General features: G+C 42.0%; 2 protein-coding genes across 9 annotated transcripts in view; both read right to left on the reverse strand.

Annotated features, from left to right (window-relative positions):
• Positions 1 to 3,531: 3,531 nt before the first annotated feature.
• On the reverse strand, positions 3,532 to 44,365 carry LUC7L2 (LUC7 like 2, pre-mRNA splicing factor). 5 transcript variants are annotated; one of them, XM_072128659.1, is made up of 11 exons: positions 44,103 to 44,365; positions 42,148 to 42,186; positions 27,285 to 27,355; positions 20,401 to 20,495; positions 17,490 to 17,588; positions 16,064 to 16,174; positions 11,084 to 11,227; positions 10,212 to 10,388; positions 9,337 to 9,431; positions 5,058 to 5,189; positions 3,532 to 4,325 (listed from the first exon to the last, which is right to left on the reverse strand). In XM_072128659.1, the coding sequence occupies exons 2-11, from the start codon at positions 42,171 to 42,173 to the stop codon at positions 4,187 to 4,189; spliced, it is 1,089 nt and encodes a 362-aa protein (XP_071984760.1). In that variant the 5' UTR covers positions 42,174 to 42,186; positions 44,103 to 44,365; the 3' UTR covers positions 3,532 to 4,186. The 5 variants fall into 5 exon arrangements, with proteins under 5 accessions (XP_071984760.1, XP_071984762.1, XP_071984763.1 ...); XM_072128661.1 differs by lacking the exon at positions 42,148 to 42,186; XM_072128662.1 differs by lacking the exons at positions 42,148 to 42,186; positions 44,103 to 44,365 and adding an exon at positions 43,821 to 43,980.
• A 22,987-nt stretch (positions 44,366 to 67,352) lies between these two features.
• PICK1 (protein interacting with PRKCA 1) overlaps positions 67,353 to 72,089 on the reverse strand; it is a 24,200-nt gene continuing 19,463 nt past the window's right edge. For all 4 annotated transcript variants that reach the window (XM_072127190.1, XM_072127192.1, XM_072127191.1 and 1 more), the window contains exons 10-13: positions 70,705 to 70,797; positions 68,471 to 68,521; positions 68,106 to 68,250; positions 67,353 to 67,805 (exon numbers count right to left, since the gene is read on the reverse strand). In XM_072127190.1, the coding sequence (XP_071983291.1) occupies positions 67,582 to 67,805; positions 68,106 to 68,250; positions 68,471 to 68,521; positions 70,705 to 70,797 (513 nt within the window). In that variant the 3' untranslated portion in view covers positions 67,353 to 67,581. The remainder of the gene's footprint in view (positions 67,806 to 68,105; positions 68,251 to 68,470; positions 68,522 to 70,704; positions 70,798 to 72,089) is intronic.

A 72,089-nucleotide genomic window follows, 5' to 3' on the forward strand; every position in this document is an offset into this window, starting at 1 on the left:
AGGCCTAGAACCTTCATCTCTCTATTGTAGGAGACTCTTTCTTGTATAAATCCTCCACTGAGGCTCTTAGATTCAAATTGCCAGAAGAAAGTTCTGAAGATAACTGGATTCCCAGAAATATCTTTGATATGTGAGGTCAAAGGGAAGATTTCTTTACATTCACCATCCACCCTAGACGGTGCAAGATTTCCAGAACCATCTTCTTCTGTATCTCTAGTTCCGCCAAAGACTTCCCTACTAGAAGAAGGTCGTGTAGATATGGCACAAAAGATCCCTTGAGGTCTTATGTAGGCTGCCACCGCCGAAATCAACTTCGTGAATACCCTTGGACCTATGGCTACTCCAAAGGGTAGGGCCTTGAACTGGAGGTGTGGGAGAGTGCCATCCAGCACTGGCACCACTCTCAGGTATTTCTGGCAGTTCTGATGAATGGGGACATGGTAGTACGCATCCGCCAGATCTATAGATGCCATGTAACAGTCTTGAAAGAGCAAGTTTATCATCGATCTTATGGACTCCATGTTGAACCTGTCTATTCGCAAGTATTGATTCAGAGGCTTCATGTTTATAATGGTACGAAGGGAACCATCTGGCTTCTTGAAGAAGAACAGGGTTGAATAGAACCCTGTACCCTGGTGCTGAAGTGGAACCCTGCTGAGTACATTCTTTCCCAGTAGGGACCTCACCTCTGCCTCCAGGGCCTGTTGAGCCTCCAGACCTGACACCGATGTTATCTTGAAGCACAGTGGGCGGGGGGGGGGGGGGGGGGGGGACAAAAGGTAACTTTAGACAGTTCTGGATAATTCCCAGGATCCAGCCACTCCCTGTGATCTTTCTACATTTTTCCCCTCACTGGTCTTCTGGCGTCATTGCTGAATGGGGCATTTGCTGGAGTCTGAAGGGCGTGAGAACATGAAGCCCTTTGATCTTTTAGAGGATCTCCATCCTTCTTTTCTGTCCCCAGATCTCTGTGGTGATCTAAATTTCCTTGAGGGACAAAAAAAAATTTCCTTGTGGTTCCGTGTTTGGGAACCCTTTTTCCTCTCCGCTGCCTTCTCCAAGATCTTGTCTAGCTTGGACCTAAAAAGGAACTCCCTTCACAAGGTATATTACATAAATGACTCTTTGATGCAAAGTCCCCTAACCAATTTTTCACCTATAAAGTTCTTCTAGCCGATTTTAACAATGCGACTCACGTTGCTGCCAAATGGAGGGCATCCACTGATGCGCCTGCCAAGAAGGCTGAGGCCGTCTGTGCTGTAGTGACCTCCGTAATTAGATGCGATTTTGGAGCACCTGACAATCTTTTCCTCCAGCTGAGTGAGCCACATGAAAAGTGATCTGGAGACACACGTTGCAGCAATATTATGCTTGACAGTTCCTGCGGAAGCCTCCCAGGAATGTCTTAAAAAACTATCCGCTTTCTTGTCCATGGGGTCTTTCAGAGCGCCCGAATCTTCTACTAGAAGAGCCGCCTTCCTGGAGACTGGATATACAACGTCCACTTTTGGCGCTTTGCTTTATGCTTGGCATATCTTTTTACGCAAATGGATATTTTAATTTCATAGCCCTAGGAAAAAATACTTTCCTCTGATTTTTTTTCTATTCCGCCTTAATAAGGGAGGAGATGTTCTTGTGAATGGGAAATAATCTCTTCTTCTGTTCTCCTAATCCCTGGAACATGATCTCTGTCACAGACCGTTCCTCTTTCTCATCCTCTAGTTCCATTGTTGCCCTGACCAACTTTATTAGATGCTCAGTATCCTGCCTGACTTATCCTCTTCTTCCAAGTCTGACGACAGTTCCTCTGGACTTAGGACTCCAAGTTGTCCACCACTCTAGAGGTGCCTGGGGAGCTATGGGATCTGAGGGACTTTTTTTTTTTTTTTAATTCCCTGCATAGAGCTGAGCACTTCTTGCTGAATAAAAGGTGTGCATGGACTCAAATAAAGTCGACTGCTAATGGCCGATCATACGCTGAATAGACTGCTCTCAGTTTGGCTTCAGATACGAGTTGGGCAGGTCATCTCCACAAAATTCTACACACACGATTTTTAGATTTAGCAGTAGATTTCCCCCTACAAGTCTATTTCCTCAAAACAAAACAAAAAAAATCACATAAGAGACCATAAGAACCAGTTTAAAGGCTTGGTAAGGCTGCACTCACCATCCAGTGGACCATCCACTAACTGCATTTACCGTAGCGGTGTCCACCGAATGTCTACCACCTTCTTTCGAACTCGTCTCACCTGGTGGGGAGCAAGCAGACTTTCCTGGGTCTTCTGACCGAAATACAGCAGCAGACTGGAGCTGAAACAGATCCAGTGGCTAGCTGCAGGTGTAAAGTATACACAGGACTCCTGTGTGGGAACTCCAATTTGAACTTACCGCCTTCTGATGTCATCAGTCACGTGGGATGCCGTCTAGCTCCCCACTTCCGGTCCCCGTCGGAAGTGGAGCTGACGCCATCTTTTCCCGTGTGCATCAAGGAAAAGAAGCAACCGTGCCACGATCAGCTAGTGCCGCCCCGCATCCCATCCTGGCCATGGGACGCGCCAGATCCATTTCACACCCACAGACTCGTGCTGAGACCCGCAGCCTACTCTCCACCACCACGCCAAGGCTTGTTCACCCACTGTTAAGCCTTTGGCGGGGGCCTTGCACAGCCACTACGGGGTACCTGGGACTCCCATTCCCCCTCTCACCGCGCTACGGAGCCTCACCGAGGCTCCCTGGATCCCAGTCAGGGAGAGGAAACCACTGAAGGAGGAAGGCCAGGCTGCGCCTTTAAATTCCTGAGTTTCCTGTCCCTGGAGGCGGATCCCCCTCTCCGGTTGGGTGCTGTCATGGTGATAAGGGGAAAACTTATTGACTCTAGTATAAAAATAATACCCCCAAATAATGAAATTCTCTGCAGCACTGCGGTGTATTAAAAAAAAAAACCAAAACCTCTTTCGTAGCAGAGCGGGCAGAGATGCGTCCATGTGCTCTGCCCACTGGCTCACAGTATGATGCAGAGGAGTCACTGCTGATGACATCATAGCGAGCGCCGGCGGGAAGAGCGCATGGACGCTGGAAGGAGAGTATGGAAGTTTTTTTTTTTAAGACACTTTTTTGTGCTGAAAAACTCAGCTTATACAAGAGTATATATGGTATTAACTTTTCTTTCAATGTGACAAATTACAATTTTGGCTAAAGAAAAGTGGAATGGGATCAAGTTCTGCTGATGTCTACAGACTTAGAACTCCAAATGGGACAGGAATAACAGTTCTGTTCACTTGGCAATCTTTTCACCCACTTTCCACCATATAAATACTGCGAAGGAATGTTTTAACCAGTTTTACATGTTCAAGAACTAGTTAGCATGGTGGATGGGCTACATGACAGATCCACTTCTGCATTATAGTTGTAACACTATATCATCAGTATGGGCATTGCCTAGCATTTTAATATCCGAATGTTCTGCCACGTGAAGATGAATAATGTATTTTCTGTCCATTACCAGTTTGTGCACCAAAATGTTTTACAGACCACATAGTGCCATAGTTAATTTATTGGATACAACTGCAATACAATACACTGGAAACCGGTTCAGAAGGTAAAGCAACAGTAAAACATCCACTGTTAAAGTTGAAGTCTTAAAAAACAAACAAAAAAAAAACCCATTAAATTCTAACATGTTGGCCAAGTATTAAATAAGTACTCTAAAACAAAGAAAAGTATTCTATAAATCAAACACTAATGGCAATAACAGCAGAATGAATACTTTGCAGTCACTTAATTTTTGTGTTATACAAACAACATTCTGAAAAGCTTATGTGCCTGAACTGAGCAATGAACAATTTCCCAGCAATGAAATAAAAGATAAAATACAGATAACTCCCCAAAAATGAAAAACTTGCCAAAAAAAAAAAAATTATACAAAATCACTGAAAGAAAAGCATAAGCAATTAGGAACAAATAAAACCTAAGATTTATGGGCTAGGACAGACTAAAAATGAAACACTTAAAACTCTTTTGTGAGTGGTCTAAAATTGAATGGCTAAATTGAACATTTGTGTAAACTATATGCCATATCGCTATGGCAAATAAAAGATTTGAACTCATATATATTCCTAACGGAAGGGGCCAACTGGCCTTGTTACTGTCCCTTTCAAAAATCTAAACCATGGGGACAGACTTGGTCTCATATCTCTCCAGCTTCAGGTTCTTCAGAACTTGGTTCCCCCGATTTTCCATTTGCGAATTCATAGCTGCGCTTTTTATGTGTTCGCTCTCTTGACCGATCTCGGTCTCTTGATGTTCTCTCCTTCTCTCTGGAGGACCTGGGAGGAAGTGCATTATTAGCTTAAAATTGCTATTAATTAGAAATAACAAATTTCATGTTTTTTTTTTTAATGTAAAATGAAATTAGGGGAATGAGATATCGTATATATCGTTGCCAAGGCAAACTAATTTTACTACAAAAAACTGGGAAAACTTATTGGTCCACATTTATTAAAGTGTTTGTGCCAGTTTTCTGTCCAACTTTGTACTGAGAAGAAAGTGCAAACTGCTTGAAAAGGTCATTATAAAGGGTCTGCACCAGTATTGTGGCTGCAACTAAATGGGCATGTTAGTGCCTAGTTGGAATATGCGCCACATTTATTACACACATGCACAATTGCAATTGAAGAAATTTGCTTTTGGGCAAGAGTATCAACACTTGCCATAAAATACACCATTTTATAGTACTGCCAAGGAAGACTTCTCCCAAACCATTTCCTTACATTCCAAAATACAAAAATGGCTGCTACTATATGCAATTGATGTATCCATCAGTAATAGTGGTAAAACTGATTCATATCTTGAATAATGGAGTCAGGAAGAAATAGTTCTCCTTTTGGTGAGTTTGCCAATTAAGACCGCCTTGTAGAGTCAAGTAAGCGAATTTGCACATCATAAAAATTTTTTTAAAAAAGGTACAGTGCCTCACTAGCAGCTAATTGGGGAGATATGGGGAGAACTTGTAACCCTTTACCAGCAGCGACAGATCTTCGTTAAATCACAAAACATACTTGGATTTTGTACTGCGATCTCTACTCCTATCCCGGCTTCGATGATGGCGATTATCACGGGATCTGGAACGAGTTTTTCTCTTGTGTTCCCGGGAGGAAGAACAATGTCTCCGTCCATCTCTGGATCTAGATCTATAAAGGAACGACAGGGCTTGGTTCAACAATATAAACCCAATAATCACCACAGTTAGAAAGGTTCCATACCAAATCAAAATAAACAATGCCTGAAAGCGCAATGATTTAGATTTGCAAAAATGGCAAATTTTTCGAAAAGTTCATCACTTTTTATTTTTTTTATAAATAAACACAAAACTTATCAAAATTTACCACTAAAATGAAGTACATCATGTGAGGGGAAAAAAACAAAACAATCTCATGATCGCATAGATAAGCAACAGTGTTCAAAAGTTATAACCATATAAAGCAAGGCAAGTTAGAATACAAAAAATGGGGCTGAGCCTTAAAGGGGTATTCTCATTTCAACAAATTAATGCTGAAAGCCTCACCTCAGCTTATATACGAGTCAATTAAAAAATAAAAAACTTATAATAAAACTTAATACTCACCCTCCGGTGTCCAGATCGTTGGCGCGGGTCCCAATCTTCAGCATGGTTCCCGGCAATCCGCCGGTGGGCGCACACTATGATGCGGTGAGGATGTCATAGTGTGCACCCGCCGGCAGATCGCATGGACACGAGCCAAGGATCCGGACACCGGAGAGCGAGTATTAAGTTTTTTATTTTTAGATCGACTCGTGTATAAGCCGAGGTTTGTGCTGAAAAACTCGGCTTATACACAAGTATATACGGTAAGTACTTTAGAGAAATTAAAAAACTTTCCCGCTTAATAAAAGTAGAAAAATTATAGTAGGAGTACTCTCCCATTCCCATTCCCCCCCAGAAAAAAAACTCCATTTTGTAAAGTTTTTATCAAGGGGTATGGGAGCATTTTAACCCATGCTGCCAAGGGACTTTTTACATTACTATATACATGAAATCACAGCAGCCTCCATGGACTTCTACTCCTCCTCATCCTCCATGGAGGCTGCTGTGATTTCATGTAATCACATACATGTTGTTCAGTTTGCTATTATTAGAAGGCTGAGAGACCTGCGATGAGGTCACTGGTTACATGTCATGAATGTAACACAAGGCACAGTGTAAAAAAAATTGACACAATATTTCCCATCTGTACATAGAGCTTTATATGTGTGTAGATGAATATTAGCAGACAGTCCCCAAGTACAAGTGCTGTGACTTCATGTGGTCCGATACATGTAGGGGGTACAGTTTGCTATTGTTAAGAAGCTAAAGTACTTGAGATGTGGTCACTCTGGTCACATGACATGAACTGTGACCAGTAAGGAGGCATAAGGCATGGGGAGCATTAGATGGGAGGGGCCAGCCGAGCAGGGCACGCCACCCTTTGATACCAGGTAATATAAGCTAAAAAGGTGATTTATGTGGATGTAAGCAAAATTTTTTGGCAAGCACTTTCTGTTCTGTCAGAAGAGTCTCTTGGATACATACAATATGGGGTGTCTGGTTCTTAATAGAGTTGAATATTAAGTGGGTATTCTCACGAAGACAAGATTATTGGAAAAACACCCAGGATAACAAAATAACACATTCTCCAATTCACTGTTATATGTGTAAAATGCTGTACAGGCAGTCCCCGGGTTACGTACAAGATAGGGTCTGGAGGTTTGTTCTTAAGTTGAATTTGTATGTAAGTCGAAACTGTATACTTTATAATTGTAGAGCCAGACAAAAAAAAAAAACTTGGCCCTAGTGAAAATTGGAGTTTAAACATTTTTTTGCTGTAATGGAACAAGGATTATCAATAAATCTTTATTACAGAAACTCTACAGCTGATTATTGCAGTCTGGGACTATAGTAAAGCATTCAGAAAGCTTCACCAGAGGTCAGAGGGGTCTGTCTGTAACTATGGGTTGTCTGTAAGTCGAGTGTCCTTAAGTAGGGGACCGCCTGTATTTTAGTTAATCACTCCAACCTTTCTATCAATTCTGGTGTATACAATTTTGGTTGCTTTGGGATCCGACTGTAAACCATCTCATTATGGTCGGGCATGGCAGATTCTTCTCATGAATAGTTCCTTTGTCTGCAGGATGCAGTGTAATCTCTGCCCCTCCCCCCTCCATTACAAGAAAAGCTCACGCACCAACATTTCCTAGGAGTTATCCTCATCATTTACCCAAGGCCAAAAAGTTTCCCATCAGTATTAATATATAATACTGATAATATATAATATTCTATATACAGTATTTTTCGGACTATAAGGCGCACTGGAGTATAAGGCGCACCATCGATAAATGCCTGCTAAAATGTCTAGGTTCATATATAAGATGCACCGGATTATAAGGCGCACCTGATTATAAGGATGAATGACCAGCAGGTGGCAGACCTGTGCACAGTTCATTGCAGCTGTTGTCTTTAAGTATGGTTCATATATAAGGCGCACTGGACTATAAAGCGCTCCTTTGATTTCTGAGAAAATCAAAGGATTTTTTGTGCGCCTTATAGTCCGAAAAATACGGCAATACAATGTTTGTGAGTATTACATTTGTTACAACTGAGCCAAGAAAAGGAAACCAGCAAAAAAACTAAAAACTTGTCCCATAAAAACCAAACCCAAACATTAGGAGTCTTAAAGGAAAGCTACCAATTGATTTGATGCATTATGAAGTAAACATACAATGAGGCTGCTATAGCCGATGCAGGGTCATATCTTGGTTAATCCCTGAGCTGAGTGGTTTTGCTGAAAAAAACTATTATAATATCAGGACCTTGGGAAAGCTGGATGAGGCTGGCTCACAAACACATTACACACGGAGCTTGTAATTACAAATGACGGTTAGTCAAGCATGACTAATCAACCTGAGCTGGATCACTCTTACACAGCACCTGGGGAATGGTGCAGCAATTGATTATTGCCAGATTACATCATCCTCTCCTGCAGAGAAAAACTCACGTGCTAGGAGAAGCGCTGAACCAAGCGCTGAAGAAGCCATAGAAGCGTCAGAGATTCATTATCATAATTTTATATCTGTTTTATTAGCAAAACCACTCAGCAGAGGAATTAACCAATATATGATCCTGCATCAGTGTAGCTACAGCATTCAGGTAGGTCTGCTTCATAATGCATCAAATCGAATGGTAGGTTTCCTTTTTTGCCCAAGTTTTTGACTTGGCTTAAAATAGGTTGACAATTAAAAGGGTTAATAACAGACTAGAGGAGAAATAAAAGACCAAAATGAATAAACCGAATTAAACAATTACAAAATGAGAGGATAAATACTCATACAGACCCGAAAATATATACCATATATACTCGAGTACAAGTAGAGGTACCCAATTTTAACACAAAATAAACTGGGAAAACATATTGGGGCTCATTTACTAAGGGTCTGAATTGCGCAATTTCCAATTTGCGCCGAATTGCCCCGGGATTTTGTCGCATGCAATCAGATTGTGGCGCATCGGCGCTGGTTTTCACGAGACAGAAATTTTGGTGGTGGTGGTGGGGCATCGGACAACCCGACGGATTCGGAAAAATTTAAAAAAGCATTTGTGTCGCAAGATCAGCACTTACATGCCCCGGGACGAAGGAGGTGAGCAATGGGTGGACCTCGGCGACACCTGGTGGATATCAGGCGCACGGACCTTAGAGAAAGGCGGCAGACCCGAATCAGCATCGGACAACGCGCTGCAGGATCGCCACGGGAGCAGGTATGTGCCCCATTGACTTGAGTATAAGCTTATCGAGGAAAACTCATCTGTCACAGCCTCCACCCAGTATACAGCTCATTCCCTCTAGCATATAGCTAGCCAACCCCATCCCCCCCGTATATAGTGTGTGTAAAAAAAATTAAAACACACATTACAAGTCTGTTAAACTTAGATAAATAAAGGTCTTGTACCTTGCGCATTTGGCGGTTTAACCAGACCATTCATACAGACATGGGCATTGAGGCCTGGGATCGGAAAGCTGCCACTAGAATCATGGGGCCATGCGAGAAAGGCGTTGACCAATTTAAACTTAAGTTAATGTTGAGTTTCATTTAGGTAAAATTTTATGTAATACTTGTGTAATACAGCTAGAGCATAAAACTACCATCTTCTGCCCGGTCATCTCTTGCTCTCAGTGCCGCTAGATGTTGGGTTCTGACTTTTTTTTTCCGGTTGAACCGTTCCCTTAAAAAAGGAACACTGAGATATGCATAATAATAAGCAATAATCACCACAAATTTGGAAATCACCTTCTTTTCATTTTGTCACGTTCTTCTCTGTCCCTCTCTTCTCTGCGCTTCATTCGATCTTGATTTCGCTTCTCCTGCTTTTCAGCTACAATTCTCTATTTAAAATAGTTTAAATTACTTTGGTTTCTGTAAAGACATTAATTTCATGAACAAAATGTAACCTATTGAGTCAGAAGCAGGTGTTACCAGAGCCACTCCATACTGTAGCTTCACAGACTGTTGCACTGTGCAAGACAGCTTCCCGCCTCCCACTCTGTGCAAAAAACTTACTGCTGTCATGAGGCTACAATAGGCAGAGAGGAAAGGAGGGGGAGCGGGGTGGAGAGTACTGGCCACAGATTTACAATACCCAAATGGTTAGCTAAATGTTGCTCCAGGTTTGGCAGTTGACCTGAGAAGCCATAGTCTAATAAATTTAAGTTGAAAGAAATAGCTTTTAAACATTTTGGCTTCCCACATTCTAAAGGCTAGAATTTTTTATTTTTTAATTTATAGAGCCATATGAGGGCTTCTTATCTATGGGACAAATTGTTGGCCAGAAGCACCATTTAATATGCCATACAGTTTACTGTGAAGCTGGAAAAAATCCAAATGTGTGGAAATGACAAAATACAGCTGTGCTAATTTTCATGAGCTGTTGGTATTCCAGCTTTTACTGTGCAGGTCACATAACACATCCTGTTTAATTATTGTTAGGATAATTAAGGAAATGCTGAATTCATAAAATTATCTTTGAACCCCAAGGCTGCGCCACTTCATACTTATGTAATGTATAGCAGAAATTCAAGCTTCAAATGTCGATTCTAGACTATGCAAACCCTAGGTGACTATACACAGCATTTCTGTACAATAAAAGAAAGAAAAAAAATATATACCTTTAACTCATCTAATTTCTCACGTATTTCAATAAAGCCCAGGTGCAACTTGCCACCAAAGTGGTCAGCTAGTCTTCTGTCATTATCATGGAGTCCCAGATAAGCAGAACATACTTCACAGACTCTCAGCTTTTGCTGCTGGAAGCTTGAGGCTGGCATAGAACTACGGTAAATTTCCTGTTTGTAAATGTAAAAAAAACAAAAACATTGTGGATGGAGCTGTGAGAAAGTTTGTTGCATATTTTATTAGTACCATTTAGGAGTGCTGTGGAGTACTTACTTTTGCATGGAACTCATTTAGAATGCGGTCACTATGAGGAAGGTAACATCTAAAGAGTTGTAATTTTTCACTGTTCTGAGGCAAATGCTGGTGCTAGACTGGATGCAGCCAGGCGGAATAATTTTCAAAATAGTGTTCCTGGAGTTAATATCAGTGCAGCTTCTTATGTACTAACAGAAACACTGCACTCCAATTAGAGCCGGAAGAGGCTATGCAGTAGAGACAAGTAGACTATCTATTTTACCTTGAAAATATGCAAATATGTTTTCCAGGATGGGATAAGGAAAACCACACCTCTTATCTACCTTGTAAGGCAACTCCCTTGACATCAAGCATGACTTTCAGGAAGCCTTATGTCATGATGCAGGATTAAAAACTAAACCAGTTATTTTATCTTGACACATTGAAAACATACAGGTTCAATAAATCTTCTGTAAAGCTTTGACAGCAAATTGAACCCATGCAAAAATTCAATGTTACAATTATTAATAAAAAAAACCCCACTGAAAACAAGTAATGCTTTCCCAAATCAAGAGTACTTCTATCATCAAGCTTTTAGAACTGATTTTTGTAAAATAGAAGCGCAGCAAACCTCAGCTTCTCTTTTGCAAATTCTTGTCTTTTCAACTTCATCCATAACCTTTTGAGACTCTTCGACATTTCCTTCTGCTCCTAACTGTTCAGCTTTTGCTAGCAGTTTTCCAATCTCTTCATTCAGCTCATGAACTCTCTCTGCCTAAGAAGAAAAAAAAATGTGATCATTTTCATGTTACAATACCAACAGTTCTAAAACCATTCTTCAGTCACAAGTTAAATAAATGAAAATGTATACAAAACAAAAAATAATGCTTATTGTTAGTAGGAGATTTTTGGAGGTAAAAAGTTGCCTTGGGAATTTCCACAACTTGTTAAAAAATACTAATAATAATTTTTATATAGCGCCATCAAATCTCGTAGCACTTTACAGTTGGAAGATATTACTCTGTAATGTCTTAATTCATTTGTATAACAGTCATGAAACAATAGGAGTGAGGGCCCTGCTAACAACAACTTAAAGTCTATGAGGGTGAAGGGGTGACAAGAGCTTGGTTTTTGGTCCATCCATTGTTTATAAGGGAATTGCATAATAAATTTAATAACTAAAAATGCTGCTGCTTCAACCAGCCATCAGCTGGCATCATATATACAGAGTCCGAGGTTAAAGGAAGTGTGTGTGTCTCATGTAGCAAGAGCTGGAGAGTGTCATTGTGTGTAATGGGCATCTCATGGATCTCATCATCTCTCATCTCTCCGTGCCAGTTACTAGTACAATGTTCAGAAGGTAAATTAATGTGAATATAAACCTTTTAACCTGATAATCTAACTACATTGTCATCTCACAGAACAAGATGGATCATAATGTGTCTGCTTAGGGAGTCCCCGCCCACAATCTGGTATATTACACTGACCATCACTGAGTGTTAGGAACTAAAACAGCAATAAAACCAATAAAAAATGTAAAGGTAAAGGGTTACAAATGATATTTATTGTATTAACATCACTAGGATTGAGATTTGAGAATTTTCTTTCATGGGCAAACCCATGAAGGACCTGGAGGAAGCTGGGTGCAGACTTGCTAACGTACACAAAAGAGCTGCCTGAACTGTCCACGCAGGACTAATCGACCTGAGCTGGACTCCTACACAGCAGCGATTGTGTTGTCCCTGAAAGGAAGAAGTAATCAGTTACATTATTCTTGGCTTATGCTGGGCAAGGCAAGGCTGGAGCAGTGCATAATAAGGGGGTTGAGAGTGCCTGGGCAGCCACAGAGCCTCATTATCATAATTTTATAATTGTTATTTCAGCAAAAACACTCAGTTCATGGATTAAACAAGATTTGTTTCTGCTTCAGTGTAGCCACAAAATTCTCAAGGTATGTTTGGTTCATAATGCATAAAAGCAAATTATAGATTTCTTTTAATGGGACTAGAGAAGCCTGTAGCCTGGTATCTGGTACATGATGGATAACAGATCGGAGGAGTACACAGGATGGGTTAATAAAAAGAGAGCTAAAGTTGCATGCACAAAGGGGGCAATTAATAGAGCTGTGGCTACATTCGGAGGTTGACTGAACGGGTGCAGGCTATTGGTACTGTTGCCAAGCTTTACACTTGTCAATGTCCAGTTGGCTGGAGGTGGGGTAAGGAGGGAAACAATGGCAATTCCTAGCAGTTCCAGACACCTTCCACGTCATTTACATTAACTAAGTTTAGAAGGAGCCGGCTCCTGTAGTCTGGTTAAAAATTAAAGAGGTTGTGTCACCATTGCACATGGCTGTAATTCAGCTCAATGCATTGAAAAAAGTACTTTCAGCTTTTACATTTATAAAAAAATATGCAGCCTTACTGAGATAAAGCATTATGGAATGGTTGCTGGCGCCCCCTGCTGGTAGCTGTGTCCCATCCTGAGCTACATCTGATCTGGCCTAGTCTGCGGACAAGGATTCAGCCAGCTGCTGCATATTCCTCCTCTCCACAGAGATCAGCTGACACAGTGCAGCCAATAGGAAGCAAGAGAGGAGGAGGGGCAGAGAGCTTAGCTGTATACATGAGTGATGCCTGTGATCTCCACTGCTTACTGCAAGCCTCAGCTTCACAGGTGCTTACAGTGCACATCCAAGGTAACAGTAGCCTGTTATACAGAGGGCAGTCCTCCCCGAACAACATGGCAGTAACATGGCCCAGTATGGATCATTACATGCAGAGACTACATGAACACCACAGGTGGAAGTAGACTCTAAAGTCAGTGATGTAGAGCTGCCTCTGTCAGTGCTGTGCATGTCCCTGGATAGGCCCCTCCCACATCTGCTTCTGTGTGGAACAGAATAGAGGCTGAACACGCATCACAATAACACATAGAAAGGTATCTTTAATTCCAGGTTACCAGTAAAAATAGCTTTTTTTAAACATTTTAACCTCTTTGGGAGTTTTTTTTTTTTTTTTTAAGTCATTTGTTTCGTGGCATAACGCCCTTAATGCTGCTATGTAGCTCCCAGCAGGATGAATACAGCTATAAGGGTAAATACTGCTATTAACCAGTGGTAGATTTCCTTTAAAGGGAACCTGTCACCAGGAGACCCATTTTTAGCACTCCCCCAGTCCCCACAGAGCATAGTACATACACTGCCAAAGTGTTTTTGTATTAAAAATAGGTTTTACAGAAAAAAAGATATGTTATATTGTACCTTTCATTAGCATGTGCTGTGTGACTAGGCAGTTGCCAATTAGGAGGGTCTGGTAAGGAGCAGTCCCCCCCCACCCTTGAGGAACAGCTTCTCCATGTGACGTTTTCAAATATATGAAAACGCCCATCACTGGGCTTAGCGACGCCCCCTGCTCCTCTACAGCCAATCCCGAGTGAGGGGAGTTATTCATATATTTCAAAAGGTCACATGTTTCCCAAGGGTGGGGGGGACTGCTCCTTTCCAGCCCCTCCCATTAGGCAACTGCCTAGTCACACAGCAGATGCTAATGAAAGGTACAATATAACATATTTTTTATACAAAAACACTTTGGCAGTGTATGTACTATGCTGGGGACTGGGGGAGTGCTAAAAATGGGTCTCCCGGTGACAGGTTCCCTTTAAATCCTTCTGATTGGCTCAAACACCTGGAGTACACAGTCTGTTTGTGCTATAAGGACAAAGATTATCTTTTTTTTCTTTGACACCAGTACTCTTAGTACCCATAAGATCTGCAGGAGGAGCATGTTCATACTGTTCTACTAAGTTCCCACTAATCAGTGGAACGCTTTTGGTTGGCAGCACTAACCACAATCCACATTATGGGGACCACCATCCCAGACTCTCCAGAACCGACCCAATTGATGTCACAATATGATTCTATGAAATCCGCGATACACCAACTCCTCCAGGTCGCCAAACTGGAGACCCATGCCCCATCCCTTGAAAAGTGGTTTGCAAAATTAGCCTCCACAAAATAGGAACTCCTAGCCCTTGTCCTTGAGAATAAAGGCCGCTATCTGTCCGCTTAAGCAACTTGGCAAATATTCCTAGCCTCCCCATCATTCCATATGGAGCAATTTGCTGCCCCTGGCTAGTCAGCCTGTGGCAGAGCCTAATCAGCAATGTCCCTTCTGTGGAGATCTCCTCCTTCCTGTTGTGTGTATTTAGCTGTTCACAAATATGCAATACAAACCATATCTAGTATATTATTGGTCATGTTTTTACCTCTGTCTAGACTGCATTTTGTTTCACCATTTCCTCAATAAATCTTAGGAATCCCTATAAAATTTAACTAAATTCTTCTGGTGTGTCTGTGTGTCACCAGCTGAATAATAAGTTTGCATCTTTATACAATCGACTGTGCAATAGACTAAAGATCCCCCATCTGTAGGGAGTTGAAATAAGTGTTTTATTGGTGGAGTTAGTTTTTCTGGTCAAAGGAACGAGTTTCCCATGTGCCCCTGAATGAATGGAGTGGCAGGGCACCAACGAATGTTGTTGCTAAGAAAATGGTATTGGGTGGAGGGGGGGGGGAAACAAGTAACACCAATGAGCCATTATCAAAGAATAGAACAGAACAAAACTGCAATAGCTGTTGCATTTATATTGGGCATGCTGTTCCGGTGATAACTTGGTCATCCAATATGTCGGGGTGGCTTTCGGAAAGTTGAGTACAGAGGGCTTTATTTCTTTATAGACTCGAGTATAAGCCGAGTTAGTGTTTTTTCAGCACATTTTTTGTGCTGAAAAACACAGCTTATACTGGAGCACAAAGCAAGTGTATAGTTATGAAAGCAAACAGACCAATGCCTATTTTGTGCCTCTCACCCTTTTCTTTTCCAAAGTTATGGCATTTTCTGTTCTGAAAGTGTTTGACAAAAATCTTTCTCACCAGAGGTCTATGCCTGTCTATGTCCTCAAGCTGAAGTCAGTTGGCTTTTTCGAAAGATCCCATGATGACTTGTGTTCTCAAAGTAATTTTGCATTAAATTCCTTTAGTTTCCCACAAAACACTACACATACAGGATTCCATCACATTGAGAATCAGGGAAGATGTAATAAGTGGAAGAAATCATAAGTAAACCAGCTACATGAAGTCTATAGCATGTGCTGTTTGAGCACTAAGGTTTAATAGCTTATCTGCACAGTGCACAAAGTACAGATGACAAGGTGGGGGAGAGGAGCAGCATGAGGTGCAGAGAGAAAGAAAGTTCTGCAGAATGACAGACTGTGATGGAGGGACTGATAGGAAACAGGGGAGATCTTGTACCTCACTATTCTGTGCAGGAGGCATCTATATCCAGTGTCTTGGAACCCATCCAGCTCTGCTTCATACACAGAGAGAGCTCTCTCACATGACCGCCTCCCCTGTGAGCAGAAAGCAGCAGCCTCTCCCCTCCCAGGAGTCTGTTGTATAAACAAACTATACAGACTCCAGGGCTTGTCATGTCAGCACAGGCAGAGGAAGCAGCTACTGCAGCACTTTCTATAGCAAATAAACTGCTGGATAGGGGTAACTACTTTACAGTTCCTCTTTAAGCCTATGTTTATGCAAATGTAAAGACCTTACTTTGGCTGCTACTTCTGCACTTATTTCCTCCTGAGTATCAGCTAGTCTCTTTTTTGCAATGTCAGTTCTTCTGTCACAGTCAGCGATGAATGACTTCAAGTGATCCATAGCCTGTAGAAGAACATACACAAATTATATTTGTATTGATCCTACACAATCATAAAAAAAAAAAAAAAATAAAAAAAAAAATAATCCACTAAACCATTATGGCACTAGGTTAGGCATGGTTTTGGATTATGCTAATAGACAGAACCGCTCTGTTCTGTATTGCAGTGTATAAGAGAAGCAATAACTGTGCAATAGACTGCAAGGTAAACAAGTTCAAAACAAAAAAGGGAATACCTCACTAAAATACAACACTACAACAGTGCAAGAATTTGTGCAGTTTCCATTACTAATCCCACAAATAGCGAACGCTCATAGAGCTATAACAAACAAAAAGTATTCCTCTTGGTAGGGAAGACTTTCATTATCTCTCAAGGGGCACACAGCCTGAAGAAACAGAGAATTTTGGAAAACTTTGCAAGAATGGCTACCATTTAAACAGTATACACCACCTAAGTGAAGTTGCCCCCCCCCCTCCTTGTTCAAATATTGGTGTCAAACGTTTGTGCCGCTCTAGTTTTTAAGATATTAATAAAAGTTTACAGAGGTCATCAGAGGTCAACCAGCCCCCTACATTACCTAAATCAAACAAAACATTGCCAATCAATTGTGTTATGTTTGTGCTGCTTTTGTTTTGAAGATATTTACAAAATTGTAAAGATCAAAAGGTAAGCCAAAACTGGTCTCAAACCTTTGGGCTGCTATCATTTTTAATGTATTGATAATTTTTTCCACAGGTCAGATGAGTTTTTTTCCTTCCAAAGTACAATGTACTTGGAAGGCTGCACAATCTAATCAACCCTACAGTATGTTTTGTAGCGTGGGTGGAAACCGGAGGAAACCCACGCAAACACAGAGAGAACAAACAAACTCTTTGTAGATGTTGATCTGGGGGGGGGGGGGGGGGGACTTGAACCCAGGGTACCAGCGCTGCAAGGTAGAAGTGCCACTCCCAGGTGAAGAGTGCCTAGTTAGAGAGCACATGGCATTGAAAAGGTACTATATAAAATATCTTTTTTCTGTAAAGCCTATTTTTCATACAAAAACTCTTTGGCAGTGTACTATGCTCTGTGGAGACTGGGGTGCTAAAAATGGGTCTCCTAGTGACAAGTTCCCTTTAACATCTAAAACAATAGCGGCACCAAAAAAAATTTCTGCTGCACAAATGTACCACAAACGCTGTTGAAACTTAAAGAAAGGGGTGTGTGGGGGCAACTTCACTCAGGTGTATACACTAGATGTGTAATATAAAAATATTTAATTGCTGTGAAATGCCATCAGGAACATGTAATGTAAAAGGTTTTTGTTAAATAAAACTTACATCAAGCTCAAAGAAAAAATCCTGCTGTTTGGATGCAATCTCATAATCTGCTCTTAATGCCAAGTCATGAACCTTCAAACATTCTCCAAGATCCATTCTCTGGGAGGTAAAAGAAAAAAAATACATTCAAGTATTTCAGTTTACATATTCACAAATCCATGCAGATTTAGCAAGCAGAAAGTTACAACAGTTTTTTTTTTCATACCTTATGTTCAGTTAAAAAAAATAAAAACACAGATGATTTTAACAGTCACAGAGGTAAACATGTTCTTTTTGTCAACACATGTATTAACATGGGGTTAACACCACATTTACTTAGCATTTACACAAATGTTACAGTAATGTAATTAGGCAAATTACCTCTTCTCAGCTGTTGTAACAAGTTTCAAAAAGCAATGAAAACACAACCAAAACTCTACATATGACCCCACACGTAAACCAACTTAAAATTATGATTATGATCCTGAGGGGGTGCTTCTAGAGCCCCTCAGTGATGTCTTTTCACTTTTCATGTTAACCCTGCCAGTGCCTTTAGTCCTCAAGTTCTGGGAAAAAAAAAAAAAAATTCACTGTTTCTTACAATGAGAAGAACATGTCTCCCAATCTCTGTATTTCCTGCTAAATTACACAAACAGAGGGAGGAGGGAGGGCGAGACATGTCCCGCTCAATGTAACAACCAGTGACGCTGCAGCACTAAGGGGCTCTACGAACACCTACCAGAACCCCATAAACGTGGCATAAAATTATGCTAATTAGCCAATTTTAGAAGGAAGGAGGTCATTGTTAACAAATTTTAGAAGAAGATTACCACAGTCACAGTGCCCGAATCTATAAGCAAGTTTCTCTGGTTTATCCATGCTTGATTTTGTTGGTAGATTTCCTTTAACAATCCATCTTGTATGTAGACTGCCTGTATATATAATCAACCGAATTGTCCAACTAATATAAAGTGCATTGTATCACAAAAAACTACCTGAAAATAATCTGGGTGTGTTGAAGCAGTTTATCACAAATTTACATGTTACACTGGAAAAATACGCCTTGGTCAGGGAGGTGAAAACTGGCTTTGGCGGAAAGAGAATAACATAGGACAACATAGGTTTTTATTTTATTATGTCAAATCATAGAATTTAAAGTTTGCATCTTTTTCTTCAGTTCATGGCTATACACAAGTAGGCAACAATCACACAGCATTGAAGATCTTTCAGGCGAAAATGAAATACAGGTCTTTGTTGCACAGCTATTTAGGCTACATTCACACGAACGTATGAAAACAGCCGAATATACGGTAGTATATACGGGAAGCATAATGCCACATTTAATTTAATGGGCAATACAGCCATCCAATTACATACCGTGTTGCCCACCATACAGTCAGCGAGCTGTATAAAAATATAGAGCATGTCCTATTTTCTTTCCGTATGCCCCATAGAAGTCTGTGGGAACGTATAAAATACTGGTTGCATACGCTTGTGCACCGTAAGCTGCACTGTATATACGTGCATTACACAGAACCAGTGGGTGGTGCATTCTGTCAACAACCCAATAGTTAGCCATCCATCATTTGCCAGCCCACCATATTTTAGCCAGATACGGTGACACATACATATGAAAAAAATCACGTATACACTCACCGGCCACTTTATTAGGTGCACCTGTCCAACTGCTTGTTAACACTTAATTTCTAATCAGCCAATCACATGGCGGCAACTCAGTGCATTTAGGCATGTAGACCTGGTCAAGACAATCTCCTGCAGTTCAAACCAAGCATCAGTATGGGGAAGAAAGGTGATTTGAGTGCCTTTGAACGTGGCATGGTTGTTGGTGCCAGAAGGGCTGGTCTGAGTATTTCAGAAACTGCTGATCTACTGGGATTTTCACGCACAACCATCTCTAGGGTTTATAGAGAATGGTCCGAAAAAGAAAAACATCCAGTGAGCGGAAGTTCTGTGGGCAGAAATGCCTTGTTGATGCCAGAGGTCAGAGGAGAATGGGCAGACTGGTTCGAGCTGATAGAAAGGCAACAGTGACTCAAATCGCCACCCGTTACAACAAAGGTAGGCAGAAGAGCATCTCTGAACGCACAGTACGTCGAACTTTGAGGCAGATAGGCTACAGCAGCAGAAGACCACACCGGGTGCCACTCCTTTCAGCTAAGAACAGGAAACTGAGGCTACAATTTGCACAAGATCATCGAAATTGGACAGTAGAAGAACGTTGCCTGGTCTGATGAGTCTCGATTTCTGCTGCGACATTCGGATGGTAGGGTCAGAATTTGGTGTCAACAACATGAAAGCATGGATCCATCCTGCCTTGTATCAACGGTTCAGGCTGGTGGTGGTGGTGTCATGGTGTGGGGAATATTTTCTTGGCACTCTTTGGGCCCCTTGGTACCAATTGAGCATCGTTGCAACGCCAACGCCTACCTGAGTATTGTTGCTGACCATGTCCATCCCTTTATGACCACAATGTACCCAACATCTGATGGCTACTTTCAGCAGGATAATGCGCCATGTCATAAAGCTGGAATCATCTCAGACTGTTCACTGTACTCAAATGGCCTCCACAGTCACCAGATCTCAATCCAATAGAGCATCTTTGGGATATGGTGGAACGGGAGATTCGCATCATGGATGTGCAGCCGACAAATCTGCGACAACTGTGTGATGCCATCATGTCAATATGGACCAAAATCTCTGAGGAATCTCTTGTTGAATCTATGCCATGAAGAATTGAGGCAGTTCTGAAGGCAAAAGGGGGTCCAACCCGTTACTAGCATGGTGTACCTAATAAAGTGGCCGGTGAGTGTATATGGGTTCATATGGATTTATACAGCATGGAAATACAAGACTGGGGAAATCACATGTTCATGTGAATGCAGCCTTACACAAATAAGAGAAATAAACCTACCGTTCCAGAGAGTATATCATGCGGACAGCAATTGAGCAGATGACTTTTGCAAACTCTCTCATCACTAAACTTGATACGTTGTCTTGTTCTATCACCTGAAAAAGATGACCGATAAGATCTCATATTAGAGATTAAAAAGTTTGTTTTGCGGACTATAAGATCAGCCTAACCTTTCAATACTGACTAAGCATTAAAAAAAAAAAAGGCATCAGTTTGTTGAAGGGAATAAAATCTAAGTGTCATGGTTTAGTAATTTTATAAGCATTATGTCAGAATACTTTCAATTCTTTCAATCCGTTTGTAGATTCTGAAACATAATGGATGTGGTCATATTAAATACTGGTTAATTGCAGAAAAAAACTGTATAGAGGGGTAAAGATTTGTCATTCATTGTACAGAATGGATGAAAACTCATTCCATTATAAAATTATGGGACAGTTTTATCAATTGCAAAGCATTGAAAATGTGCCTACTCCTACAGCAGATCATCAGGTACAAAAAGCTAAGCTATTCTAGTTTTGTAAGCAAAATAATATTTAAAACAAATGTTTTGAAACAAAGGGGTTGTCGGAGACAAAAATACATATGTTGCCTGTGGGGGAGGGGTGCTTAGAAAAATAAAAGTTGTACTTGCCTCTGTGGTCCACCAGAAGCTGTCCAAACAGGGGCATGGATCGCAGAGATGGCAGCGCATGACACCAGGAAGGACTGTGGTGGCAAGTGCAAACTGTATTCCTTTAAGCAGCCCCCTACCATAGACATATGTATTTTTCATTTGTCTCTGACAACTCCTTTAATAATAGCAGGTAACAGTAACATTAGAAGCCAGGAGTAATACAAACCTGAAGAGTACTTACACTAGCCAAGACCCCGGAATACTGTTAGTGTGCAACATTTTACCAACATTACCCTTCTTGTGCTCTGTGGACTGCCAAAACTTTTCATGATGTGACCAACTGGAGCCCCACACAGATTTTCCCATGTTTTTGCTTTTCCTTTGATGCAGATAATTAAAAAAGCAAAAGGGCAACATCCAAACGGAATAAACTATGTATCGGTTAGGATACTGGCAATTTTTCCCCACAACACTAATCTGAAGGTAAGCTTGTTACATTGAACTATGCAGCTCAGGGTGATGAGAATATATTACTAGATCTTATAAACTAAAGTGGATTAATATGGAAAATACTAATGCCAATTGTATAAGGGAAATAAACCTAATTCACAAGAGGCTCTTTATATTGTTACTGCTGCTTCACCTGCAGAGGATATGGAGATGCTTATCCAATTTAGTAAACGCTAGGCTGAAGTACCCCATGTAACAACTATGTAAAAAAAGGTCAAATATAGAGTAGGTGCAAAGATGGGCAAGGGTATGTACAACTGTTGTACTTATAATGCATCAATTATTTAAAAAAAAAAAAAAAAAAAAAAAAAAAATATAATGGGTCTGCCCACCTGATGCTCTCCTCATGACACTAACAATCATTTTTGCTTCCCAAGTCCCTGCTGGGTTTACTTCCTTGTCCCTATCATTGAACAAGTAACAACATTTGACTGGCTGAGCAGTTACTACCTGTGTTGATAAGAAGACCAGATTTAAAACTGGGAAGTGTCAAAACAGCGGCATGAGTGGTAGGGCTATAATTGCTTTTTTTATATACCATTCTGAATTGTCAGGAGAACTTTTAAATTCTATTACATATATGGTTTTCACCATTAAAGGGGTAGTCCACCACTCCTGTACAGTACTGCTGTATGGCAGCCAGAATTCATATTACAGCCCACTAAAATCCGTTGAGCCTGTCAGTAGACAGGTCTCACAGATGTTGCTGTATAAAAAGATTTCGGCAATACGGGACGACAATATAAAAGAGTATTATAAAACGTGGCTGCCTTAGATAGAGTACGTGCAGCTGCCATCACCCTCCACCTTAGTAGCTCCTTAGCTCAGCGAATCTCAAGCTGACGTGGGCTCCTCCTAATTACAGCTCTGATTATTATACATTTATAGGTTGTCTTGGATTCCCATTAACCCATCCCCTCCCTTCACTTTCCCTTTGTGGTTTTGTGTTGTCTTCTCTATGGTTGTATTGTGTACACCCCCTCCCTCATTTTTTTTGTCCTGTCCTTGTTTTGATGATTTTGTTGGATCAGGTGAGAACTGAAGCTAGACAACCCCCTGTGTGGGAAACTTCTGTAGTAAATTGTGATGATGTCTCATATCTACCCTGCGTGGGTGAAGAGAGGGCAAATTGTGCCCGTTTTCTTTTGGTTTTCCTTTTCTAACATTTGCAATAGATCTTGCCATGCGTGGCACCTTTATGTGCTTCAACAGGTGGACTACCATTGGACTGCCTTGTATCATAAAACATGTATAATTTTCCCCTGTGAGGGATTCTTTTGGGCGGTCCTATGCCCTCCATTCTCGGTTTTCTGTTCAATAAAATTCTTGGACATTAAAGGGGTTGTCCAGTTCACGTTAAAATTTTAAAAAGCTTTTCTATATACTTTACGTATCAATTCCTCATGGTTTTCTAGATCTCTGCTTGCTGTCCAGCTATAGAAAGCTTTAATGTTTACTTACAGAAATCGGTCCGTGGTCATATGATGGATACAAAGGTGCATTAGCCATTATCACAGAGTAATCAGAGCTGTGCGATACTAACGGCTCGTGCACATGCGTGTCCATTTATTCTGGACAGAGATCCAGAAAAATGGAATTGATAGAGAAAGTATATTGGAAAATTGTGTAACTTTTTGTTACACCAAAAAATATCAGTTATTTTTGGAAAACGGGCAACCCTTTTAATCCTAATGGTAGGTTTCCACAGAAGTCTTCTTGCTGTTTCCCATTCAAACTCCAACAGGGTTGTGTTTTCTGTTTGGCAAAATGTCCCTCATTTCCCCCTGCTTCAGGAATGAGAGAGCCGAGGAAGACTGACTCCGTGAAGAGATATTCCTGAGGGAGGAGGGAATGAGGGAGTTAAGAGAGACATTGCCTAAGGCACACAGCAACACCCTGAAAAAAAAAAAAAAATTCTTGAAGGAGGAGGGAATAAGGTGGCTGAGGAAGATTGGAAAGGAGAAAACACACCCATTGTGACTCAGTTTGCTGCCAAGGTGCTTGTTTAAAATAGAATTACTAAAAATATGAGCTATGGATTTTCAGAATAAAAACTGAATGGGAAACAATGAGAAGACTTCTGCAGGGAATGGACACTTTAAAAAACAGCCTCCACTCCCCACCAAGTGACATTATATTCTCTTCTTACTATATCTGCAGAAGGTGTCTGCTCAGATGCACTGCTTTGCATTGCAGAAGCTCTGTATTCTATTCAAGTGCATAAAGCTGTATCCTATTGTCTGCTTGACAGAAGATCAGGACACACAAATCTTAAAGAATGAGCAAGCATGTCCAAGTCTCGGCTCTATGTACACTCTAAACGATGGTGGTCTCAGTGTAAGAAAGCAAGTTACGAGCCCAGTGGGCTGAAGCCCTGAACAATGTAATGAGGATGGAAGAAATGAGAGCTATAGAGGGATTGAAGGACTCGCAGTTTGATAGATATACTAAGATTTGGTCCCCTTGGATAGATCTCCGCAGTTCAACGGAATTTGCTTCTTGGATAGAGGGGGTATAGACTGAACAGGAGATAATCTAGGATCAAGTGGACGAACCCTCGTAGCCCTTACCCCCCCCCCCTCGGACTTTCTCCCTTCCTATCAATCCCAATGCGTTTTCCCAGGTGTGTGTGTGTGTATATATATATATATATATATATATATATATATATATATATATATATATATATATATACACACACACACACACTTTATGTGTTTAGTGTGGTTAAAGTTTTAGTTCTGCTAATCAAGAAATAGTCCTTCAAAATATCTTTTGTATGCATCCCGCCGCTGCAAATTCGTAGCCCGATACATCAAGAGGCTTCTGCCTCTTGATGTATCGGGCTGCCACCAGCGCAGGGTTTATCCTACACCAGGCAGGGCCTGGCTTAGAAAGAAACGCAGCCGGAGACTTTTCACGTATGAAAAGTCGCCGGCAGGAGCGAGTGCGCAGGAGGGGGGACAGTAACGCCCCGCGCCGGCCCACTCCCTTCTGGCCGCACCCTCCCCCTTAACGCCCCACTGGTGTGAAGGTGGCGGGCTGGGGAAAATAATCGCAAAAGCTAGCAATAAGCTAGCATTTGCGATTATTTCAGGGCTTCTGCGCCACTGGCGGTGCGCAGAGGTCCTGATAAATATCCCCCATAGCCTCTATTATGGCACTAATACTATTTTTTCTTTTTTCATGAAGTGGCTATTCATATTCTTCTTAGTTGTACCATTAGATGTATGACATTTGTCTTATATACACTTATACATATGCATGCTGATGTAGTTTGCACCCGATTCACCGATGTTATTTTGAACCTTGTTATTTGCCAATTTCAATAAAAGTTTATTGAACAGAAGAAAGCAAGTTACATTTCTGTGTTTTTTCCAAACGGTAAATAGCAAACAGTAACTTTAAAGGACATCTACCACCACATTTAGGGGTGTCAGACGGTCACCAAATGTATGTCCGTTACCTGGGAGTCCTCCTGGAACATCTGCTACCCTGAAATATCCACTTCATAACTTTATAGAAATGAGCTGGAAGCACTCACCACTCTGCTAGCCGTTCGCCTCTTGGCTCCATAGGAAGATCATTTGTGCACGCCCCCGCACTTATATTCCCCCCAGGAAGGCCGGCTGCAAGCGCTGCAGACAGCCAGTGATGTCACCCGGTTGTTTGCTAACCTGCACATGCGCCTGAGCTACGTGCAAAGTCGTGGGCAGCTGGCCAGAGACAGCCGGGTGATGTCACTGACTGTCTTCAGCGTGTGGCCAGCCTTCCTGGAGGGAATATCAACGAGGGTGCATGCAAAAATTATCTTCCGACGGAGCCACGAAGGTGCTCGGCTAGCAGAGCTCGGGCTCATTTCCATAAAGTTATAAGTGGATATTTAAGGATAGCAGACGTACCGGAAAGTGCCAGGAGGACTTCCAATTAACCCCTAAGGTAACAAGCATACATTTGGTGACAGTCTACCACCCCTAAATGTGGTGGCAGATGTCCTTTAATAGTAAAATGTGTGACAAATCATTTAGCCATGGAAAGTGGGTTACAACTACATGTTAATTGCTCCATTGTATAGTCACATTTTTAAGATGAAGCACCACTTATTCGAGCCCAGTGGCAGACTCATCTATTACCTATTTAAATTCAATCAAGATGAACTGTACCTCTACAAGACAGAATTCCCACATTCCCAGCTCCCCCATTGATGAGAGATACTAAAAGGGTATGGAAAGGACAAGTGTTCACGCTACATCCATTACGGTGGCCGAACTGCATTAAAACGCTTCGCTCAGAAATTTCCATCAGCTCCCTTGAGATTATGGAGCTGAAGGGTCACGCGCGGCCATCTGCTCCGTTACTCTCCTGGTCCGACTGAGGAAACTGAGTCCCCATCAGACCCCTCTTTTCCGTGATCTGTGGAGGTCTCATCACTGAGACCCCCACCTAGTTAGGGACTGTGAGAGCTGCCATCTTGTCTTAGCCCGGGGTCATGTTTCCCACTCTCCAGCCATGTCATGATTCAAACATTTTGCGTGAACTGTTTAGAAATTACTTTGTCCTCGCTATTGTTTACCTTGCTTTTTCTGTAGCGTCTCTGCTTGAAGGCCATATTGTAACTTATGCATAGCTAATATAAGGACAATTAGTATAAACATTCTGTTTCCCTCTAGTCTAGTATTTTTCCAATAATGTGGTTCAATTTGGGAAATTCTGGTATATTCAAGCTACCCTATAGCATTTCAGTATTTTATCACCTTTTCACACCCTCTGCAGGTTTTTTTTTCTTTTCTGATATACACATCTGCCCGCTTTGAAATAAACGCAGTGATTTGAGTGCAGCTTATGACCAGGTGTCTGTGTCTAGGATCAAAGATCCAGAAATTTGGCAACCACCTTACAATTGTGCAAGGGCTGTTTGAGCCCTAGATAAAGATCTTTAACAGGCCTAACTTTGATTTGTGGGAAAACCCCTTTAATGATATGAACTTATGTCCAACCAACTATCCTATTCTTACCTTACAATATGTATATGAAACATGTTGCAGCTCTAAAGATTGAATTGGGTCAATCTTCCAATGACCTTTCTTTGGTCAGCAGATTTTTACCGGCCTTTAAACTGCAAAATGTGAGTCGTTTCAATGTCCAAAGAACAGTGCAGATGTGATTCTCTATGAACACTTTGTGCCAAGAAGTGGATTTGATGAAAACTACATTTTAGATCCAAAGTCAATCATGTATTTTATCAGAAACAGATCAGGAAGTATGCCTGAAAAACCCAGCGACTTGCACACAGCTTGTGTATGTTCATGACACAATTTACTCTAAGGAATAGAACACCTAAAAAAAAAATGTAACTTTGTGCCTTGACTTATGCCATTATTATCCTATGGTCTCCAAGAAATTAAGAAAGATTTAATGGCATAAAAATACATTGTAAGCAGATCAAGACGCACTGGTTTACTCAACTTAACTTTCCTAAAGCTAAACACATACATCGAAATAATACAAATATTAGAGCTTTACACATTGGTACGTTTTTTTCAGTATTCCAAAACATATACCAATTGGTATACAAAATAGTTTGTTAGCAACCATGGTAACACAAGTTACTCTGTCTACAATAGGGAGACTTGATGCTTGATGGCTTTATTATTCATTTTATATAGATGGGGCAAGCAGCTGCAAGATTTCACTTTGTTATACAACTGCGTTTTTCTCCACAATCATTAACACATCTGAAAAGTTTGTTATAACTCACGGCTCGGCGAATGCGGGGCCTTTCTGATACTCCCTTGCGGTTTGAAGTAGGCAGGCATAGATACATTGAACCTTTATAAATAAAACAAGGGGGCCAGATTGTTCAGTTTGTATAAAATACATTGCGTCTGCCAGCATTTTAACACAGTTTCAAAGTACATGTTGATCCAGACGTTATGAAAAACAAATCGATAGTTATTCCCTCCCAAACCAGTTTCAATACAATTTCCAGGCATGTAGTTTCATATAATAAATTACTGATAACTAATAAATTTTTGTTAAGTTGATAATATTGAGTTAATGTCGAGTTATATCCAAATTGCTGCTAATTACAGAATAGCTCACAGTTTCTCTGCATAATTGAGAGACTAAATCCAGCTGCACATGAATAGGCTTGATCCATGGAAATGAGACCGTGTGCTGGTCTGACACCTTGGCCCGAGCACAGTGCCATACACAGGAGTCCTGCATCATATGCAACAGTTCAGCACTAATGTTATGCTGGCAAGCAGGGACTCCTTGCAGAATATTTCACTAGATCTTGATCCATGGAATCCCACCAGCACAATTAAAACATAAAATCCCAGTCATGGTCCATGTAAAACTACATACCTGGTTATATTCACAAATCATGCATTGATTGACAGTGTGTATAGTCTCCAAGGTGGTCAAGACTTTTAGGAAGATTTATTAAACGGTCTAAAAGAAAAACCTGTCTTTGTTGACCATGGAAACCAAGCCATGTTTTCCTTTCAAACTGTTTTTAAATTCTGTTTAACAAAAACACTATATAAATTAGAGGATGGCAGGAATCACAGCACAACTTACCAAGCAGAACAAAACCATGAATTCTAATTAAGAAGCTATAATCCAGAAAATTCAGGACAGACATGGCACTCATATGTTTGGTAAAAACAGTTTCTAAGGCCTCAAACACAGGATACATGAACAGTGATTATTGAGCATTTATATTTCTTAGATCAGCGGTGGCAAACCTATGGCACGGGTGCCAGAAGTGGCACTCAGAGCCCTTTTTGTGGGCACCCAGGCCTTCACCCCAGCACAGAATTTGCTAGATGGGACTAATGGTGGTCCAAGACAGCCATGGACATGCCATGCTAAAGCGACACCTCCTTGGCTGCCAGGATTACACAAGAAGCAAGAAGGTGTGGACAGAGATGGATTATCACTGGAGCTCCTGCTCTGGGTCCCCTAATTGTTTCTCTTCAAGGGAACCTGGAAGGGAGCTATAATTTCTCCATCTTCTTTCTGTTTCATTGGTGTCCTCAGGATGCCAATACAATTGAAACTTGTGATACAGCTGGGATCAATAGGTTACTGCTTAAATTGTCATGTTGGCACTTTGCGACATAAAAGTAGGTTTTGGTTGTAGGTGGGTCACTCTGCCTCTAAAAGGTTCGCCATCACTGTCTTAGATGAACCTACATACTTTAATTTGAGGCATATCTCCACAAAAGAAAAATATATAGAGCTCATTTGATGGCTGCTATTATATAAAACTTGCCAAAGATTCTTTTTTGTCCAAAACTTTTAGATATTAATATGGGTACCATGCCCTGTGTGCCATGCTGTGGCACAGAACGGTACTGCATCCCTCTACAATTTACTTTCATTAGAGTGGTTATCAGGAGGGATGGAGGAAGAGCGTGAGGACGTGCTCGCGTGGCATGAAGACATCCCTCCCCAACGCCGTTTAGCAAGTCCATGGGAGGGTACGAGCCCCGAGCCGTTTAAAGATCCCCGTCCCCATGAATCTACAGAACCTGGCTGTGATCACTGCAAGGGTAGTAGATTGGACTGAGGTAGAGTAAGAGCTCGCTGCTGTGAGAAGCCGACGGATGAAAGGAACTGGCGGCCACCTGAGGGGGACACTGGATAGAGCCTGGAGATTTTAACAATACATTTGAATCTAGATGGGATGATGTTGAGGGGATAACCACTCACAATAAGGGGAGGGGGGGGGGGGGTAATACAAATTTCAGAAATTTACTAGAGGAGTTTGAATGGATTGACCTTTGGAGGGAAAAATTCCAAATGGAAAGGCCTATTCTTGGTTTTCTAGAACATACTTAAGATTTTCACAAATAGATTGTTTTAGGAATAAATACACACTTGAATCTTTGATAGATGTATCTTACAACACAAGGGGGATTTCCGATCATACTCCGGTGCATGCTAAATTGGTAGTGAAAGGGGAGGAAAAGTATAGAATGTCTAGATTTAATGCGGGATGGCAACAAAGAGGTGTTGGAGAGGGAAATACCGTAAGTGAATTTTTGGTGAAAAATCGAGACGCGGTTTCACATTTGGTAGTGTGGGAAGTATGTAAAGGGTTTAAAAGGGGTATATTATCAAAGCAAGTATCTGTGTTCAAATACAAAAGAAAAGCTAAAGAGGTGGAATTAAGAAAGGAAATAAGTGACGCCGAGCAGATGATATGCATAGCACCTACAAAGGGTAATTGTGATAGTTGTCAGAACAGTTTAGATAAGTATGAGGAATTTATGTTTACCAAATTGAAAAAGGAATTAAGTCTCTTGCCAGAGGTCGCATTAACGCCTCACCATGCGTCATAGACGCGTGATGAGGCGCCATTACCCCCCAAAATAATTGCCATGCGTAAAGTTACGCTTGGCAGTTATTCCTTGTAGAGCGCAGGCTGAGCGGTTCGGCGCGCTCTGCAAAAGAGGTAAACGTCTGTAGGGCGATCACAGCGTGCCGGGCCGCTCAGCGGGACACGTGACACAGTGATCTGTGTCAGCAGCGCTCCGGAGCAAGAGCGCAGGCCCCGGGAGACCTGTGGACAGCGGGGCTGCTGCTCCCTGTCCTGCTCCATCTCTACCTGCCCGCAGATCCCGACGGGACTTAAGACCAAGGCCGGGTGAGTGTGCGCAGTGTATAGTGTGCGCAGTGCGTGAGTGTAGTGTAGTGTGCACAGTGCAGTGTGCACAGTGCGTGAGTGTAGTGTGTGCGGTGTATTACCGAAATTTTCATACTCCTCCTCGGGTAAAAATACTCCTCAAAAATGGTGAGAGGAGTATTTTTACCCTTCAGGAAAAATGTTAGTGCGACCTCTGTCTCTTGCAATACTATTTGGATAGAATCAAAAAGGGGAAAAAAATATATTGTCTCCATTAAAAAAAGAAGATGGAACATGGGCATTCGGAACAGAGGAAGTGAAAAGCTTTTTTTGGAGTACTTTAGGAATCTATATACGGCGTCTCAATATCAGTATAGAGGTGAGGCTAGGGAGTTTTAAATGAGGGCAAATATGCGCAAGTTGGACCTAGGCCCATAGAATTGGGGGAAGGCATCAGGTTTGGAGTTGGTATACCAACTGTTTAATGAGGTGTTATTAAAGGAAATCTTTGATACCTTTCAAGAAGCATATGAAAGAGGGGGTGTGGGACCATGAAAGAAGCTCTTGTAATTCTAATCCCGAAAGAGGGAAAGGATAATTCCCTGGTAGATGCTTATAGACCTATTTCCCTAATGACGTCAAATGCGAAGCTACTGGCCATTATACTGGCCCAAAGACTGAGGAAAATATTGGTAGATCTAGTCCATGGGGACCAGGCTGGATTTATGAGTGGAAGAAATACCACTGAAAATCTTAAAAGACTATTTTCAAATATACAAAGGATGCCAGATAATGGAGGATAAAGACTTATTCTTTCCCTAGACGCAGCCAGAGATTTCAACTCAATAGAATGGGGATATATGTGAGAAGTATTGGAGGTAATGGGAATAGGTTCCAATTTTATCAGGTGGATTAAAGTATTGTATAATGAACCGATGGCGAGACTTAATTAATGGATCGGTGTCAGAAGCCTTTCCTGTTAGAAAGGGTACTAGGCAGGGGTGCCCCTTGTCACCCTTGTTATTGATATGATGATGGAGCCCCTTGCCTGTAAAATTAGAAATGCTCAAGAGATAGTTGGACATCAGTACGGTGAGAGAATCGAGAACATATCACTTTTGCAGATTATATTTTGTTGTATTTAGGGAGTATAGATTCTGTGGATAGAGTATTGATGGTATTTCAAGAATTTAGGATAATATCAGGTATTTCTATAAATTGTGAAAAGTCAGTGATCATGAAGGTTGAGCAAGGTAGGGAATTACCTTCGCTCCCATTAAAAAATAATAGAACATGGTGAACATTTTAAATATTTGGGTGTGAAAGTCTCGAGGGACATAAATGAATATGCGGAATTAAATGTTATTCCAGTAATAAGATATGCTAGAAATAAGGTGCAAGAATGGAAAGGGTAAATGTTGGGCATCTCTGCTAGGATAGCATTAATCAAAATGATACTTCTGCCAAAATTACTTTATGTCTTAGTAAATTCCCTGATATGGATCGATCGAGGGTTATTTAAGACAATAGATGGTATATTATCCGATTTAGTATGGAGGGGAAAGAAACCTAGAATCAAGCTGGAGACAATGAATAGAAGTATTCAGGATGGTCGCCTGGGTCTCCCAGATTTAAAGAATTATTATCTGGCCACACAGATTGAAATGGCGGTAAGCAGGAGGTATAAAAAAAAAAAAGTTACCAACCCTAGGAATGTTCATACAAGTATATAATACTATTAGGGAGGATTTTAAAACAAATACATTTTTGAGGATACTCCTATATGGGGGAACACAAGATGGAAGGATGACTACTTTAGCCACAAATATCCCCTTTGGATTAACATCGGTATTAACCCCTTAACGCTGAAGCCACTTTTCACCTTCCTGACACGGCCCATTTTTTAAAATCTGACATGTGTCTATTTAAGTGGTTATAACTTTGGAACGCTTTAACCCCTTAAGGACGCAGCCTGTTAAGGTTAAGGCTCGCAACTTTTTTTTGAAATTTGACCTGCGTCTCTTTATATGGTTATAACTTTTGAACACTGTTACTTATCAAAGCGATTCTGAGATTGTTTTTTCCCCACATGTTGTACTTCATTTTAGTGGTAAATTTTGGCTGATACGTTTTGCGTTTATTTACAAAAAAAAGAAAAAAAATGATGAATTTTTAGAAAAATTTGCCATTTTCGAAATTCAAAATCACCGCGTTTTCAGGCAGATAAATTTACCACCTAAATAACTTGCAGAATAACATTTCCCATTTGTCTACTTTACATTTTCATAATTTTTGAAATGTTTGGATAATTTATTTTGACGTCACGCGGCCTACAAATCGAATAGCGATTTTCCGTATTTTCGGAATTGACTATTTTGGGGATAAATACTGTTTGAAATCAAATTTTAGATATTTAGCAACAAAACCCCCTAAATAACCAACCCATTTTCAAATCTGCACCCCTCAAACTATCAGAAACAGCATTTACAAAGATTGTTAACCCCTTGAGATCTTCATAGTAATTGAATCAAAATGGCGGTGAAATTTAGAATGGTCAAATTTTGTCGGTTATACGTTCATCTAGCCCTAAAATTTACACATTTCCAAAAGATAAAAAGAGAAAACTCACCATAAAATTTGTTCTACAATTTCTCCTGAGTGCAGTGACCCCCCACATGTGGACATTACTTGTGTTATGGGGGCACAGCAAGGCGCAGAAGGGAAGGAGCACCCTGCAGCTGCCAGGATTTTAGTTTTCTGGTTGCCCCCTTTTGAAGGCTATAACATTTTCGCTTTTCCGTTATTTGGGCCATGTGATGCCATTTTTTTTGCGCGATGAGATGCTTTTCCCATTGTTACCATTTTGGGGTTGGTATCACCTATTGTTGAAAATTTTGGAACTTTTTTTGAGGTCATGAGTAGAAAAGCATCAATTCTGTACTGGATTTTTTACTTTTTTTTTTTTTGTGTTCACCGTATAGCCTAATAATCATGTTATCTTTATTCTATGGGTCGATACGATTACGGGGATACCAGACATGAATATTTTTTCTTATGTTTTACTAAATTTGCCAAATAAAACCCTAATGTGGGGAAAAATCTATCATTTTTGCATCGCTGTCTTCCAAGTGGCATAACATTGTTACGTTTTTGGCTACAGAGCTGGTTGATGGCTTGTTTTTTGCGGGACATGTTGTTCTTTGCAACAATATCATTCTGGAGTACATATGTTTTGTTGATCACTTTTTATTGCATTTTTAGTGGGATATAAGAGGAAAAAATCATAATTTTTGGCGGGTTTTTAACGTTTTTTTTTACGGCGTTCATCATATGGGTTCAATAGTTATTTAGTTTTATTCTATGGATTGTTACGGACGCGGTGATACTATATATGTGGGGTTTGTGTTATGATTTAGACTTTTTTGAGTGTTATATGTCTCTTTATATGTTTTGGGGCTTATGGGCATTTTTAGTGATTTATAAAGTAATTTTTTATTGAAAAACATTTTTTTTTACATTTTTTTACATGATCCACCATGGGATATGAACAAGCAATCATCTGATTGCTTGTTCTTGATAATACTCTGCAATACTAATGTATTGCAGGGTATTATCAGTGCCAGCCTATGCAGATGCATAGGCTGACACTTTGCCTTTAAGATGACGTCACAGACGCCATCTTAAAGGTAAACCCTCCAGGCTTCTCTGGGGTCTCGATCGGACCCCAGAGGTGCCAAAACAGCGATCCCCCCCCGAAAACGGTGCGGGGGGGCCGATCGTGGGGTAAAGACCCCCAGAATGCATGTTAAATGCCGCGGTCGCGTTGACCGCGGCATTTAACGGGTTAAACACCCGCGATCGGAGCCCAATCCGACCGCGGGTGTTAGCCGGGGATGTCAACGGTAGATTACCGTTGAAATCCCGCGGCTAACGATGCCGGTTCGGCTGCTATACAGCGCTGAACCGGCATCGTCTCTGCGCAGTAGCTGTACTGCGCTGAGCGCTATTCGCGGGACTCCGCGCAGTACAGCTACGGCGCATAGCGCTAAGGGGTTAACATATCCAGTTGATTTTGAGATTGTTTTTTCGTGACACATTGTACTTCATGCTGGTTGAGAAATTTAATCAATATATTTAGTATTTATTTATGAAATAAATGGAAATTTGGCAAAAATTTTGAAAAAAACAATGTTTTCCAAATTCAAAATTTTCTACTTTTTGGAAAGTTGGTCATATCACTAAAGTAACTTGATAACTAACATTTTCCATATGTCTGCTTTAACTTGGCATCATTTTTCAAACATCTTTTCCTTTATTTAGGATGTTAGGAGGCTTATAACGTTAGGTGCAATTTTTCCGATTTTCACAAAAATCATCAAAACCTACTTTTGGAGGGTCAATTTAGTTAGAAGTGACTTTATAAGGCCCACATGACAGAAAACCCCCACCATTTTAGAAACTACACCTCTCAAAATATTCAAAACAACCTTTGGGAATTTTGTTAACCCTATGAGCGTTTCATGAGGGTGAAAGATAAATGAAAGTGAAATTAGAGAAATGTAATTTTATCTTACTATAGATTCATTGAACACTAAAATTTGCACCTTCACAATGGGTTAAAAAGGAAAATGCATTTTACAATGTTGAGGGCAATTCCTCCTGAGTATGCCAATACCCATTTTGTCACTGTACCCTGCTGTACGGGCACAGGGGGGCACTTGGAAGGGAAAGAGCGTTGTTTCGTTTTTGCAGGGCAAATATGGCTGAAAAAGTTTTCATGTGTCAGGATGCATTTGGAGAGCCATAGTGGTACCAAAACAGATGAAAGCCACAACAAGAGACACCATTTTGGAAAGTACACCCCTTGGAGAGTTTAGCAACGTGTAATTTGTGTATTTTCCCAAACAGGTGTTTGATTCAATTAGGCCCCAAAAGGGAAAAAAGGTGAACATTTTCTCAAAAAAGTCACTTTTACCCAAAATTTTTGTAAGCCACAAGGAATAAAAGATGAAACAACCCCATAAATGTGTAAAACTATTTCTCCTAAGCACAGAACTGCACCACTTTTGCATATAAAGTGTTGTATGGGTACACAGTGGGCCTCAGAAGGGTAAGAGGGGCTTTGACCTTTTAGAAGCCAGATTTGACAATCATCCTTTACATGTGTCAGGATGCATTTGGAGAGCCCTAGTGGTACCAAAACAGAGGGGAACCCCAACAAGTGTCACCATTTTGGAAAGTGCACCCTTTGGAGAATTCAGCAAGGTGTAATATGTGTATTTTCCCCTACAGGTGTTTGCTTCAATTAGGTCCCTAAAAGCAAAAAGATGAACATTTTCCCAAAAAAGTCACTTTTACGGCAAATTTTTGTATCCCATAAGGCATTAAAGATGAAACAACCCCAAAAAATGTGTACTAGCATTTCTCCCGAGTATAAAATTGCCCCACACATGCAAATAAAATGTTGTATGGGTACGCAGTGAAGCTCAGAAGGGAAAGAGGGGCGTTGGCCTTTTAGAAGCCAAATTTGACAGACATCCTTTACATGTGTCAGGATGCATTAGAGAGCCCTAGTGGTACCAAAACAGAGCGGAACCCCAACAAGTATCACCATTTTGGAAAGCACACCCCTTAGAGAATTTAGCAAGGTGTAATATGTGTATTTGTCCGTAAAGGTGTTTGATTTAATTAGGACTTAAATAGATAAAAGGTGAACATTTTCTTATAAAGGTCATTTTACTCCTAATTTTATATAGCCACAAGGGATAAAAAAAATGTAATAACCCCCCAAAATGTGTAAACCTATTTCTCTCAAGTGTATAAGTACCCCACATGTGTATATAAAATGTTGTATGGGCGCACAGTAAAAGGAAAGGGGGATGTTTGCCTTTTAGAAGCCAAATTTGACAGAAATGTTTGACATGCATTTGGAGAACCCTAGTGGTATAAAACAGAGAAGAATCCGAAAAGTGACCCTAATTTTTGAACGCATACCCCTTAGAGAATTTTGCAATGTGTAATATATGTATTTGCCCCTACAGGTGAATGATCCAATTAGGCCCGAATCATTAAAAAGGTGAAAATTTTCCTATAAATGTCACTTTACCCCTAATTTATGTAAGCCACAAGGGATAATATATTAAATAACCCCGAAAAAGGTGTAAAACTATTTCTCCCGAGTGTAGAAGTACCCCACATGTGCATATAAAATGCTTTATGGAGGCACAGTAGAGGAAAAGAGGGATGTTTGTCTTTTAGAGGCCAAATTTGCAAGAAATCCTTCACATGTGTCAGGATGCATTTGGGGAGCCGTAGTGGTACCAAAACAGAGGAAAACCCGACAAGTGACCCTAATTGTTGAATGTACACCCCTTGGGGAATTTAGCAAGGTGTAATATGTGGTGTAGGGTAATACACGTGGTGAAATGAGCATTTTGAACATACAGGTGGTTTCCAAATATGATGTGCAATGGAGTCCAAGATGGAAATTGCAATTATTTCTGGAAAGTTCAGTGCCCGTTATGTGGCACCCCTTATGAAATAATGGAGGGGTATAGGGAGCAACGGGACATAACAGTTGTTACAATTATTCATTTTACCGAAATTAATTCACAATAGGTTGGGCGTGAATTGTGAATGTCTAGTGTATAAGGAGGTAGAATATACCAGGGGACCAACTAAACTTTTGTCACTCTGGAGGTGTTGCAGGTCTCTTAGTATATACCGTATTTTCCGGACTATAAGGCGCACATAAAAGCCTTGGATTTCCTTGGAAATCCAAAGTGCGCCTTATAGTCCGGTGCGCCCTATAGGAGGGCAGCGGACCCTACTTGCATAGGTCCCCGCTACCGGAGACAGCAGATCTTCAGCGGGAACTGCAGACCACGCGGCACGAACAACTTCTGCCGCGTCGGTCTGCAGTTCCCGCTGGAGATCTGCTGTCTCCGGTAGCGGGGACCTATGCAAGTATGGTCCGCTGCCATCCTCCACCTCCTGCTCACCTTCCCCGCGTCTCGTCGGGTCTCGTCTCCGGGTCGCGTCGCGTCTCTTCTCGTCGGGTATCCGGTCCGCCCCCGGACCTCCGCCACGCCCCCGGACCCTGCGCCGTATATATGGAATTATTCCATATATAAGGCGCATCGGACTGATGCGCCTAATGGCCCGGAAAATACAGTAGTGTCCATCCTAACTCCTCTTTTGGAACAGACTCTTTATTGAGTCCTACCTTTAGAAGCAGCAGAATTCACCGGGAAAATGCTGTCCTGGCAAAACACAGGAACATCTAAACCAGAGGTACTGGGGCCCCGTCCTTCTTGTCCCAATATTAGTTTCCTAATATCTTCCTCTTGAAAACTGAGAAATGATACGGCAGGACCTGCACATTGGAACAGCTCGTAAGAGTTGTACAGCATAATCTGTACAATGTGCACGGCCAGCACTTTTGTACCATATCTTCGTTTTAGTAGGGAAATTATCGCCAAGTGTTGCTCTTATTCACCCTAGCGATGCCCATTGTGACAAATATTGCTGCTTTTGGCTGGACCAAATCGACCAGCCAATAGCGGCAAACATGGACAGAGGGGGGCAACAAAATCCCTCTGAACCACAAGGCACAATTGGTGGCTGTCAGGAACAGCCGCCACTCTGCCCCGATCACCGTGTCTACAGACATAATGACCGGTATTACTGACGTCATAAGTAAATTCGCTGCTATTGGCTCGTCTGAATTGATGAGCCAATAGCATTCTGGTCCATGGGGCAGGATGGATGGCTGTCAGGAACAGCCGCCGTCTTACCCCGATCACTGTGTCTGACCGGTGTTGGCAAGTCACTACCCGCCGCACCTTTCTATTACAACGCGCGTTGGGAATAGGCTATACAATCTTTATTTTTTAAGCAATTTAGACAAATAAGGGCTTATTTTTTGCGAGATGAGATGCACTGTAAAAAAACCTTTATTTTAGAGGGTGTTTAGCATATCGAAGCAATTTTATTAACTTTTTACGTGTGGAGGAAAATAAAAACATCAATTCTTGTTTTGTATTTTTAGCATTATTTTGGGGGGGTGTTCACTGTAGCATAACAATAATATATTATCTTCATTCTACGGATCACTACGATTACGGTGATACCTCATTTATATAGTTTTATTTGTCCAATTTTATTGAAGGAAAACTAGAATAGAAAAAATTGCATTTGTTTTAGTATTGCCATTTTTATAGCGGCATAATTATAGTATTTTTTGGTTTACGGAGCTGGTTGTAAGCTTATTTTTTGCATGACAAGTTGATCTTTTTATTTGTATCATTTTGGTGCTTGTAACTTTTTCGGATCACTTTTTAGAACATTTTTTGTAAAGCAATTTGATAAAAAGTTTTAATTTTTGCAAGTTTTTGGCGTCTTTTTTCTACCACGTTCACCGAGCGGTTCAAATTATGATTAGGATTTATTGTACAGATTGTTACGGACGCAGCGATACCAAATAAGTGGGGTTTTTTCGTGATTTAGTGTTTTTTTATACTTTATTACTTGTGTAAAAGGGAAATGTGGTGTTTGAGGGGACTTTCACTTTCTTTTATTATTTATTTTTATTGTAAAAAACCTTTATTTATTTTTACATTTACTGACATCTTAGCTTGAACAAGTGATCTTCTGATCACTTGTTCAAGCTTTTTTACAGGTTACACAGTGCAATACAGGTGTATTGCACTGTGTAATGTAAGACACTGAGCATGCTGCGCATGCCCAGTGTCTTACAGCCGGGTCCTGCCAGAAGGCACGGACCCGGCTTCCGGAGGAAGATCTCGCAGCCCCGTGCACCGGCAGTCCCGGGGCTGCGATCGGAGCAGCGGACCCCCCTTTAATTAACTTCAAATGCCTCTAACACGCCGCGGTCAGCGCGACCGCGGCATATTAGGGGTTAACACCCGCGATCGGAGAAATCTCCAATCGCGGGTGTCAGCTATAATATATAGCTTGACGTAATAGTACTGCATTTTGCGGGAACGCACCTCCCGCGATGCAGTACTATTACGTCAAATGTCGGGAAGGGGTTAAACTTTTGGGGCAAATTTATGAAAAGGGAGTTCTTAAGTCATGGATCAGTATGAGAGAGGATTTTCTTTCCGATGAGACATGCATTAGAATCTGTGAAGGTGGAGATAACTCAAGGGAAGAATCCTGTTAATAGGTTTATGGAGATCTGTGTAAGTAGTCCTAGAAACGGTAGACTGGCAATTACGTATGTAAAATTGATAGAAAAAAAATAAAAATTGTAGATCTTTATCTAGGTACGTGGGAGAAGGAATTTGGGCCAATAGGGATTGAGGTGGGAACAAATCGTGAGAAGTATACCTGAGGTACCATTTACGGAAAACAGATATTTCATTTGTAAGCCGCGTGACATCAAAATAAATTATCCAGACATTTCAAAAATGATGAAAATGTAAAGTAAACATATGGGAAATGTTACTCAGCAACTTATTTAGGTGGTAAATCTATCTGCCTGAAAACGCTGTATTTTCGAAATTATCGCATTTTTCCTTTTTTGTAAATAAACGCAAAACTTTAAAGGGCCGGCTTGAATGGTTTGAAGTTTTATCACCATCTTCAATTACAACACACCTGGAATGATTCAACTGAGGAGTCTGAGGAACGATTAATGACGATATCGCCTACAAACAAAGTCCTTGCTAGCCAGGGGCTAACTGCTGGTATAATTTCATAACTTCATACCAATACTTGGGGGACTATTTAAAGAGAACCTGCCATGCAATTTAACCAACCTAAAATAAAGACAGCTGAAACTATGTTTAAAAAGCATTGCCCTTATCCCGAAAAGGTTCCTTTCCATGGCTTCCATGCCTTCAATGTTAAAAAAATAAGTTAGTTATCGGAATCATTCACCCTAATTGAGTTATGCATAATAAAATTTTACCTTCACTACCCTGCCACCTCGTTCCCGATTGACTGGTCTGAGTGCCATGATATTCTTCTCTATAGAGAGCTCTGTTACATCATTGGGCACGTAAAGTCATGGATGACATCATCTATGGTCCTATTACATCTGCAACATCTACCTCATACAAGTATCTGATCACATGAAATCACAGCAGCCTACATGGAGGGTGGGGAGTAGTAGAAGTCCATGGAGGCTGATGTGATTTCATGTGATCATATATATGCATGGTGTAGTTTGCTAAAGTTAGGAGACTAAAGGACCTATGAGAATGTCACTCTGGTCACATGGCATGGTATGGAATAGAGAAGATGGGAAGGGCCGGCCGGCAAAGCAGGACATGCCCCCTCTGATGCCATGGAATATAACAAAGTTGAATTATGGGGATATATTGGAAACCATTTTTAGCTAAAAGAATGCTGTCAGTTAATAGGGCTCTACAGGTTTTCTTTAATGGAAACCTACCACTTTAAAATGGTAGTTATAACCCTCAAATACCTTGAACCAGCTCAAGGTGAGCTGATGCCGGAGCATATCTTCATTATTTGCAGAAACCGCTGTGTTGCTTTTTAAACTTTTATACTTTATATTCCAAGCACGCTACGGTACACCATGATATGTGCTCGGCGCACCATGCGCGCGACCGTGCATGCGCCAGTGACGTCACCAAGCTCTCGGGCATAGTTGCGCCTACGCAACTTCGCGTGCGAAGCTGGCCAGGATAAAAATTTGAAGGTGCGCAGGCGTGAGTGTGCCAGAGAACTCGGTGACGTCACCGGCTCTCCGGCACTTCCGAATCAGGCGCGTGCATGGTGCGCCAAGCACATATCATGGTGCGCCAAAGCGCGCTTGGAATATAAAGAATAAAGCAGTTTAAAAACCAATACAGCGGTTTCTGCAAATACTGAAGATATGCTCCAGCACCAGCTCACCCTAAGCTGGTGCAACGTATTTGAGGGTTATAACTACCATTTTAAAGTGGTAGGTTTCCTTTAAAACAAAAGTATAGGTGGGAAGTGGATATTTGAACCATTACCGATGAACTGTGGAAATCTGTGTAGCCTTCAGGTGTTTGTAAACATTAAAAATGTTTCCATAAAAATCCTGAGACGCCACGTGTATACACAGACTGATCGTTTACTTCCAGGTGATGAAAATCTGTCCATGGTAATGTGATGTCCCACTGACGTATGGCTCGTTACACCCACAGAACAGTAATCAAAGCTGTGCACTTGACCATAGACAGATTTTCATCACTTAGAAGTAAACTTCCAACAGGCTTCCTACAAACTGTATATTAGAAAATTGTATTACTTTTTCATTATACAAAACAATAACATTTAGTTGCTGAAATTGGAAAAGCCTCTCAATAGGCCCTTAATTTAATATATATATATATAAAATGCAAATAATCCAGCTCCACGGACACTCCGGTTGTAGATAAAAACGTGATATATTCTTTATTGAAGTACAAAAAGGAGATATACAGCCAAGCAGAGGGAAACACACACACAGAGCCACGGCTATGGTCTACGCGTTTCAGAAAACTCCTTAATCATGACCTGGTCCGTGTCCGTGGAGCTGGATTATTTGCATTTTATATATTTCTTGGACTTGGAACAAAGAGAATCCGTGCTTGGACTCCTGGTCATATACTGCTGTGCCTCAAGGTGAGCTGACTTCCACCTTTCTATATACATCGTGTTAAGATTCTTTGGGTTTGTATTTAAGTTGAATTTGTATGCAAGTTGGAACAGGTATATTTTAAAACTGACACTCCAGACAATTTTTTTTTGTCCCAGTGACAGTGTCCCAGCCTGGACTGGGACTGAAATAAAGCTTCACCAGAGGTCACAGTGGGCAGAGAGGTGCATCTGCCCTGTGACATATCCTGTGTGTTGTAGCCTTTCTTTGGACTACATTCGTTATTGGACAAATTCAGCACGTATGTCAGGAAAGCTTTCAGCATATTTACAATGAACATGAACACATGTTCATTGTAGGCATAATAGGAATCATTTTTACCTCCATCTCCTCTTTATACATAGCATCCATCGGGAAAATCTGAATGGGGGAAAAAAAAAATAAAACAACAGCCTGTGATTTTTCCTCATGCTTCTAAGGCCGGCAGCACACGTAACATTTTGAACCCGTTTTGGGCCGTTTTTTAAGTAGTTTTGAAAACGCATCCGTTTTTGGCTGCTTTGAATCTTCATTTCTGGAAGTGTAGGCAGCTGTGAAAAAGATTAAAACTAGCCAAACACTGTACCGTGCTGTGAGCAAGACAAAAAATATAATAATAAAATATATATATATATATAGAGCATGTCTTATTTTGTTCAGTGTTACTTCCTATAAAAGTCTATGGGAACTATTAAAATGTGCCTGGAATTTGGTTGTGCGCCGTATGCTGCCTTGTATGCGTGCAGTATCCAGTTAGACCAAAACCAGAGGGAAGTGCATTCTGTCAGCCAGCCATCATTTGCAAGCTATAGATAGAGTGACATACGGATGAAAAACGTCATGCATAAATGGATCCATATGGCACAGATATACAGCACTGGAGAAATATTATGGGGCAGATTTATAAAAAGTGTCCCAAGGTTAGGGCCATTGCACACAAACATATGGGGGACATATATACAGCCGAAAATTTACTGCCGCATATAAGTCCCCCATACTTGTCTATGGGGCCGGCTCCATATGGTGCTTACAGTACCATGTGCACAAAAAAAAAAAAAAGAGATAGAATGTTCTCCATCTTTGGCCGTAAGAACAGCGGAGCGCCATTATTCACTATGGAGAAGGGAGGGGTGAGCAGCCCCAACACGCCTGAAGTGTGGATGTACCCTTAGACAGTGCAGAGTATGACTAGACAGTCTAAGGCTACATTCACACTAACGTATGGGGGACGTATATACGGCCGATATACGTCCCCCATACACTTCTATAGGCGCACGGAACCCTACGGGAGCGGTACGGTGCAGCACACGTGCGGCACCGTACCGTTCCGTACCCGGGAAAAAGATAGGACCTGCCCTATCTTTTCCCGTAATACGGCGCCGTGCACCATAGGTTGCTATGGAGAGGGGCGGGGGTGAGCTGCGCCCACCTCCTCCTCCTCTCCCCGTACACTGCCGTTGCCCGCTACGGTACGGGCGGGCAACGGCAGTGTGAATATAGCCTTATTCTTCACCAGATTCATTCAAGTGCCTGGTGCTGGATGATAAATCTGGTGCAGTACAAGACTGTCTAGTTATACTCTGCACCTCCTATTAGTTGGCTTACTTTACGCCACAAAATAAGGACAGAATTCTGTCGGGTCAGGAGTACTTTTGGGGCATCGACCTTTTTGTCACAAGCCCATGCCCCCTTTAACGGGCCACACCCCTTTTGTAGTGCTAGCCGGAGGAGTGCCAGAAAACTGTTTATAAATGTGGGGCAGACTTTTCTTGTGCAAACCACCACAAAACTCCCCCATGTTCTTGCAAAAGGGGCCTTACTGAAGAGTACACAGAATAAATGCTCAGGGGAGGCAGATGCAACTTTTTTACCTCCATTCCCTGCCTCCACTAAACATACCCTGTGGGGAATTATATCATATTGAATCTATTGGTTCTGCATAAGTCACGTGACCCAGTCCTGAAACAAATGCAAAATTAGCAGAGAAAACGGCAAGAAAGAACAGCTGTACGTACAAATGACGTAATGGTACGTCCTCCCCGTGACGTGTCACTCCGCTGCACGGTTTGTTCGCAGGTTATTTGTTGCTGGATTATTTTCCCGCCTTCCTGACTACAGACGATACATGTCTGAGGGCTCGTCTCGTACACGGAGCGGCACACTGTCAATCACACTCTTCCCCCAGGTAAATAACACATTCCACCTTACGTACATACGAAGAACTCACGCGGCTCACGACGAAGCAACAGACAACGTGAAACTTGCGTTTAACAGAAAACAGCAGCGGAACCACTTACCGTCCCGTGAGGTCCCCATGAGCTGGTCGAGCATGGCGCGCATTTGGGCCTGCGCCGACATTTTGAGGAGAAAAAGGTTCAAGCCGTGAGAAAACACTGGTCGGAGTAACCTTTCTCTGGTTAATGACACGCAGCGCCCGCTGTCCTCCACAGGCAGCTGTCAGGGAGTCTGTCCGCTGCGGGTTACTTACTGAACGGAGAGCACGGACCGAAAAAACTATCGCGATAAGTGGCGGTTAGTGTACTCGCTCGCTCCCTGCTGGCTGCTCTGATTGGCTACACCTTCGCTATGTTCCCAGTATGCGCCTTGTGATTGGCTTATCTAGCTGCAAAGTGCGGACGTTTCATGAGTGTTCCGCTCGTATGGAATGTCACACAGTGACGTGTTACTATATATAAAGCTTCCTTCCAGGGCCTGACCTGTACAGTACTAGCTGTTATTATAGAACACCTGTGGTTTGTGTAGAGTGCACGCTAAGACAACTGGGAATGTTTTCATTTAAACCATTTGTAATTTTTACTTAAAAATCGTGAGAACATATGTCAATAAAAGCAGTGTATTGATCTGTCATGAAATGACAAAAAAAAAATCATCATGAAAGAAGAATTAAAGGTTGATGATGCCTCCTGTTAAAGGGGTTTGCCCATGAAAAAAATAAATCAAAATTTCAATCCCCAGAGATGTCAAAACAATAAAGATCATTTTTAACAATTTCTATTTTAATCAGTTTTTTTGCTGTTTTAGCTCCTATCACTCCCTAGGCTGGTCAGTGTAAGATTTCAGAATGTGGGCAGGGACTCTCTGAGCCAGGGCCGGGACAAGGGGTGGGCAACCGCATAGGGCGCTACCCCTGCCTCCCATCCTGGGGCGCTGTTGCTGCCCCCAGCAGCAATCAGGGATATGTATCTTAAAGAAACACATATCAGTGGTTGCTGGACGCAGCCAGCGCCCTCTAAGACCGAGGAAACCGGCTGCTGACGTCATTGGGTCATAGAGTGGATATACTGGGGAAGGGTGCTGGGCCTTCCTCCCCCCTCCCCATATAAGTTCTTTATCTGTCTGTGACTTGTAGTCTTCCTCTGGCTGTTGCTGCTGGCAGGAAGTCAGTGTCTGTGTATTATTGAGAGCACTGTCCTGAAATTCAAGGGGGAGGGGCTAGAGGCAGAAGGGGGAGAATATCTCAGCTCCACAGCCATCAGAAAGAAAAGCAAGATGGCTGCCGAGCCTAAAGTCAGAAGATACAGGGTCGGGAACCAGAGGCAACAGAATTGTGCACACCAGGACTGATAGAGACAGGTTGGACTTATATCTATGAAATTCTGTATTTTTGTTAATACTAGTGAATTAGAGAATGTGTTATTTTGCTATCATGAGTACATTTAAGAAACTTGTTGAAATACCCCTTTAAATTCTTTACTTTATTTCAAACACCATATAACACAGAAATTAGAAAAAAAAAAAAACATTTGGCATGTACAGTACAGTACTGTCCCCTGCTGACAGGTTCCTTTTAAGCAAAGCTAGATAATTTTATCTTTTGCCAATGTATACATTGCTTATCCTATGCTACCTCCTAGTGACAGTGGTGTAACAACAGCCGGATGGCCCATGCTGCTATGGGGCTCTGGATGGTTAGAGAAACTAAAATTTACTAGTTTACCCCTGGGTGCCTATGAACAGCACAGCAGTAACGCCTGCTGTGCTGAACATAGAACCTTTGTCGGCTGCCCCCTCTGACAGTCGGCAGCACATCATCCTGCGCACCCGCGGCTCCTCCTGTCTGCCCACCACCACATCCCCCTACCCGCCCGCCATGTCCTCCTGCGCGCCTCCATGACTATACAGCTGCCCGTGCCCTGCCCACCCTGCACATATATACAAATGCTGCTTGAGTATTTATGTATATTCTGTATGAGTGTATAAGGTGTGTATGAATATGTGTAGATTTTCTGTAAATATACGCAGTATATGTGTAGATGCTGTAAATACTGTATGTGTATATATGCTGTATTTATATAAAGTATGGAGGGTATTTATGAGCGCTTTTGCACGCTTCTGCAGCAATCTGCCCCCTTCACGCCAGTGGGGCATGGAGGGGCGCGTCTGGCTGGCAGAAAGTGGGCCGGCGCAGGGCATCCCTGTCCCAGCGCCTGTGCACTTCCTGCTGTCGGCAAATTTTTCATATGTGAAAATTCGCTGGCTGCGTTTATTTCTATGCCTGGCAGGGCCTGGTGTAGAGAAACACACTGCCCAGCATCCCGCCAGATACATCAAGAGGCCGAAGGCTCTTGATGTATGTGGCTGCGCCGGAGAAGCGGCCAGCATATGATAAATAAACGCCTATGTGTGTATATGATGTGTTTATACTGCACATGTGTGTGTATATACGGTGAGTGTATACTGTATGTATTAGTATATGTTGTGTATACACTATATGCATGTATATAACATGTATGTACTATACAGTATGTGTGCAAATTCCATGTGTATAAACGGTATGTGTATATTCTGTATGAGTTTGTATAAACTGTGTATTAGTGTTTAAATGTACATACAAGTGCATGAATGCGTGCGTGCGTATAAGTGTATATGAGTATATAAAAGTGAGTATGAGTTTGGAACTTTATGGGGGTTATTTACTAAGGGTTTCGAATTGCACTTTCGTCAGACGGTTTTCGGGATTTGCGCAGCTTTGACCGGTATTTAGCAGAGGATTGTGTCGCACGCGATTGGATTGTGGCACAGATACGCTGGCTTTCATGTGACAGATATCGGGGGCGTTCTGTCAGACGATCCAACGGATTTGGACTGAGTGCAGGATTTAACTTTCAATTTGTGTTGCAAGACAATGCACTTACATACACCAGGAAAAAGAAGGTGAACTTCAACGGACCTGAGCGAGGAAGCGACACATGCAGGATATCATGTGCATTCCGCTAGAGTGCATGATCATCGGACAATGCACTTTGGATGAACTTCAGCGGCCGGGTAAGTAAATGTGCTCCTATGTGTGTATATAGTAGAAATGTATGTACATGAGTGTGTAAATGTGTGCAATTGTATAAACGTGTCTGTACCAATATGTATACATTTTTTTAAGGGGAAGGGAGACCCCATGCAGAAATTCTCTATGGAGCCCAAGCTCTACTAGTTACGCCACTGCCTGGTAACTATCTGTGGTATTGTAGCTTGTATGTCCTATGCCCAAGTTCATAGGGTTAACCTCTTAACCATTTCCGGCAATTGATGCTCAGCACTGAGTGCACAGTTAACCAACCCTGCCCCGGCAAGCTCTGTGATTGGTCAGTCAAATTTGACTGGCGAATCGCAGCATTTTTAACTATAAAAAGGATATTCTTTAGGGTGTTTCCGCTCACCAGCAGCACCATTTTACTTTGGTATCGCAGGAGAGAGACCTGAGCCTTACATTGTGACACTCCACCTTCGCTACACTAATACTACTCTCATCTTCCTGTCTGATCCCTCCTGATCGATTTCTGATTGATTTCTACATCCTGTGTATTCTCTGTGTGATCACACTTGTAATCCGTTTAATCCCATCTCTCATCTGTCCCTTCTGAGCCCATACGCATTTTTCAGTGCGCCGTGTTAATATAACTGCACAGTATTCTCTTTTTTTATATCTTTATTAAGTCAATAGACAGAACAATTATTAAAAACAACATACTGTGTACAACGTTATTCAGAATCACAAAACATGATCCAATAACACTCCCTCCCCCACCCCAAAATCCCACTATCAATTATTATCCTTGCTGGAGATAAGCAAAATAGAAAAAATATGAGGCCCCTACCTATACCAAAAGTCCAATTAAAGCTTCCATTGAGCCCAAGTACAGTTCAGCCTACTTACCCCTCTACACTGTCTCTCATTTGCACACTCATATGCCTTGATTTTTTTCCACTATATTAAATCATTCCCTTATAACTGGAGCCTTTACATGTTTTCAATGTTTAAAGGAAACCTACCACCTGTAGTGGCAGGTTTCCGATGGCAATACTGGGCACCAGCTCAGGGTGAGCTGGTGCCGGAGCTTATTTTAGTTAGTGTTTTAAACCGCGGTATCGCGGTTTAAAACACTTTTTAAACTTTATAGCCGGCGCAGGCAGGTACGCGCTCGGCGCTTACCGTGCACGCGGCTACATAGGAAGTGAATGAGAGCCACGTGCACGGTAAGCGCCGAGCGCGTACCTGCCTGCGCCAGCTATAACGTTTAAAACACTAACTAAAATAAGCTCCGGCACCAGCTCACCCTGAGCTGGTGCCCGGTATTTCCATCGGAAACCTGCCACTACAAGTGGTAGGTTTCCTTTAACTAAAATCCATATAGCAAAAAAAATAAGTTTCAAAACAAGATATCTTTTTATCAGTGACAAAAGAAAAAAAACGTTTTTCAGCTTACCAAACATTGAAGAAACTACCGTATAAGACTAGTTGCATGGAGTATGGAGGTCGGGCCGCTCCGAGACAATGTAGGAAAAGTATGCAGGAACTCCAGCGAGGGTGAAAAAATATAATATCAAAAAATATTTGGAAAAGACATGTTAAAACCGAACTTTTAATCCCACAATTAAAAAGCCATGTGCACATGGAGAGGAGAGAAGTCATTGACGCGTTTTGGAAATTAATCCTTAGTCATAGTGGCGTATACACATGTGGAGACGGAAGGCATTTATCAGGTAAGGAAACACCCACGGGGGGAGGAATAAGGAAATGACGTAGGGAAATAGAAAAACACTCGTTAGCGAAACATATCAATAATCTGACAATGGCGTTAGTAAAAATGTATAAGTCCTTAAGCAGTATTACGGTAAACAGTTAAAATGTAATTTTTATTAATTCCTCATAAAAAAAAATCAATAATTCAATAAATGTGCTCACACCAAGGACATTATAACACATGCCTTTACAACTCCCCTAGTGTATTAATTACCAGATAGAAGGCACACAAGATGAATATAAATACATATACATATGCATAGGGGTAGGTATCACCCTCAAGAAAAAGGTTCAGTAAATAAGGTCAAATACCTACCCTAGGGTACCTACTTGCTCTCCGACCCGTAGTGGGTCTTGCTTACCCATACATATGTAGCAATAAAAGTTCCAATCGTCGGGCTTGGGAGGGAGCTGCCTCTTTCTTTTCTGGGGAGGGTGTGATTCCCTAGCAATGCTCACCCTAATCCCCAATAGCTGCCGCCCTCACAAGGGCAGTCCCAAGTACTGTCCCTTGTCATACAATATCACACCTCCCCTTGTGATATCGTATGACAAGGGACAGTACTTAGGACTGCCCTTGTGAGGGCGGGCGCTATTGGAGATTAGGGTGAGCATTGCTAGGGAATCACACCCTCCCCAGGAAAGAAAGAGGCAGCTCCCTCCCAAGCCCGACGATTGGAACTTTTATTGCTACATATGGTAAGCAAGACCCACTACGGGTTGGAGAGCAAGTAGGTACCCTAGGGTAGGTATTTGACCTTATTTACTGAACCTTTTTCTTGAGGGTGATACCTACCCCTATGCATATGTATATGTATTTATATTCATCTTGTGTGCCTTCTATCTGGTAATTAATACACTAGGGGAGTTGTAAAGGCATGTGTTATATTGTCCTTGGTGTGAGCACATTTATTGAATTATTGATTTTTTTATGAGGAATTAATAAAAATTACATTTTAACTGTTTACCGTAATACTGCTTAACCCCTTATCACCGACACTAGTTTTCAGCTCAATGACCAGACTCGATTTTTCAAATCTGACATGTCTCACGATAATTGGTTATAACTTCGGAACGCTTTAACATATCCGGGTGATTTTGAGAATGTTTTCTCGTGACACACTGTACTTCATGTTAGTTATAAAATTTAAGTGATAAGTTTTGCGTTTTGTTCTAAAAAAAGTGAAAATTTGGCAAAAGTTTGTAAAAATTCTTCATTTTCCAAGTTTGAAATGTTCTTGTTTCCAGACAAGATGTAAAACTACCCAAAAAGTTTGATAATTAACATTTACAGAATATCTGATTTATGTTGGGATGATATTTTATGCTTCCGGTCATTTTTCTAGGATGTTATGAGATGCAGAACTTTAGGTGCGATTTTTCTTATTTTCATGAAAATCGCCAAAACTCACATTTTGAGGGACAACTCAGCTTTCAAGTGACTTTGAGAGGCCTAAATAATAGTAAAACCCCATAAATTACCCCACTATAGAAAGTTCACCCCTCAACATATGTAAAACAACTTCTATTAACCCTTTAAGTGTTTCACATGGGTTAAAAAATATGGACCTGCGATTTAGAAAATATAGAATTTTTTTGGAAAATACATTCATTTAGGCCAAACAGACAGTTTCAGAATAAATTAAATGATGAAATGCACTGCAACACTTGATGCCCAATTCCTCCCGAGTGTACTGATACCACATATGTTGTGGTACACTGCTGTACAGGCGCACGGCCGAGTATAGAATGAATGGAGGCGCCATTCACAGCAGATTTGTATTGTCACATTGTACAACCTATAAACTTTTATTTTTTTTGGTAATGCAAACATATGAGGTCTTATTATTTACGGGATGATATACAATGTATAGATAATTCATTTTGGGAGTCTAAAGCTTATTCATGAGATTTTATTAACTATTTCAAGGGGGACACAAACAAAATCATCAATTTTTATTTTGAATTGTTAGCATTTTTTCCCCCCGCTCACCGTAACATAAAAATAATATTTTATCTTTATTCTCTGGTTCACTGCGATTACGGTGATACCTCATTTATATAGTTTTTCTTATTTTTGCTCAATTTTCCTGAGCAAAACCAATATTGGAGAAAATCGCATTGTTTTTACTATTGACAACTTTTCAGGGCCATAACTTCTGTATTTTTCAGATCTGGTTGATGGCTTATTTTTTGCGAAAACAGTTGTTCTTTTCAGTCGTATCATATTAGGGAACGTAACTTTTTTTGATCACTTTTTAGAACATTTTTTGTGATGGTGTTTGATGAAAAATTGTATATTATGGGAAGTTCACCGAGCGGGTTCAATATTGATTTAGATTTATTGTACAGATTAATACCAAATATGTACGTGTTTTTGTGTTTTATTTACTTTATTTGCATTTTATGTGTTACTGGGGAGATTATGGGACTTTTATTTTATTTATTTAATTATATTATAAAAAGATTTAATTTTTTTTTTTTTACTTTTTTGTCTACTTCTGGGCTTGAATAAAAGATCATCCGATCGCTTATTCAAGTCTTTACACTGCAATACACTTGTATTGCAGTGTATAGTGTAAGTAACTGAGCACAGCCCGACACCGGCACCAGCGAGACCCGGTGTCCCGAAATCTTCTTCTGACGCGCCGCCGTAGAAAGGCGTACGCGTCAGAAGAAGTACCCTTAATGACCGCCGTAAAAAGCCGATACGGCGGTCATTAAGGGGTTAAGGAGTTATATATATCTTTTGGTGACAGAATAAGGATATTTGCCCTGTTGCTTTGTGATAAAAATGTATAAGATCTGAACACAAGTTCAAGCCATAGGGGTAACTGGTATTTAGAATCAGTATCCAGAAAGCTTCTCTGGTGAGTAAAACTTTGCGCCAGTCGCCTCCCCGTTTTGGTGCAGAAACCTTTTCAATGATAATGGCTGACATGTGTGTAAAAGAATCATTATGAATTGTTTTGAAATGTTTGGCTACATTGGACACATTACGAAAAGATGTCTTATTTGCATCATTGATGTGCTCATATAAGCGAGTTTTGAATTTCCTGACCGTGCAACCCATGTATTTTAGGTGACAGTGGGTACAACTGATGAGGTACACTACATGGTGACTGTCACAATTGACATATTTGTTAATATTGTAAACTGTGGGGTTAAGATTGTTATAACTATGAAAGGTAGTAATAAACATGGAAAATTCAAGTCCGCACAGTGGAAACAACTCCTCAAAAGGAGGGGTGCAGGGCCCCCCAAGGATCTTGGCCAGGTCCTTACTTGTATATAAAATGGAAATGGTATTGAGGGGGGCGTGGCCTGACTATGGAGGAGTAAGGAAGCAACCTTGCTTAGCTCCCGGGTTTAGCCAGGATTCCGCCGCAGAATCGATACTCATCCTGCCCGATTCTACCCCACATGGGTCCCAGAAAGAAGAGGGGAACAGGGCCTGCCGCCCCAACCCCAATGCGGCCCGTACTGAAGGGAATTGACCAGTACCTGGCCCCTCAGGCCTCCCAGGACACGCGGCCTTCTCCAGCGGACGCGAGGGATCTGATAGATCTATCTCCACCGGACCCCGGCCAGCGGAGGGACTCGATCGCGGGCTCCCGGAGCAGCATGGTGAGCGCGCCAAAATGGGGTATGCCGCGGCCTCCTCTCACCTCCAGGCGCGGGCCTACACATCCGCTGAGTCCTCGACATGCCGCGCACACCGCACTGGTGCGGCTCCGATCTCCCTCGACTGCCCCGGCTCCAGAGGTAGCAGCGGAGGACACTGGCGTTCCGGTGCCGAAGGACCCCTGAGAGGCCAAACACATCATCTCCCGGCCTTGCTGCCCTCCGGTCAGGGATGAACGGCACATGCCTCACTCCAGTCCGGAGTGACGCTACTCCGCAGCACAGCCCCTCTGCAGCTCCAGCGGTGACAGGTGAGCGGCAAATCCCCTTTGAGGTGCTGGACTTTGACCCGGTTAGGGTCTCACAAGAGCAGGAGGCCACTGGGTCTCAGCCAGGGAAGGCTCCAGACCTATGTCCTCTGACCCCTGAGTTTTACCCCCCAGGCTCAGCGGGGGCCCTTGCCTATGGGTCAGCCACATCTACATCCTCCCATCATGCAGGGTTATACCCATCAGTGACAGTCCTGAAGGCTCCTCGCCCCCACACCAACTTGCTAGCCCCGCTAGGTGCTCCCTGGGAGCCCCCTCCGACTCTCCTGGCACCTGGCCTCAGGATACGCGGGCAGCACAGTCTCATGGTCCTCCAGAGTCCTCCTTATCAAGGAGCCCACACTTATACTACAATAGCACCCAGGATAGTGATCCTGATCAATCTCTTGGTGATTCGCCTGTGAGGGCAGCCTCAACTTCTCCGCAGCCTTTTCCAAGTTATCAATGTAACCCGATTGAGGCGGGTGTGCTGGCAGACCTACATGCCCTCCGTAATTATATCAGAGCCATCCCTACCAGAGAGGATATGGAGAGTTACGTGGCTCGCCTTGAACAATCGTACATAGTGGAGATGGCCGGCCTGCGCGATGAGGTTCATTAGCTTGAACAGAGAGTATCCACCAACGAGTCCTCTCATCGCACAGTTACTGAAAGACTCGCAGCCCATGATACACAGATCTCTCTTCACTCACAATAAATTCTGGCTCTCACGGAGCAGCTGGATGATGCCGAGAATAGGGGCCGCAGGAATAATATCAGAGTTCGGGGACTATCAGAAGCTATCGATAACTAGCAGATTGACGGTACCCTCAGAGCCATATTCACCAACATTCTTGGGGTCCCTGTGGACTCTCCTTTAGAGCTTGACAGAGCCCATCGAGCCCTGGGCCCTCGCCCAAATGATCCTTTCCGACCTAGAGACATCATAAGTAGAGTTCATAGATACCAGATCAAGGAGCAAATTATGAATAGAGCAAGGGAGGCTGGCAGGGTGCGCTTCCAGGATGCAGAAATCCAGCTGCTGCCTGATTTGTCTCGCTTAACACTACAGAAACGCAGGGCCCTCAAGCCCCTCTTGAGCATCCTACAGGACAGAAATATACCATATTCTTGGGGCTTCCCATTTCGCCTCCAGGTTAGGCGTGATGGCCTAACAACGGCGCTTCGTCATCCTGGTGACCTTCCTGCATTCCTTGCTGCTCTTAATCTGCCGGATGTTTCTATATCGGACTGGCCCTCTTTCCTCCCGCCCAATCTATCCTTCCAACCACCAAGACCGCAGAGGTTTCCCCGCCGGAGAGGCAGGAGACGCTCTCCTGACAGAAGAGAAGATGACGCCCAGGGTCCCCCCAGCCGAGATGAGGACCCTTTGCCTTTAACTGGGTTTTGCATCCTCCCTCCAAGACAACTTGGGTCTCTACCCTCATACTCAGTACTAGTGTTTCTGGTCCCCTAGCGTATCCTTGGCCCATTGTTGGCTGCCTTGTTATACATTTACAATGTTGAATCGTTGCATCAGTTGCATATTATACTTGTTTGCTTTGCCTGTGTTTTGTTTAAAGTAAGGCATGGATAAATGTGCACTGTATATTTGGCAGTCCCTGGCGCCAGGGGGCGCCCTGCATAGACAGCTCGTTTCCCAGTGGGCCTCACGACTAGCAGGTCTACTCATGGTATAACTTGACCCCAATAGGCTCATTTCTGTTGCCTACGACAGAATTTGACCCTAGAACTTTAGCAGCCCTTGAAGCTGCCTTATTATTGTTTTATTTGTCGTTCTTGAATCCCCTCTTCTTTTGTTTGATTTTCTTTGAATCCTTCCTACTGTTGTCTCCCTACCCCATTGTTATCCACCCCCTGTGAGTACCTATCCACTTAGGACCGTGTTCATTTCCTTGCGCTAGATACAAATATGGCACCAATTACCTGTTACTCCCTAAATGCTAGGGGGTTGAACATTCCCCAGAAACGCAGTCAGGTATTTTTTCGCATGCATAAACTGAGGGCTGACCTTCTATTCCTACAGGAGACCCACGTTCGCACCGTCAGCATCCCCAATTTCAGGGACAGATACTATACGACTTGGTTCCACAGCACTCACTCGGGGGCTAAGTCAAGAGGGGCATCTATTGCTATCCACAAGCGCCTGCTGCACGAAGTTATTGACTCCCAGACTGACCCTGAGGGTAGATATGTCTTTGTAAAAATAAAGCTATGGGGCCACCTGCTTTCGCTGGCTTCAGTGTACCTCCCCAATAGAGATCAGATACGACTCTGCAGTGAATTCCTGGCTAGGCTACGGGACTTTTCGGAGGGCATAGTGGTTATGGGGGGGGACTTTAATTTCCCGATGGACCCGACTGTTGACTGCTGCGTGGTGCGATCCTCCCTGGCCCCAGCCCAAATGCGGAAGCTACGTAAAGCCTTGTGGGAATCACAATTAATAAACGTTTGGAGAATCCTCCACCCGCAATCCAGAGACTACACCTATTACTCCCCGGCTCACTGGTCTTACAGCCGGCTGGATATGTTCTTTTTGAGTCACCATGCCCTTACATGGAGGCCCGCTGCATCGGTGGCTCCGTCCCTGTGGTCAGGGATCTCTCTCGCTCTAGATATCCCAGGCCTTTTTGCCTCGCCATGGCGGTGGCGCCTTAATGATAACTTGCTCAAGGACTCTGTTTGTCTTGCGGATGTCCATAAGCAAATTGCTGAGTTCCTTACTACTCACTCGGGACAACAGCCTCCCCTTCCAATGCAGTGGGAGACCCTCAAGGGTATGCTCCAACTTGTATTTATTAAACACGGGGCCCGTCTGAAGCAGGAGAGATTGGCCAAAACCCTGGCACTTCTGTCTAGGATCAGTGCCCTGGAACAGGAACACAAAAACGGTGGGTCCCAGGCGGTTTTGAATGAACTTTTGAATACTCGTGAGGAACTGAAGGAATTACTGAACCAGAATTACTTGAGTGCTATGGACAAGCGTTTCTTCTATGAGTATTCTAATAAGTGTGGGAGAGCCCTGGCTAGGTACCTTCACCCCCGTACGACCGGTACATATATTCCACAAATCAAAGACCGTACGGATAGACTGACCCATGACCCCAAAGAGATTAATTCAATTTTTCAGAGCTACTACGAAAGTTTATATAACCTGCAGGGCCCGCTATCTGACTCGGCTGGGGCTAGAGAGCTGGAGAGAATACAGGCATACATTAAGGATACCGCTCTTCCAAGACTGACTAAGGAGGGCTGTGAGGACCTAGAGGCTGACTTCTCTGAATCAGAGGTAATGGAGGTCACCTGGCAAAGACCACTCCATTTGCGCCAGCTACTGCCCAATTTCCATTATTAATATGGACATAAAAATACTCTCCAAATTAATGGCCAACCGCCTAGGGCCCTTACTCCCAGACATTATCCATAATGACCAGGTGGGCTTCATTCAGGGGAGGGAAGCACGCGATAACACTAATAAGACTCTGCTTCTTATTTCTAGGGCTAAGTCGACCAGGCAGCAGATGTGCTTGCTTTCGGTGAACGCATAGAAAGCTTTTGACAGTGTGCACTGGGGTTTCCTTTGGGCCTCGCTGAAACAGTTGGGCATCGGTCCTCGCTTCCTGGACCTGGTGCAGGCATTATACTCGGCCCCTACAACCCAGGTCCGAACCAACGGTATCCTGTCTGATCCCTTCCGTATTAAGAATGGCACCAGACAGGGCTGCCCCCTATCCCCTCTCCTGTATGTTTCTGTACTTATTTCAGACACTGCCGATCCGACCCCCAAGCTTTTTCTTCTCAAAACTCTGTACCGCTTTTCGGAGGTTTATTTGGGGAGGCGGCTCCCCCATTGGTAGCATATAGAGGCAGCCCCCCATAGGTGATATATATATACACTCACCGGCCACTTTATTAGGTATACCATGCTAGTAATGGGTTGGACCCCCTTTTGCTTTCAGAACTGCCTCAATTCTTCGTGGCATAGATTTAACAAGGTGCTGGAAGCATTCCTCAGAGATTTTGGTCCATATGGACATGATGGCATCACACAGTTGCCGCAGATTTGTCGGCTGCACATCCATAATGCGAATCTCCCGTTCCACCACATCCCAAAGATGCTCTATCGGATTGAGATCTGGTGACTGTGGAGGCCATTTGAGTACAGTACAAAATTGATTAATCCTCCGCCTCTACATTCATCCACTCCACATTTAGGAAAAAAGGTGCAGTACCTTTCCAACCAGAGATTTTTGGTACTCACGGGGACAGTCCTTAGTCCATACCCAATGTCCTCAGCGTTGCATGCCTAGGGCATGAAAAATCCTCATACAGGATAAGGTAGCTCGGCACGGCGTCCCTCCTGGGGATTCTCAAGGTAGCTCGTAGCTTCTGTGCTACTCCTAATTGTTCCCACCCGGGAACTTGTTCCTCCACTACTCGTTCCACTTTCTTGTGGCCCCGGAAGAAGCCATATCCGGCGAAACTCGGAGTCGGGCGGTATACCAAGCGTGTTTGTTTTATCCATAAGGCCTTTTTAATCTTTACTCTTGTGAGTATTTCCATTAAAACAATTTTTACGATCAAAAAAGTACTGCACCATCGTTTTTTTCCTTTCTCTTCCCAAATCTAATAGTAATTAGAAGAAGGAACGAGTAAGGGTAAACTGAATATAGTTCTTCCATTTGAGTACAGTGAACTCATTGTCATGTTCAAGAAACCAGTCTTAGATGATTCCAGCTTTATGACATGGCGCATTATCCTGCTGAAAGTAGCCATCAGATGTTGGGTACATTATGGTCATAAAGGGATGGACATGGTCAGCAACAATACTCAGGTAGGCTGTGGCGTTGCAACGATGCTCAATTGGTACCAAGGGGCCCAAAGAGTGCCAAGAAAATATTCCCCACACCATGACACCACCACCACCAGCCTGAACCGTTGATACAAGGCAGGATGGATCCATGCTTTCATGTTGTTGACGCCAAATTCTGACCCTACCATCCGAATGTCGCAGCAGAAATCGAGACTCATCAGACCAGGCAACGTTTTTACAATCTTCTACTGTCCAATTTCGATGAGCTTGTGCAAATTGTAGCCTCAGTTTCCTGTTCTTAGCTGAAAGGAGTGGCACCCGGTGTGGTCTTCTGCTGCTGTAGCCCATCTGCCTCAAAGTTCGATGTACTGTGCGTTCAGAGATGCTCTTCTGCCTACCTTGGTTGTAACGGGTGGCGATTTGAGTCACTGTTGCCTTTCTATCAGCTCGAACCAGTCTGCCCATTCTCCTCTGACCTCAACAAGGCATTTCCGCCCACAGAACTGCCGCTCACTGGATGTTTTTTCTTTTTCGGACCATTCTCTGTAAACCCTAGAGAGGGTTGTGCGTGAAAATCCCAGTAGATCAGTACTCAGACCAGCCCTTCTGGCACCAACAACCATGCCACGTTCAAAGGCACTCAAATCACCTTTCTTCCCCATACTGATGCTCGGTTTGAACTGCAGGAGATTGTCTTGACCATGTCTACATGCCTAAATGCACTGAGTTGCTGCCATGTGATTGGCTGATTAGAAATTAAGTGTTAACGAGTAGTTGGACAGGTGCACCTAATAAAGTGGCCGGTGAGTGTGTATCTCTTTTTTCTTTGTGCGGCTGTATCGGCCATATTGTAATAGTTATTCTGTATGAGACGGCACCTTGGGGTTTCTTACTCACAGTAATTCGATTTGGTTCCAACCCCTAATTTACCATTTACAACGAACAAATGATCTTACTATTTCTGATCCTGCGTGATCAGTCTTGTACAGTCATCATCTTATTGTACTTTCATATTGTTTCATATTTTGTCTTGTCTAATAAATGTTGATTATACTTTAAAATGGAAATGGTAGGCAGCACTCCAGGATTCAAGTCAAATGAAGATGATTTTTATTGGAACAAGTGGCGACGTTTCGGTGTAATACACCTTTCTCAAGCCTTGAGAAAGGTGTATTACACCGAAACGTCGCCACTGAGATGAGATCCACCGTTTTGTTATCCTTGTTATCTCTTTTAATAGATCATAGTGTATTCTTAAAAGTTATCGCTCTATATTCTCTTTACAACGCTCCCGATCCGCCATATGGTTTTTGACCTAATTGTACTTGCATTGTATGCAACACAATACTTTTTAGAGATGCTTGTGCCTGAGCGGAAGTGTACGTGTAACGTCCATGCCTAAACTTCGCTCTATCCGCAGTTGGCAGTATAGTTGGCGTTTATTTGTGTGTGAACTGTGGCTTAGTGTTGGTGTTTGGATTATCTGAGCCACACCCTGCTCCTTGCATTTCAGCCCTGCTCAGCAAGGGTTACTAGCCTGATGGACACTGTGTGCTGCAAGAGACCTGTTCGGGAAAGGCTTTATATACCTGCCTACTCCCATCTGCCTACTGGTTATTTCAAGTCTTACCTGTGTATCAAGTGCTCTTGCTCTCTTGTTTGGTATTCTGTGTTTTGTGGTTTTGACCTGGTTTGTTTGTCTCCGCTTGTCTGCCTGTATCTGTTGTTTGTCCCTCAGTATCGTTTACCTCCTAGTGTTATCCCGCTTTCCCTGTCTCAGACCTGTGTTAGTATTCTGTGCACCAGTGTGAACACTGGTCTATTCCTGTATTCCGGTTACCTGTCCACTTCACCATCCAGCAGCTGCCAGACGAAATAGGTTTTTCCTGTCATCTTGTAGGGTCACTCAGGGACCGTCAGTTAGGTTCCTGATAGTGGGTTCACCCTTATCAGGGCGGTTTATCTGCTTTAGGCAGGGCCTTAGCCCACAGGAACGTTGCAGGGTGAGTTCGCCACCACTTACCTAGTCTGACAGCTAGCGCCAAGCCTGGTTGTGGTTGCGCGGTTGCTGGACAGGTGCTGACTGTACGTTAAAAAAAGCTTTTTGTTTTTCTGAAAAATAGAAATAGAGTTGGAAAAAAAAAAAAATCCCCCACAATGGCTTAACTCAATCCCCCCTTTAATACCTATTATGTCCCTAAAATCTCTCCAAGTATTAACTAGTACAGTACAGAATACATTACAATAATATTTATTGACTTCTAGTATGGGTTCACAGGGAAGATTATAACTGTGGCCACAGGACATGCTTCTCTTTATCCAACTTGTGAACGAGGCTTTCCCCGAGACCATCTTCAATTGTCATCTGGTCGAAGGGGTTCATATCAGCCATTGCAAGAGAAGATGATAATTCAAAGTCTTTGATTTCTAAAATGTTGCATCTTAAAAACTTCAGAAACTAATTTAAGTCCCCCTGAGGCATGGCCGTGACTCTGCCGGCTACAGAAGAGAGAAGAAGCCACCGGGAGCTGCGACGGAGTATTACGTTTATTTTTTTTATCTGTTTGGCAAACTGCGGGGGGCAGGCTGTATGCTACGTCGGGGCTGGCTGGCTGTATACTACACCCTCGGCTTGTACTCGAGTCAATAGGTTTTCCCAGTTGTCTGTGGTAAAATTAGGGGTCTCGGCTTATACTCGGGTTGGCTTATACTCGAGTATATATATGAGATTTTAAATATGAGATTTAAAAACCGTAATAAACGCAAAACTTATCAGCCAAAATTTACCACTAAAATGAAGTACAACATGTGAGGAATAACAATCTCAGAATAGTTTTGATAAGTAATAGTGTTCAAAAGTTATAACAATATAAAGCCTTAAGCTATAAACTGGCTACGTCCTTTGGGGGTTAATCCATGAATTGAGTGGTTTTGCTGGAAAAAAAAAACAAGTATAACATTATGCTAATAAGGCATGATGTAATCACTGTGTTGTCCCTGACAGGCAGAACTAATCAATTGCTGCATCATCCCACAGCTGCTGTTCATGAGTCATCCAGCTCAGATTGATTAGTCCTGTCTGGACAGTTCAGGAAGCTCTGAATAATGTGTTTATGAACGGCAGGCAGCATGCAACCCAGCTTTCCCAAAGTCCTGAATTTTCTAATTGTTTTTTAAGCAAAACCACTCGGATCAGGGATTAAAGAAGGTATGTTTCCGCATCAGTGTTGCTACAGCATTTAAGGTATGTATGGTTTACAGTGCATGAAAATAAATGGTAGATTTCTTGACGTTACTCAAACACAAAAGGTAATGATGAGGCGTTATAGGATTATAAAAAGAAAAATAAATCCTGTAAAAAAAACAGATAAAGGCAGCAAAAATAGAAACTGAAAGAAAATTTGCAGTGGAAAGTAAAAATAGTCCCAAATTATTTTACAAATATATGAATAGTAAAAAACTACTTTATTTGACCTATCAAAAGCAACAGGAATTCCTTCTAAGGAATAACTTGGGGGTCATGGTGGAGGGGGATGAAGAAAAGGGCCAATCTATTGAATGTCGCCTTCTCAACTGTCTTTAACCAAGTCTTTACCTTATTTAAAAAAAAAAAAAGGTCAAAAAGTGATCCTGGAAACTACAGACCTGTTGTTTCCATCGGTTGCTGTGGAAATATTTTTTTTAGAGTTGTTATCCGGGAGTATCTCACTGTGCATAATCTTATAACCCAGCATCAGCATGGGTTTGTGAGGGATCAGTCCTGTCAGACTAACCTAATCAGCTTCTACGAGGAGGAAAGTTCTAGATTGGACCGAGGGGACGCTGTGGATGTTGTATCTGGACTTTTCCAAGGCATTTGACACAGTGCCGCATAAAAGGCTGATGCATAAAATGAGAATGCTGTGACTAGGAGAAAGTCTGTGTATTTGGGTAAGCAAATGGCTTTGTGATAGAAAACAAAGGGTCGTCATTAACCCCTTCCCGCCACAGCCCTTTTTCGTTTTTACATTTTAATTTTTCACTCCCTCACAAATTTTCTAATGCAATGCAGTAAATTGGTGAAAAAACACATTTGCGCCGTTTTCTTGTGGGCTTGGAATTAACGGATATCGCTGTACGCCCAAAATGACATGTCGACCTTCTTCTTTGGGTCGGTACGATTACGGGGATACCAAATTTGTATCAGTTTTATAATTGTTTTCATACATTTATAAAAATGAAAACCTCCTGTACAAAAAAAATTATTATTTGCCATCGTCTGGCGCTAATAATTTTTTTGTACAGAGCCGTGGGTGGTGTAATTTTTTTTAATGACATTTTTAACGCTGCAAGTTTTAGGACGTCCTTTTCATCAATTTTTATAGAATTTTATTTTTTTTAATGGGAAAAAAGTGGCATTTTCGACTTTGGCCGCTATTTTCCATTACAGGGTTCAATGCAGTGAAAAAATCGTTCCTATATTTTGATAGATCGGGCATTTTTGGACGCGGCGATGTGTTTAGGATTTTTTACTGTTTATTTATATTTATATCAGTTGTGAGAAAGTGAGAGGTGTCATTTGGGAGAACCGCTATCTGTCCTACAGGCAGATAAAAAGTACGTGGAAAAAGCCCTGGATTTGTCTGCAGTAACTCAAGGGTTAATGCAGACATGTGGTAAGCAGGAGAAGTCTGTTTGGTCTATGTTAGCCTGTGTGGGTCACACCTGTGGGCTATACACAGGCCAGAAGCAGTAGACGAGGCACTACCTGGAGAGCTAAAGGCTGGACCATGTTCACACAGCAAAGGTAACTTGAGTGCCTCCTGATATTCTGCTGGCCAAGAACGTGTGCCTTGCAGCCGGGTACATGTATAGTTAGGTGCTATTATTGTATTAGGCAGTTCCCAGCCGAGCAGGGTTTCAGTATCTGGAGATTTTTCTCCTCATTCATTACAATGTGCTAATCGCACATTGTAATGAAAGGGTTAAAACGAGATTTGAGGAAGACCTGAGGCCATCATGTCGATGGATCGCCGCTCCCCGGTGATGTCATGGGAGCAATAATCCTCTCCAAGATGGCGGTGCCCATGCGCAGGTTAGCACCTGCAATCGGTGGCAGCACCAACTGCGGGCGCTACGGTAAGCCTTTGCTAAGAATATGCAGCAAAGAATTACCATCTATGGCTTAGCCTGTGAGCCCTCTCCATGCACCCGCAACCAGCATGTGACGTATTATTACGTCACATGTCGGTATGGGTTTAATGGCAAAATGTCAGATTTGGTTGACATTACCAGTGCGGTGCCACTAATTTTTAATAATTTTTATTAATAACCTCTTATAGGGTTTATAAAATAGAATTTCTATATTTGCATATGGTACGAAGCTCTGTAAAGTAATTAATACAGAGGCCGATAGTATAACATTACAGAGGGATTTGTGGAAACTGGAGGCCTGGGCTGACAAATGGCAGATAAGGTCTAATGTAGATAAATGTAGATAACCGGCGGTGACCACTGAGACGGGAAATGGCGCCCAAATGTCCGAAATGCAACTTTACACCTTTTTACATGACATAAAAAATGTAATGAAAAGTGATCAAAATGTCGCACAGTCCTCAAAATGGTAACAATGAAAACTTCATGTCGCAAAAAAAAATGACACATCACAAAGCTCCGTACACCAAAGTATGAAAAAGTTATTAGCATCAGAAGATGGCAAATTTTTTTTTCCCTTTTTTCGTACACATTTGTTTAATTTTTGAAAATATATTAAAACACAATAAAACCTATATAAATTTGGTATCATTGTGATCGCACCGAACGAAATAATAAAGTAGAGGTGTTATTTGGAGTGAAGAGTGAAAGTTGTAAAAACTGAGCCCACAAGAACGTGACGCACATGCGTTTTTAAAAATGTTTTCACATTTGGAATGTTTTTCCTGCTTCCCAGTACACAGCATGGAATAATAAATAACATTACGGGAAAGTAAAATTGGTTACGCACAAAATAAGCCCTCACACAGCTCTGTACACGGAAAAATTTAAAAGTTATGGATTTTTGAAGGTGGAAAGTGAGAAATGAGCAAAAAAAAAAAAAAAACCTGCGTCCCTGGTCAGACCACACATGGAATATTGTGTACAGTTTTGGGCACCAGTGTTTATAAAGGACATAGTAGAACTGGAACAGGTGCAGGGGAGAGCAACCAAGATTTTCTGGGGAATAAGGGGGTGGGGGGGGGGGCTAGAATACACTGGCAGATTACAAAATTTGAGAATATTCAGTTTAGAAAAAAGACGACTGAGACCTCATTACAATGTACAGATACCTGAACGGACAGTACAAGGATCTCTCCAAAGATCTTTTTATACCTAGGCCTGTGACCAGGACAAGGGGGCATCCTCTATGCCTAGAGGAGAGGCGATTTTACCATCAACATAGACACAGGTATTTTACTGTGGAAGCTCTCTCTGCCACAAGATGTTGTAATGGCTGATAATTTGATCATGTTCAAGAGGGGCCTAAATGCCTTTCTAGAGAACAATAATATCACATTGTATAGGAATAGAACTTTTTGTTTCTGTTGAACCAGGGAGTTATTCAGACTGCCATATTAGGGGTTGGCAAGGAATTTTCCCCCGCTTTGGGCCAATTGGCATCATATCTGCAGGGTTTTTGCCTTCTTTTGGATCAATGCAATATAATGTATATGTTGTTTCATAGTTTCTACGGTTGAAAAAAGACACTTGTCCATCAAGTTCAACCAAGGAAGGGAAGGGATTGGATGAGGAAGGGATTTAGGGGAAACAATTCTATATAACATAACCATCAATGTTATTTAGGTGTAAAAAGGCATCTAGACCCTTCTTGAAGCTATCCGCTGTCCCTGCTGTGACCAGCGCCTGAGGCAGGCTATTCCACAGATTGACCGTTCTCATAGTAAAAAAGCCCTGTTGCCTCCGGTGATTAAACCTTGATTTCTCCAAACGGAGACAGTGCCCCCTCGTCTTTTGATTTGCTCTAATCTGAAACAATTTACCACCATATTTTTTGTATGGACCATTCATATATTTAAATAAATTAATCATGTCCCCTCGTAGTCGTCTCTTTTCCAGACTAAATAAATCTAGTTGTTTTAATCTTTCCTCATAACTGAGACCCTCCATACCCCTTATCATTTTTGTGGCTCTACGTTGAACCCTCTCCAGCTCCAGGGCATCCTTTTTATGGACCGGTGCCCAGAACTGGACAGCATATTCCAGGTGTGGCCGAACCAGTGCCTTGTATAGTGGTAATATTACATCCCTATCACGAGAGTCCATACCACTTTTGATACATGACAAGATCCTACTGGCTTTAGAGGCAGCTGATTGACATTGCATGCTGTTATTCAATTTATGATCTACTAGTACCCCCAGGTCCTTCTCAACAAGGGACTCTCCCAGATTTACTCCCCCAAGGACATATTTTGCCTTTGGATTATTGGCCCCCAGGTGCATAATCTTACATTTATCCACATTAAACCTCATTTGCCAAGTGGATGACCAAACATTCAGTTTGTCCAAGTCACCCTGCAGCCTATGAACATCCTCCATAGACTGTATTACACTACACAGTTTGGTGTCATCTGCAAAAATAGACACAGTGCTATTAATTCCTACCTCTATATCATTAATAAATATATTAAATAGTAGTGGGCCAAGCACAGAACCCTGGGGTACACTACTTATAACTGGTGACCATTCCGAGTAGGAATCATTGACCACAACTCTCTGGATACGATCCTTCAGCCAGTTTTCAATCCAATTGCAAATGATTTCTGCCAAACCAATAGCCCTAATTTTACCCATCAGGCGTCTATGAGGGACAGTGTCAAATGCCTTTGCAAAGTCCAAGAACACAATATCCACAGCTGCTCCTCCATCCAGGCATCTGCTCACCTCTTCATAAAAGCAGATAAGGTTAGTTTGACAACTTCTATTCTTAGTAAACCCATGCTGGCTGTCACTTATTATACTATTTGATGTCACATACTCCAGTATGTAGTCTTTTACTAACCCTTCCAATACTTTCCCCACAATGGAAGTTAAGCTTACAGGCCTGTAATTGCCAGGCGAAGTTCTAGAGCCCTTTTTATATATTGGCACCACATTTGCCTTGCGCCAGTCACTTGGCACCACACCAGACATTACAGAATCCCTGAAGATTTTAGACAGTGGTACAGCAATAACAGAACTGAGTTCTTTAAGAACTCTGGGGTGTAACCCATCTGGTCCAGGAGCTTTGTACACATTGATTTTATTGAGCTTAGATTGGATAATGTCTACATTTAGCCAGCCTAGTATATCACAGGATCCATGACCCGCACTGGCACCACCCAAGTCAGAAGTTCTCTCTTCTATTGTATAAACGGAGCTAAAAAACCTATTAAGTATCTCCGCCTTCTCTTGGTCTCCTGTCACCGATGCCCCATTTTCAGAATAAAGGGGTCCAACCTGTTGTGACCCATTTTTTTTTGCATTGATATACCTAAAAAATTTCTTGGGATTTGTTTTGCTATCTTTAGCTACCTGTCTTTCATTTTGTATTTTGGCTGATTTGATTTCTTTTTTACAGATTTTGGTAAGTTTTTTGTAAGTATTGAAAGCCTCAGGTGACCCGTCAGATTTATATTTTTTAAATGCCCTCTTTTTCTCATTAATTGCCCTTTTAACTGTAGCTGTAAGCCACACGGGGTGTAATCTAGCCCGTCTATACTTGTTACCTATTGGAATACTTGATGGATTGATGTCTTTTTCTAACCTCTTTTACTATGATACTATGCCTTGTACACTCACTGGCCACTTTATTAGGTACACCATGCTAGTAACGGGTTGGACCCCCTTTTGCCTCCAGAACTGCCTCAATTCTTCGTGGCATAGATTCAACAAGGTGCTGGAAGCATTCCTCAGGGATTTGGGTCCATATTGACAGCAGAAATCGAGACTCATCAGACCAGGCAACGTTTTTCCAATCTTCTACTGTCCAATTTTGATGAGCTTGTGCAAACTGTAGCCTCAGTTTCCTGTTCTTAGCTGAAAGGAGTGGCACCCGGTGTGGTCTTCTGCTGCTGTAGCCCATCTGCCTCAAAGTTCGACGTACTGTGCGTTCAGAGATGCTCTTCTGCCTACCTTGGTTGTAACAGGTGGAGATTTGAGTCACTGTTGCCTTTCTATCAGCTCGAACCAGTCTGCCCATTCTCCTCTGACCTCAACAAGGCATTTCCGCCCACAGAACTGCCGCTCACTGGATGTTTTTTCTTTTTCAGACCCTTCTCTGTAAATCCTAGAGATGGTTGTGCGTGAAAATCCCAGTAGATCAGCAGTTTCTGAAATACTCAGACCAGCCCTTCTGGCACCAACAACCATGCCACGTTCAAAGGCACTCAAATCACCTTTCTTCCCCATACTGATGCTCGGTTTGAACTGCAGGAGATTGTCTTGACCATGTCTACATGCCTAAATGCACTGAGTTGCCGCCATGTGATTGGCTGATTAGAAATTAAGTGTTAACAAGCAGTTGGACAGGTGTACCTAATAAAGTGGCCAGTGAGTGTAAAATCAATGAGTTTTTTTGCAGTAGACTGCTTTTTGCCAATTTATTTGCAGAAACTATATTATCATGCAGGTTCATATAATTTCTTTAAATAAATCTTTTATTACATACAACATAATAGATTGCTATTACAATAGCCAACCCAAAACATTTTGAGAGATTTATCAAAGCTAGAACTGTGTGTAGGTTTATTATCCATAGGGCCCTTGAAGAAGGAGCTGGCTATAGTTTGTTGCCATGTTGTCAACTACATTTTTCATGTACTAGTTTTGCTACATCTCCCTCATTTTAAGAAACATTTTGTATATAAAGTATCTTTTTTGATGAACAGGTTTTTCCTTCAACACAAATAATTACACAGTAAAGAAACATTAAATGTATTTAGTCTTTCTTTCATTTGCTATGCATCATCAATCAGTTTCTCTTCCTTCTCCTCTTCATTTCTTTTTTCGGAGTCTTCTTCCTCATCTGTAAATAAATCATTCTGCCCATAAGCAAGGGTGGTGTGCGCCAGGTCTACTTCAATTGGAAAAATATCTGCCTCCTTCAGTACTTCATAGCACTGGTCATCATATTTGGACATGGCAGAAACAAAACGCTGAAGCTGGAACACTATATCTTGAACTGGAAAGAAGAGACAGAACACAAAATATAATATAAGATCTATGAGGGCAAACAATGAAGTTACTTTGGATGCTATTCTCTGTTTTGGGCAATGGAGTGTAGAAAACCCACGCAAACACAGAGAGAACATACAAACTCTTTGCAGCTGTATATCTGGATGGGACTTGAACCCAGGACCCCAGAGCTGCAAGGCTGTAGTGCTAACCACTGCACCACTATGCTGTCTAGGTAAGACACGAAGAATCAATTTTATGAAAATTGAATAAGCCCTTTTAAAATAGGTTAATGCAATAGTCTTACCATGTTTCTGATCAAGAAGTTCTATCTTTTCTAAGACGTCTTTCCTCATCTTGGCAAACCTTGCCCGTGCTTCTTGACGGCACCTTAAGATCAAGCGATACTCATAGTTTCCTGTGCTAACACGATACAAAGGTTCTCCTAATGCCTACAAAAGAAAGAGTTATTGTTATAGCTACAGTGAACATATATATTGCAAAATAATTTACTGATTTTCCTATATTACTTCTTACACTTTTTATGTTATATATTATTTTCCATGACACAAAACTAATAACTGATTAAGTGAATAGAGGTCATCAGGTTAAAGGACTTTTCATCTTCAGATTTTCACAGACAAATGGTTGCACATTTTTTATCATACTTACTATGCTGCTGTACTCTTCATCATCCATTTCTTTTACTTTTAGACAATAAGACTGAAAAATATCAAGTTGAAAAAGAAAAATCACTGTGGTGCGGTTTCAAAACACAATTCAAGCACAGCCTGTTAGTGCAGTCTGAAAACGCTTAAAGCATGAATCCTAGGTGGAGATTGAGCAGAAGCTAAGCTCTCAATTTCTAAACTGCTGTGGGAAAATAAAAGTGGAGCATTGATTGGTTGCCATGAGCAACTAGAACAGTTTTGCACTCAGATACTTCTGATAAAGCTGAATTGTGTAAAATGGTTCAGACATGGCCATTTAAAAAATGTTCCCTGTGAATTAATCCATCAAAATGTATTGAATTTAGTGGAGATGCATGCTGTAAAAAAACCCTACACAACAATTTTTCACTGTGTGTAAACAAGTCCTTAGGGTTGAGTTGTGGTTTTAACAGTCATGTTGAAGGGTATCAACCACTCACGCTGCTGTGTAGCTTCCAGCAGCATGGATACGGTAATATATTACACTCCCATCTGGATCCTCAGGGGCACACATCAGTAATGCCCCTTATCCCCAGCACTTTTTGCTCTGGCACCTCTAGCAGAACCTCAAGCAATAAGGTCCATCCCTTATAAAACAATGCAGGATACCTACAAAGTTACTCCTTTTTTTTATACTCTATTTTCAACTCCCCCCCCCCCCCAGCACATCAAGTGGGAGTCAGATTGGGGCTGCCAGTTTTCCTTGTCCGGATGGAGACAGTGTTGCTCCATCTTAGCAAAAGGCAGCCAACAGGGTTTACTGACGGAAACCTCACTGAGGTTATTACACAGGATTTATTATGATCCTTCCTGTTTTGCTACTATGTAGCCTCAACTACCCAATAGCCGTTTCCACCATACCTGGTGCCATTGCCCTGTGGTCACCTTACTCTGGAACAACGTTAAAACCCTTGTCCGCTCCCTACTAGGTAATGCAATAAAAGTGTCTCCTGCAGTACTCCTCCTAGGACAGTGGGGGCGAACCTTTTTGAGACCGAGTGCCCAAACTACAGACAAATTCTATGATTTACCGTGAAGTGCCAACATGGCATTTTAATTAGAAACTTATTGCTACCTGTTCTTCAACATATTTCAATTGTATTAGCCTTTCCTCTCTGTAGAGGAAGAATGGTTGGTCCAGCAGGAGAACCTCCAAAGATATTGCAGTTCTTTCAACAGTTCTCACTTTTCTTGCAGTTCCCATCAGCCAATCAAGTGTCGCTGTAAAATAGCCCTGAGAACAGCATTTCTTAAGTTGCCTGGGACTGCAAGAAGATATGGTGGATTTGATCCTATTTGGTGAACTCTGTCTTGGGGTGATGGCCTGAGTGCCCACAGAAACACCTGTGCCATAGGTTCGCCACCACTGTCCTAGGAGATAAAGGTCAGGAATAAAGCTCATTGTTTGATTCAATTAATAGCCCTTGCGACCAGAATTCATATAGTGGCAAAATGGAACGCCTGACCTATTAGTCACAGCAGTTAAGAATAAAGTTAACTTTTTGATGTTGTTTGAGAGAATTGAAGTGACCAGGACAGAAACCTTTTCATTATTTGAAGGCATTTAGAACCCATGGATTGCCTCACAAGGCTCCTCCACCCTGGAGAGAGCTGTAACGTTATCCCCCTAATGGGGATAGTAACATGGTTCCTCTGTCTCCTTGAACAATGCTGGTATCGTCCTTCAAAAAGCATGAGGAAGAGGAAAAAAAAGATAGTGAATGGAATCTGTTTGTCATTTTGTCAATTCCTTGACTTATATGAAAGTGTGATCCAAATTCCCAGATAGAAAAAAAAGGACTGTCTAAATAAGTTTCTAATCCAAAAAACAAACAAGATGACATACAAAGGACACATGGAAGAACTCATGAATGTTTAACAGTCTTTTATGTTCCACAAATCAAAAGGTTGCATGAATCCAGCCTAAGGCTACATATAGGCCGCTCCGTTCACTCCCTGCCAACGTCTATTTAAAGTTCTTTACCACAGATATAGGAGCTGCTCTATATTTTGCGGCCTCCTCACACCGTGACCATGCAATATAGAAGCCAATGGTGTGAACAAGGCCTTAAATAGTGACTGAAAGCAATAATTCCTTTCTGTCATTTCTCCAATAGCTCTTCCACCTGACATTGTAGCTTTCCATTAACTGTCAACAGTAGCAAGAAAAAAAAAGGAGAAATGCAATTTACTTACCAAATATTCAAACTTTACATCAAGATATTTTTTGATCGTTAATTTTGTGTCAGGAATGGCTTTATTAAGATATGTATTCAAATCATTCAGCATCTGTTGAAAGAGAGTTTATATCAGTTGTCAAAAAAATGTAATGTTTATTATTATTTGAATTGTTTTTGTGCTTCTTTTGCTTTATTAATAGATACTGACATCCTGTCCAGTATACTATATTCCTAGGGCTAGGCTGCTTACATTTTTATTAAATCTAGCTTCAGACAACTCAATAATTTTCACACAAAGAACATAAATATAGTAGGGAAAATCCCCTTACAGAAAGTATTTTGCTTTTCCTTAATTGCCCTCTGCTGCTTCTTATTAGGGTTAGTACAACAGGGTTGTCTAATGGCTTTATCCTTTTCAATCCACATCTTGTTTCAGAGTAATTTGCCAGAGAACACAAAACGGTCCGTAGCTGTTACATGTCCCGTTTGCCTGCACCGTATCGAATAAACAAGTCTGCCCAGACATAGGACTCATTCCCACAAAAGTATCATAGTATCATAGTATATAAGGCTGAAAGGAGACGCAAGTCCATCAAGTAATGGGAACTGAGCTATTATTTCCTTGAGGGGCTTCAATTAAAAGACATTACTGCTTCTACTGCAATAAAGTTTTTTAAATATGTTTCTTTTATTGGATTGCTGTAGTTTACCCCAACTGCCAGTCCTAGAGGATGCAGTCATTGAGTTACTTGAGAAGTTGCTCCTGAGAGGTTTATGCCAGTGCGTTTGGTGCACATAAATGTGTTCCCAGCTAATCCCTAAATCCTTATTACCCTTACGGTGCGTGTCAGGTGCGGGTGCATGGAGAGGGCTCGTGGGCTGAGCCCTTTCCATAGCTGGTAGGTCTTTGCTGCATATTGCAATCGCACCAGCGATTGATGCCGGCGGCTACAAAAAGATGGCGCATGGGTGGCGCTCCCCGTGGCGCCATCAGGGAGCGGCGATAGGTCACCATGACAGCCTTGGGTCTTCTGAATACCGAATTCATTACAATGTGCGATTTGCACATTTTAATTAATGAGGTGGAAAATCCCCATATACTGCTATATTGTAAAAAAAGTAAATAGATTTTTTTATAGTTGCGAGTGAAAAATAGAAAAAAAAAAAAAAGGGCCAGGTCGTTAAGGGGTTATCTGACTATTAAAATAAATTTAAGCTGAGGAGGGCTTTTCTAAAAAAAGAAAAAAAAAACTACTTTCAGTGACCTGGCACGGCCATCCAGTGCAGAGTTGCCGGGCTTCTGTTAGCACCACGCATGCTCACCCAGAGCGGAGCTGCCACGCACCGGGAGCGCCAGAAGGAGGTGAATAACAGGTTTTGTTGTTTTTTTTTAAAAGCCCT

The sequence above is a fragment of the Engystomops pustulosus genome, chromosome 10, assembly GCF_040894005.1.
Source record: "Engystomops pustulosus chromosome 10, aEngPut4.maternal, whole genome shotgun sequence".
In the NCBI taxonomy this organism is placed as follows: Eukaryota; Metazoa; Chordata; class Amphibia; order Anura; family Leptodactylidae; genus Engystomops; species Engystomops pustulosus.

Bases quoted from the DNA above. Each gene is read 5' to 3' on its own strand.
- LUC7L2 (XM_072128659.1), bottom strand. From the start codon at position 42,173: ATGCTATGTATAAAGAGGAGATGGAG. The intron at 27,356-42,147 runs GTAAAAATGATT...TTATTTATAAAG, and splicing joins TGTATAAAGAGGAGATGGAG to GTTCAATGTATCTATGCCTG. The intron at 5,190-9,336 runs GTGATTTCCAAA...GTTCCTTTATAG, and splicing joins CGTGACAAAATGAAAAGAAG to ATCTAGATCCAGAGATGGAC.